The sequence below is a fragment of the Triticum aestivum genome, chromosome 4A (genome assembly GCF_018294505.1).
Source record: "Triticum aestivum cultivar Chinese Spring chromosome 4A, IWGSC CS RefSeq v2.1, whole genome shotgun sequence".
NCBI lineage: Eukaryota > Viridiplantae > Streptophyta > Magnoliopsida > Poales > Poaceae > Triticum > Triticum aestivum.
In genome coordinates this window covers 511,470,010-511,531,680 of record NC_057803.1, presented here as the reverse complement: position 1 = coordinate 511,531,680, position 61,671 = coordinate 511,470,010, and the positions used below count along the sequence as shown (strand labels likewise).

The 61,671-nt window shown below is 43.6% G+C and overlaps 2 protein-coding genes across 3 annotated transcripts; both read right to left on the bottom strand.

The window, feature by feature from the left end:
- Nucleotides 1-24,798: 24,798 nt before the first annotated feature.
- On the bottom strand, nucleotides 24,799-29,162 carry LOC100037546 (protein disulfide-isomerase-like). Its single transcript, NM_001405076.1, has 10 exons — nucleotides 28,912-29,162; nucleotides 28,531-28,561; nucleotides 28,156-28,440; nucleotides 27,874-28,062; nucleotides 27,575-27,700; nucleotides 26,753-26,890; nucleotides 26,541-26,660; nucleotides 26,318-26,435; nucleotides 26,061-26,173; nucleotides 24,799-25,975 (listed from the first exon to the last, which is right to left on the bottom strand). Exons 1-10 carry the CDS (start codon nucleotides 29,109-29,111, stop codon nucleotides 25,748-25,750), a joined length of 1,548 nt encoding a protein of 515 aa, NP_001392005.1. The 5' UTR covers nucleotides 29,112-29,162; the 3' UTR covers nucleotides 24,799-25,747.
- Nucleotides 29,163-33,455: 4,293 nt separating this feature from the next.
- On the bottom strand, nucleotides 33,456-40,317 carry LOC100682402 (TOM1-like protein 3). Of its 2 annotated transcripts, XM_044508413.1 has the most exons (10): nucleotides 40,057-40,317; nucleotides 39,761-39,922; nucleotides 38,772-38,850; nucleotides 38,365-38,463; nucleotides 38,170-38,283; nucleotides 37,766-37,935; nucleotides 36,844-36,925; nucleotides 34,995-35,080; nucleotides 34,679-34,912; nucleotides 33,456-34,539 (listed from the first exon to the last, which is right to left on the bottom strand). In XM_044508413.1, the coding sequence occupies exons 2-10, from the start codon at nucleotides 39,865-39,867 to the stop codon at nucleotides 33,780-33,782; spliced, it is 1,731 nt and encodes a 576-aa protein (XP_044364348.1). In that variant the 5' UTR covers nucleotides 39,868-39,922; nucleotides 40,057-40,317; the 3' UTR covers nucleotides 33,456-33,779. The 2 variants fall into 2 exon arrangements, with proteins under 2 accessions (XP_044364348.1, XP_044364347.1); XM_044508412.1 differs by having other exon boundaries at nucleotides 38,170-38,463.
- Between the last annotated feature and the right edge of the window lie 21,354 nt (nucleotides 40,318-61,671).

Sequence of the window (61,671 nt, the reverse complement as noted above, 5' to 3'; positions counted from 1 at the left end):
GGTGGTGGGGCGACGGGGCAGGGGGGCGCTGGGGCGGCGGCGGGGTGGTGCAGCGACGGGGCGGCGGCAAGGGGAGAGAAAGAGAGAGAGGGGCGGGGTGGGGCGGCCGTTAACGTTAGTGGGGCCCTCCCTCTTTGTCGTCCGCCTTTTTGCTCTTTGTCGTCCGCTAGCGGACGGCAAAGAGGGGGGCCGTTAGGATTTTTTTTAGCAGCTCATCAGTGGGGCCCCTCCCTCTTTGCCGTCCGCTAGCCGACGGCAAAGAATCTTTGTCGTCTGCTAGCTGGCGACAAAGAACTGGCTGATGGCAAATTAGGTCTTTGCCATCAGCCAGTTCTTTGCCGTCTGCTTTTTGGTAGCTGATGGCAAAGAGCTTCTTTGTCGTTTGCTAGCTGACGGCAAAGAGCTGGCAGATGGCAAAGTAGCTGATTCCAGTAGTGAGTGCCCAAGTCCTTCTCTCTCAAATCCCACTGAAGCAACTAATGCTAGGGAGGAAAATGAGAGGAAGAACAAGAAAGAGAACACAAAGAACTCCAGGATCTAGATCCAAGGGGTTCCCCTCACATAGAGGAGAAAGTGATTGGTGGAAATGTGGATCTAGATCTCCTCTCTCTTTTCCCTCAAAAACTAGCAAGAATACATGGAGGGATCAAGAGTTAGCAAGCTCGAAGAACGTCAACAATGGGGGAAGAACACGAGCTCAAAGGATAAGGTTCATTGGGGAAGAAGACCCCCTTTTATAGGAGGGGGAAAATCCAACCGTTATGTGCTCAGCCCGCACACAAGCGGTACTACCGCTCCATGAGCGGTACTACCGCTCAGGCGGAAGAAACAGGGAAAAGGAGCAACAAAACATGAACCTTGGGGCGGTAGTACCGCAGGAGACAGCGGTACTACCGCTGGGTTAAGCGGTACTATCGCTCCCTTCGGCGGTACTGCCGCGCAGAACGAAGGGGAAAGGGAAAGAGGGAACCGGGCGGTACTACCGCGGAGGAAGGGTGGTACTGCCGCTAAGGAGCGGTACTGCCGCACTACTGCCACAGCGAGGTACCGCAAAATCCGACACAGAAAAAGACCCCTCGAATCGACGCGGTAGGGACCTGGTAAGCCAGTGGTAGTACTGCTGCGGAGTCAACGCCGGTACTACCGCTGCGGAGCGGTACTGCCGCTTGAGACCCCTCATCGGTACTACCGCTGGGTACCACGGTACTACCGCTGGGACCCTGACACAAACCACACTCAAGAAAACAAGAACTGCCACAACTTCTGCATATGAGCTCCGAATTGAGCAAACTCAAGCTTGTTGGAAATAAGACGACGAGTAGCAACAAAACATCGACTGGTTATAGTAAGAAGAGGCAGGGGAGGTATGCCTAACAAAAATAGGAGTGAAACCTCCAACCGAGAAGAACCGGCAAAACCTCCAACATCGAAAACATCATAGAAGATGCAAGCAAACTCCGTTTTCGATGAACTCAAGCTTGTCAACAAGATGACCATAAGCTCTAAGACTCACAAAGAGAACCAAACAAGAACCAAGAAAGATGATGCAAGGATGCAATGGTTTGAGCTCTCAACGAACGATACGATCAAGCTACTCATCGAGATCCCCCCTTGATAGTATGGCAATCGATCCTATAACCCGGTCTCCCAACTATCATCATGAGACCAGTAAAATAGAAAACCTATCAAGGGCAAATCTTTGCCTTGCACATGGTCCACTTGAGCTAGATGATGACGATCTTGACTCCCTCAAGTTGGACCACCTTTCTTGATTGTGTTGGCTCGATGAAGACTAGTTGATTGCTCCCCCATACTCCACTATGGGTGAGCCTTTCTTCCGCACATCTTCACAAGTCCATTGTCACCACAAAGGATGGCAAGCTTCAAGCATTTGATCTCTTCGTGATGCTCCACTTGAACTTGCATACCACAACCTTTCTTGATTGTGTTGACTCGATGAAGACTAGTTGATTGCTCCCCCATACTCTACTATGGGTGAGCTACTCTTCCGCACATCTTCAGAGGTCCATTGTCACCACAAAGGACAGCAAGCTTCAAGCATTTGATCTCTTCGTGGTGCTCCACTTGAACTTGCACACCACAACATAACCCCACAAAGAAGCCTCACGAAGACCATGGGTTAGTACACAAAGCGTAATTGACAATGCTTACCATACCATGGGATCACTTGATCCCTCTCGGTACATATTCTACGCTTTGTGGGTTGGTCAACTTGATTCACTCTTTGACTTAGTCTTGATCAACCTCTCACAGGACCAATCTTTAGGTAATTCCTTGAATAGCACCTTGGTCGACACAAACTCTCCTTGAAACCAACACATGTACTCCAAGAAAAGCCTATGGACAAAAACCTTCAAATATAACTCAAGGCAACCATTAGTCCAGAGAGATTGTCATCAATTACCAAAACCAAACATGGGGGCATCGCATGTTCTTTCAATCTCCCCCATTTTGGTAATTGATGACAATCACTTTCAAGAGAGTTTAATACAAGGAATTATGCATCACCATGCAATGCAACAACCAATAATGCATGCATATGAGATGCAAATGCTTAGGAACAAAATCAAAGCAAGGAGAAAACTCTAAAGACTTCTCCACAAACTCTCTGAGACCTCCACAAAACTCTCTAAAACTTCTCCCCCATTGGCATCGATTGCCAAAATGGGCGAAAAGCTTAGAAGACCAATATAGATTGAGTTCTCCAGAAGTTGTGTATTTCTCAACAAGAGAGAGGAATGCAATACACATATCCAACGGTAAATACTTGGAGGAAGACAAACTATATTGAGGCCCAAAGATTGCTAAAGGAAGATATGCCATAAATACATAATCGACAGAGACACAAGCAATCAAGCGATCAAAAGATACCAATTGAAGCAAGCTATCAAAAGATACCAATTGAACCAACTAGGCCAATGATCCTACGAGCCACAAGAAAGAAAGATATTATGATATGAGCAGAGGAGTGTTCTAAAGAAACTAGAGAAGCTCCCCATGATTTGTGCACATCAAGAATTTTTGTATTTGGATACAAAGTGCACAAAATAGCATCATAGCTCCCCCAAAATCAATAGAAACTTACAACAAGTGCAAGTGAGCATATAGGAAACTAAGCCTAGTACTTGCAACTAACACATGGTTGAGCAACAAGTGAAAGAGGCAACTTAAGAATGGGCTCAACCAAAATGATGTGTGAGAGTCAAGGCAATGCACTTGAGAAGACTAATGTACGGATGAGCATTAAGCATCAATAAAGTATTGAAAGAATGAGGCAACATGTGAAGGAAATATGCCCTAGAGGCAATAATAAAGTTATTATTTATTTCCTTATATCATGATAAATGTTTATTATTCATGCTAGAATTGTATTAACCGGAAACATAATACATGTGTGAATACATAGACAAACAGTGTGTCACTAGTATGCCTCTACTTGACTAGCTCGTTAATCGAAGATGGTTATGTTTCCTAACCATGAACAAAAGAGTTGTTATTTGATTAACGGGATCACATCATTAGAAGAATGATGTGATTGACATGACCCATTCAATTAGCTTAGCACCCGATCGTTTAGTATGTTGCTATTACTTTCTTCATGACTTATACATGTTCCTATGACTATGAGATTATGCAACTCTCGTTTGCCAGAGGAACACTTTGTGTGCTACCAAACGTCACAACATAACTGGGTGATTATAAAGGAGCTCTACAGGTGTCTCCAAAGGTACATGTTGGGTTGGCGTATTTCGAGATTAGGATTTGTCACTCCGATTGTCGGAGGGGTATCTCTGGGCCCTCTCGGTAATGCACATCACATAAGCCTTGCAAGCGTTGCAACTAATGAGTTAGTTGCAAGATGATGTATTACGAAATGAGTAAAGAGACTTGCCGGTAACGAGATTGAACTAGGTATTGAGATACCGACGATCGAATCTCGGGCAAGTAACATACCGATGACAAAGGGAACAACGTATGTTGTTATGCGGTCTGACCGATAAAGATCTTCGTAGAATATGTGGGAGCCAATATGAGCATCCAGGTTCCGCTATTAGTTATTGACCGGAGACGTGTCTCGGTCATGCCTACATTATTCTCGAACCCGTAGGGTCCGCACGCTTAAGGTTTCGATGACAGTTATATTTTGAGTTTATGAGTTTTGATGTACCGAAGGAGTTCGGAGTCCCGGATGAGATCGGGGACATGACGAGGAGTCTCGAAATGGTCGAGACGTAAAGATCGATATATTGGACGACTATATTCGGACATCGGAAAGGTTCTGAGTGGTTCGGGTATTTTTCGGAGTACGGGGGAGTTACGGGAATACGGGGGAAGAAGTATATGGGCCTTATTGGGCTTTAGGGGAGAGGGAGAGGCAGGCCGCGCGCCCCCCAAGGCCTAGTCCGAATTGGACTAGGGGGAGGGGCTGCGCCCCCTCCTTCCTTCTCTTCCCTCTTCCCCTTCCTTGTCTCCTACTCCTACTACATGGAAGGACTCCTAGTTGGACTAGGAAAAGGGGAATCCTACTCCCGGTGGGAGTACGCGCCATAGAGAGGGCCGGCCCTCCCCTCCTCCACTCCTTTATATACGGGGGCAGGGGGCACCCCATAGACACACAAGTTGATCCACGTGATCGTTTTCTTAGCCGTGTGTGGTGCCCCCTTCCACCATAATCCTCGATAATATTGTAGCGGTGCTTAGGCGAAGCCCTGCGACGGTAGAACATAAAGATCGTCACCACATCGTCGTGCTGACGGAACTCTTCCCCGACGCTTTGCTGGATCGGAGTCCGGGGATCGTCATCGAGCTGAACGTGTGCTAAAACTCGGAGGTGCCGTAGTTTCGGTGCTTGATCGGTCGGGCCGTGAAGACGTATGACTACATCAACCGCGTTGTGCTAACGCTTCCGCTGTCGGTCTACAAGGGTACGTAGATCACACTCTCCCCTCGTTGCTATGCATCACCATGATCTTGCGTGTGCGTAGGAAATTTTTTTGAAATTACTACGTTCCCCAACAACACGGTGCAAGGCCTATCATTCCCACACACAACAAGTAAATGGGTTCACAAGCTTACTAATAAGCATATAAAGAACCTATGCTTGTGACAACCCGTGGTGAAGATAGAAGATGAAAGCCTCATCAAGACGAGGGATACCAATTAAGATGGCAAAAAGCCTCGTAAAGATAAGCATGACAAAAAATAATCTTCACCACACAAGAGTGCATCAAGATGCAACGAGATAAGACAAGTACTCAAGGCAAAAGCTTTCATGGAGCCACCAACGAAATAACATAAGAAAGACAAGGTGTTCATGAAAGAAAGGATATCAACTAGATATGCAACTTTTCTCAAGTGTATAAGATTCTAGGTAGACGAAATCATGATGATATATATCTACAAAGAAGGATGTACACCCGAAATAGTTGCAACACGAGGAACAAGATATCCATAAGGAAATCATAAATATACCAATAAGATATTTGCTTGAAAGCATAGCACATGGCTAGATATAGTCTTATTGTATACAAATGAATTCCTACTACACAACTATCAAAGACATCACAACTAGCAACATGAGATCATCGTTGAGATGCTTTGAGAAAGGAAACAAGTATCACAAGATGGAATGAAAATCATGCTAAGATGCAACCTACACAAGGTTGATGCAAGAAATGTGTGCATGAAATATATGAAGATACTTGTTACCGAGATAACATTGGAAGGATGTAGTAGATACCAATTGAAGGTACAAAGTAGTTCATTGATCATCCTAGCTTGACTCCAATAAGAACATGGTGACAACACCTTCCTTGTGAATGAGCCGAGCATCCAATGCATCTCCACTTGTTCCTAGAACAACAACACAAACAAAATGGTACCCAAACTCATTGGGACCAAAGAGTTAGAGAACCAACAATACATAGGACAAACTCCACATAAATATGTGCACATAGATACGAAAATAAATTTCATGCACATCTCATCCAATTTGAGACTTGGTGGAGTTTCCCCTATATATTGGGTCAAAGAAAGAAAGCATGCCAAAGATACTACACGAAGTTAATATGCATGCTCAAGACTTTCAAGAACCGATACCAAAAGACAAAGAAAAACCAAGTGAAGAAAAGATACCAAACGAATAAATCGTCACTTGGAGGGTATCCATAATGGATACAACAAGGAATGAGATATCCATTGATATACTCAAATAAGAGACATCAAACTCCCAAAAGAGAGGATGGTTCCAAACAAACCAAGCTCTCTACAAAGTTTCATGATGGCATAAAGTACCAAAACGAAAACAGCTTGCCTTCCACCAACACACACTTGATAAGGATCGCAAGATGAGAGTTTTATAGAAAATAGGATAGCTCCCCCAAGACTAGTGCATTATAGAGAATTTGCATTTGAATACAAAATGCACAAGGTGGGATCACCACTTTCACTATATCTAGAAAACAGTAGACAAGAACAAGAAATAAACAAGATCCACAAGTGGTATGGAAGACAAAGGGAGTTGAAACAATCCTTGGCAAGAGAAAGGGCAAACAAAAAGCAAAAGCCAATGTAAAGATGATCAAAAAAATTCTACCACAAAAGAGAGTACCAATTGTCAAAAGACAAGAAGTAAAAGGAAATAGTTCCCGGTGGTAGATAGCAAGGACATCCGACATCATCTTCACACCAAACAAAAAGCAAATTGCATCTTGTAGAGCTAACATGCCACCTAGGAACAAGATAAGTTACAATATCAATTCTAGGTGACAATATCTCAAATATACACATTTTCTAGGCTAGTAATATACACATAGCATATTACTCCCCCATAATGTGATACCAATTAAAGAAAGACAAGAGGCAATTAAAGGATCCAACAAGAGATAATTAATGGACTATTTAGAATTTGAATTTCTCATGAGAAGACATACCACATAGCGACTAGATAATCTTGTAATATCAATACTAGATGGTATTTCTCATGTACACACATTTATAGGATTGTGAGGTGCACAAAGCACATCACTCCCCCACAATGGGATATTGCATTAATCTCTCACAAGAGCCAACTAAGATATGACCAAGATGCACAAAGGCTCAACTAACGACACACATGTACATGATGTGCAAACCAACACACACATACTTGATTGCTCAAGATAATCAAGTTGGAAGCACAACATATACAAACACATGCAAGGAACAAAGCCAAACATGCAAAGGGGTAAATAACTTTCAATGTAAACAATTTAAGCACGAGTTATCGCAAGGAGGAACATTGGATATAAGATAGAAACTTGATAATCCAAATGACTTGGCTTGAGACAATAAGAATGATGAAGTCCCTTAATTCTTCATAATGTAGCCAAGTCTCAAATGACCTCCAACAACACCTATTGATCAATTATGAGCTATTTGGTCCCCAACCAAGTTGGGTCCTAAGAGGTTAGTCACAATAGGCTTGGCTACCCAAATGGTTCTTTGCTTCAAACCACTTTGAGTACCAACAAACTTGGCAACCACATTGTCAACCTTATCCTTCCCAAGAGAATAGACATCATCAATAATAATTGGGTTGGATAAGTTACCACTAGTGCATGAAGAAGCGAGGTGACCTTTCTCACGACATAGGTAGCAACGTCTACTCTTCACTTTCTTCTCACTTGATTTCTCAACTTGAGAAGCATTAGCTTGAGTCTTCTTGGGAAGATGCCTTTCTTCAACTTGAGGTTGAGCATGCGAATGCACTTGTGGCCGCTTCCCTTGTTGCTTGTCACTAATGGGCTTCTTCTTCAATGGGCAAGATCTAACATGATGCCCTTCTACTTTGCACTTGAAGCAAACAATCTTGGCCAAATTCTTGACTTGTTCTTGGCCCGTCTTTTTGTTCACCTTGAACTTCTTCTTCTTGTTGGAGTTGAATCCAAGTCCACCTTTGTCATTGGGGGATTTTTGCACACTCAAGATATTGTTGAGTGTGGATTTCCCTCCATGACTCTTTTCCAAGTCTTTCTTCAAAGAAGTGACTTGGGCCTTGAGATCTTTGATTTCCTCTACATGGTTAGTCTCAACACAAGTACTAGAGGAAGTATAAGCTTCATTGTTAGAGCAACAAGGCAAGGAAAGTAATTCATCACAAGATGTACCAACATTGTGAGTAGATGAATTACAAGGACTAGCACATGGCAATATAGCATTTTGACTAGAAGTAGTGCTAGTATCCACATGAGGCTCACTAGATGTTACCTTAGAAATCATGGCCTCATGAGCTATCTTTAGCTCATTATGGGATACTAGAAGATCATCATGAGAGCTTGAGATCTTTTCATGGTTTTCTTCCAATTTCCCATAACTGCTAGATAGCAACTCAAGTTGAGCCCGAAGCTCAACATTCTCCTTCAAAATGGATGCTTCACAAGAGATAGAGTTAGTAGCACAAGCATCATCATTAGCAACAAGAGGAGAAGACAACTTGGCAAGCTCTTTAGAATATGAAGCTTTAGTTGAGCATGAGACTCGGTGAGTTTGATGAGCTCACTCTTAATGACCCTTGAGCCATTTTCGAGGTGCTCAAAGTCCTCAAGGAGTTTAGCATGTGCAACTTCAGGCTCCTCATTTTTAGTTTCAAAATCATTGGCCACCTCAAGAGCTCTATCACGAGATTCCCTCACTCTAGATAATTCTAGAGCAAAAGTCTCCTCAAGAGATTCCTTGGTGGTTTGTTCAAGTTTAAGAGCTTGAGAGAGGTCCGCAATTTCATTAGCATAATCACGCTCATAACCTTCCATTTTATCAATGGTGACCTCATGCTCCTCAAGACGAGATTCCAACTCATCAATATACTTCTTGCCCTCAATGGAAATGGACATGATTTCCATGAAGTTGGAACGAGCAATTTTATTTTTGTGAAGAGCTTTAAAAACCATTTCCCCCTTAATTTTTAAGGAGGAAACATTATCATTCTCTTCATCATTATCCTCATCATCGTTAGTATCAACATCATCATAAAGAGACATATTGGGTTTCAAAGTAGGAGATACCTTTGAAGCCTTAGTCATAAGGCAAAAAGTAATAGATGATGATGTAGGATCCCTTGAAGCACCATTAAACACCACATCTTGTTCCATGTAGTGTTGGGTTTCCTCTACATTGTTAGCACAACAATTCGAGGAAATATATGTATTTTTATCATGGCAACAAGACATAGTACACATATCATCATGAGATTTAGTCAAGAAATTTATACATGATATGCAAGGACTATCAACACAAGCATGTGAAACATTTGGAGTGCTCGAAGTGTTAAAGCCCAAAGAAGAATCATTGCAATAAGATAGTGATGAAGGATCATCCACAATAAGCATACTATCATCATTGCAATGACCAACACTACTTACCATATCATTACCTTGTGGCAAACCACATGTAGGTGAAGTAGAAGAAGTTGAGAAGACTATACGACCGGAGGTGGAGGGAGAACAATCATCCCCACAAATCTTGGACACACCATATTTATCTTGAAGCTTCGTCCACAACTCATGAGCATCCCGGAACGGCATGAGTTGAAATATAACTACATTGCTCAAAGCATCGAAAAGCACATTAGAAGCTTGAGCATTGAGATAAGAGTTTTTCTCATCCTATAAAGATAATCTTTGGGGATCCTTTGGAGGAGAAAAACCCATATCTAGAATTCGCTCTAAATTTGGGTCCATGACCCTAAAGAGATTAAGCATGCGAATTACCCAAACATCAAAATTTGTGCCATCGAAACTAAGAGTGTCAGAGAATCCTAAACCCCTAGTCGACATCCTTACTCTTTAGGCGGTTAAGCCCTATAAAGAGAGATGAGGCTCTGATACCAATTGAAAGATCGTCGATGTCGCCTAGAGGGGTGGTGAATAGGCGTTTTAAAATAATTACGGTTTAGGCTTTAACAAATGCGGAATAAACCTAGCGGTTAATTTGTCAAGCACAAAACCTAAAACAACTAAGCTCACCTATGTGAACCAACAACTTATGCTAAGCAAGATAAGCAACTATGTGATAGCAAGATATATGACAAGAAACAATATGGCTATCACAAAGTAAAGTGCATAAGTAAAGGGGCTCGGGTAAGAGATAACCGAGGCACGCGGAGACGATGATGTATCCCGAAGTTCACACCCTTGCGGATGCTAATCTCCGTTTGGAGCGGTGTGGAGGCACAATGCTCCCCAAGAAGCCACTAGGGCCACCGTAATCTCCTCACGCCCTCGCACAATGCAAGATGTCGTGATTCCACTAAGGGACCCTTGAGGGCGGTCACCGAACCCGTACAAATGGCAACCCTTGGGGGCGGTCACCGAACCCGTACACTTTGGCAACCCTTGGGGGCGGTCACCGAAACCCGTCAAATTGCTCGGGGCGATCTCCACAACCTAATTGGAGACCCCGACGCTTGCCCGGAGCTTTACACCACAATGATTGAGCTCCGAACACCAACAACCGTCTAGGGCGCCCAAGCACCCAAGAGGAACAAGCTCAAGGGTACCAAGCACCCAAGAGTAATAAGCTTCTCAACTTGTAACTTCCACGTATCACCGTGGAGAACTCAAACCGATGCACCAAATGCAATGGCAAGGGCACACAGAGTGCCCAAGTCCTTCTCTCTCAAATCCCACCGAAGCAACTAATGCTAGGGAGGAAAATGAGAGGAAGAACAAGAAAGAGAACACAAAGAACTCCAAGATCTAGATCCAAGGGGTTCCTCTCACATAGAGGAGAAAGTGATTGGTGGAAATGTGGATCTAGATCTCCTCTCTCTTTTCCCTCAAAAACTAGCAAGAATCCATGGAGGGATCGAGAGTTAGCAAGCTCGAAGAACGTCAACAATGGGGGAAGAACACGAGCTCAAAGGATAAGGTTCATTGGGGAAGAAGACCCCCTTTTATAGGAGGGGGGAAATCCAACCGTTATGTGCTCAGCCCGCACACGAGCGGTACTACCACTCCATGAGCGGTACTACCGCTCAGGCGGAAGAAACAGGGAAAAGGAGCAACAAAACATGAACCTTGGGGCGGTAGTACCGCAGGAGACAGCGGTACTACCGCTGGGTTAAGCGGTACTACCGCTCCCTTCGGCGGTACTGCCGCGCAGAACGAAGGGGAAAGGGAAAGAGGGAACCGGGCGGTACTACCGCAGAGGAAGGGTGGTACTGCCGCTAAGGAGCGGTACTACCGCACTACTGCCGCAGCGAGGTACCGCACAATCCGACACAGAAAAAGACCCCTCGAATCGACGCGGTAGGGACCTGGTAAGCCAGCGGTAGTACTGCTGCGGAGTCAACGCCGGTACTACCGCTGCGGAGTGGTACTGCCACTTGAGACCCCTCAGCGGTACTACCGCTGGGTACCATGGTACTACCGCTGGGACCCTGACACAAACCACACTCAAGAAAACAAGAACTGACATAACTTCTGCATATGAGCTCCGAATTGAGCAAACTCAAGCTTGTTGGAAATAAGACGACGAGTAGCATCAAAACAGCGACTGGTTATAGTAAGAAGAGGCAGGGGAGGTATGCCTAACAAAAAGAGGAGTGAAACCTCCAACCGAGAAGAACCGGCAAAACCTCCAACATCGAAAACATCATAGAAGATGCAAGCAAACTCCGTTTTCGACGAACTCAAGCTTGTCAACAAGATGACCATAAGCTCTAAGACTCACAAAGAGAACCAAACAAGAACCAAGAAAGATGATGCAAGGATGCAATGGTTTGAGCTCTCAACGAACGATACGATCAAGCTACTCATCGAGAGCGCCCCTTGATAGTATGGCAATCGATCCTATAACCCGGTCTCCCAACTACCATCATGAGACCGTATAGAAAACCTATCAAGGGCAAACCTTTGCCTTGCACATGGTTCACTTGAGCTAGATGATGACGATCTTGACTCCCTCAAGTTGGACCACCTTTCTTGATTGTGTTGGCTCGATGAAGACTAGTTGATTGCTCCCCCATACTCCACTATGGGTGAGCCTTTCTTCCGCACATCTTCACAAGTCCATTGTCACCACAAAGGACGGCAAGCTTCAAGCATTTGATCTCTTCATGATGCTCCACTTGAACTTGCACACCACAACCTTTCTTGATTGTGTTGACTCGATGAAGACTAGTTGATTGCTCCCCCATACTCTACTATGGGTGAGCTACTCTTCCGCACATCTTCAGAGGTCCATTGTCACCATAAAGGATAGCAAGCTTCAAGCATTTGATCTCTTCGTGGTGCTCCACTTGAACTCGCACACCGCAACCTAACCCTACAAAGAACCCTCACGAAGACCATGGGTTAGTACACAAAGCGTAATTGACAATGCTTACCATACCATGGGATCACTTGATCCCTCTCAGTACATCTTCTACGCTTTATCGGTTGGTCAACTTGATTCACTCTTTGACTTAGTCTTGATCAACCTCTCACAAGACCAATCTTTAGGTAATTCCTTGAATAGCACCTTGGTCGACACAAACTCTCCTTGAAACCAACACATGTACTCCAAGAAAAGCCTATGGACAAAAACCTTCAAATATAACTCAAGGCAACCATTAGTCCAGAGAGATTATCATCAATTACCAAAACCAAACATGGGGGCATCGCATGTTCTTTCAGTATCCCAAGGTACTGGAGGGTTATAGTGACTCAAACTGGATATCTGATGCTGATGAGATTAAGGCCACAAGTGGTTATGTTTTTACACTAGGTGGTGGCATTGTTTCCTGGAAGTCTTGCAAGCAGGCCATCTTAACAAGGTCAACTATGGAAGCAGAACTGACAGCATTAGACACTGCCACTATTGAAGTAGAGTGGTTTCGTGAGCTCTTAATGGACTTACCTATGGTTGAAAAACCAATACCCCCTATCCTAATGAACTGTGATAATCAAACTGTGATCGTCAAGATAAACAGTTCTAAGGATTATATGAAGTCCTCAAGGCATGTGAAGAGGAGACAAAAATCTGTCAGAAATTTGAGGAACTCCGAAGTTATTACGTTGGATTATATCCAAACATCAAAAAACTTGGCATATCCTTCACAAAGGGTTTATCACGTAATGTGATAGATAATGCATCGATGGAGATGGGTTTGAGACCCACCGCATGAGTTGTACACAGTGGTAACCCACTCTATGTGATCGGAGATCCCATGAAGTAGAAGTGGGAGACAAGTTGTTGGTCAGCTGGGAGGAGAGTATCCCTATGTTAATTATCCCACTCCGTGAAGATGCAATACACTCCTGATCTGCATGGCAGGTTGATACTTATCTTAATGTGTTCCAAGTGGCTTATTTGGGTAAGCAGAGATGTTGCCCTGCAGAGCATCTCCTGAGGAACACACCTATATGAATTTGACTGTTAACATCGCAGTCTGTGAGAATTGGGTGCTCTCTAATAAATTCATGATAGGCCCTGGAGTATGACATATACGCTCCACCCGCGGGGAAGCCTTGCGGCAGCCCAGTATCGGTCAAGAATTTGTGTGAAACTAGTCTCGCAGAAAACTTGTAGTTCAAGGCATAGTCCACTATTCAAGTTGTGACCTAGTCTAGCATAGACCTCTAAGTGGAAGTTCAACTTTATAGTCTCCACTGAGCATCGGTATATAAACAGTGATTTGGAACTAAATGATGAGATGTGTCAATGAGACTTTGTGGGGGATTGTTGGAATTTGCTAGTGGGCTTTTGGCCCAAAGCCCAACTAAAATTCTGAAATTCTCTTGGCCCATTCATGCACACATGTGAGTGGTCTGAGTGAGACTAAAGTTTAGTCCCACCCCATAAGTTGAGAGAGAGTTGCACCTTTTTATAAGGTGAGCTCTTCTACCACTTCTATGAGCATGAGAAGAGGAGACCTACACACATGCTCCTCCTCCTCCTCGCCTCGCCATGTCAAGACGCGCTGCGGTTGCGGGAATGAGCCGAGCCGAGGACAGATCTATGCACATATTCTATATTTTTGCTGCTCAAGAATAACTAATAAGTCATTAATTAACAATTAATGGACGCGTTAATTACTCAGTTGTTTCTGATCCTTTTGGGTCGTGGGGCTGTTACTTGGACACGGGATTTTCTCCACGACCTACCCGGGCTGTATTATATAGTCAGGCAGACATCTACCCTAGCCGCCACCGCATCGTATGGTTTTACACCATCGTTCCAGATCGCTGCGCTGCCACACAAGTCTTCTCCATCCCTCCTTCCGGCGTGCACCGCGAGAAGGGACAGCAGGCCTCCGGAACCTCGCGTCTCGTGATCCTGTACGGGAGAGGGCGATCAGGTTTTTGGGGAGCGCACTCGCGCGACTGCTGGCAGCGACGGCTTCGCCAACAACGACTTCTTCCCTGACCTCGGCAACCTCATCCTCAATGACATGGGCAACAACATCAATGTCAGCGGTGCTGCTCCTGCTGCACCGTATATGATTCTATCCCTCTTGTTCGAGATCGTGGTAGAATTCACGTTTCTAGTATGTGCCCTAGATGTGATATGTTCATCTACTATGCTAGTTCACATGATTAGTTTAATCTCTGCTAGTGTTGTCATGATTTATCTTCTGTTTATTCGGATTAAATCTCGTAGTAATTTGCTCATATTTTCAACAGCACCAACAACCTTGATTGCCTAAAAGAGTTGGCAGGTGGGTGGCGGGACTCGGGAAGCCCCGAGAAAGTCATCGTCTTGGACTCACCCGCGACGGTGTACATAGCGCCTTGACGAACAATTCAATACAACAATGAGAACCACAGCAACACAAACTAGGACCCCCAAGTCGTGTCTCCAAAAAAGCAATGCTCCTAAAGAAGGAACAACATTGAGGACATCACCATCGTTGATCTGAATGACAGGCCACAACAATACCTCCAAGGAGGAAAAGCGAGACCCATAGGCGCCGTCACCGCTGGCACCCACCAAAGACGGGCATGACTTCATCTGAATCATCGCACGCATGCATCCATGCCAGTTGGAATGGGGCACAATGTCCATGTTGGTTCACTCGTATCACCGCAACACCTCACAGAAGAAGCTGCATCGCCGTCACAACACTCGCAGAGGAAGGGATGGCCTCGCTGTCGGGTGTTGTACGCTCCCTGTGAGTAGACGTCGGCCACCTACAAAACTAGGCGCCATGACCCAAGAACTGACATCGGAAGGGCAAAGCCCCACCGCCCTGCTACACGGCACTACGAGATCCCCCACAACATCACACCATCATTGCTGCAAAGCCACGCTAAAAGTACATTGACACTCAAATACTATTTTGGTGTTGATAACAATAGGATTAACGAGATCTAATGTTGGTTGTCAAGTTTATCTCGGGACAATGGTATCTCGTATGTGTCTACGGACTTCGGTAACCCCCTATTCAAAAAGGATAAAAGGTGGCGTTCTTTGGTGCCTCGAAAAAAAATTGGTTGATTTTGAGTCATAGAAAGAAACTTTACTATTAAGACGAGTTGCTGAGATTAGGGAGTTGGGAAACTCATTTCACTCATATACACTTTGCTCTCCTGAAAATGCCACCTATATGAAGGGATTTTTTCAAGGACACAATGGTCTTACCAAGGGTGCTCGGGGTCATGGACCTCGAGGTGCCCCAGAGTCATCAGGAAGAAACCACCCACCACTGTGTGGTCCGAGTGCTCGGGGAACGTGGACCCCTGGGTGCCCGGAGTAGGGTGTGAACCTCTGGGTGGTCTAGGTGCCTGGGGTCCTGGACCCCCCGAGTGCCTGGAGCTCCCCACTTCCCTATCCTAGTGTAGTCCGAGTGCCCGGGGTCCTTGAACCCTGATGCCCGGCCCTCTCAGATAGCTCCCAAACAACTTTGATCTGTAGGGGTATACTGATAACCCACAAGTATAGGGGATCAATTGTAGCCTCTTTCGATAAGTAAGAGTGTCGAACCCAGCGAGGAGCCAAAGGTAGAACAAATATTCCCTCAAGTTTTATCGACCACCGATACAACTCTATGCACGCGTGACATTCGCTTTACCTAGAACAAGTATAAAACTAGAAGTACTTTGTAGGTGTAACGAAATAGGTTTGCAAGAATGTAAAGGGTACGTAAATAAAAACTAGGGGCTGTTTTAGGTAAAGAAGAAATAAATTTAGTATAGAGAGTGTGGAAAAGTGGTGGTAAGAGTTGCGAAATTGTCCCTAAGCAATTGACTACTATACTAGACCGATAGCAAGTTTTATGTGGGAGAGGCCACTGCTAGCATGTCATCCCTGACTTGGAATTCTATGCACTTATGATTGGAACTATTAGCAAGCATCCGCAACTACTAACGTTCATTAAGGTAAACCCCAACCATAGCATTAAGATATATTGGTCCCCCTTCAATCCCGTATGCATCAATTTCTATGCTAGGTTGAAGCGACTGTCACTCTTGCCCTCCAATACATAGTCCTATCAACATACAACTAACCTTATGGTGTGATCCACGCGCGCGCTCATATGATGGGCACCAAAGGACAGCAACATAACCACAAGCAAATTAAACCAATCATAGCAATTCACCAATTACCGATAGGACAACGAAAATCTACTCAGACATCATAGGATGGCAACACATCATTGGATAATAATATGAAGCATAAAGCACCATGTTCAAGTAGAGGGTACAGCGGGTTGCGGGAGAGTGGACCGCTCTAGATAGATGGGGGAAGGTGGTGAAGATGTTGGTGAAGATGATAGAGGTGTTGGTGTAGATCGCCGTTACACGATGATAGCCCAGGTGGCGTTCCGGCGCCACCGGGAGAGAGGGGGAGAGAGCCCCCCTTCTTCTTCTTCTTCCTTGACATTCTCCCTAGATGGGAGAAGGGTTTACCCCCTGGTCCATGGCTCCATGGCGGCGGAGGGGCGAGAGCCCCTCCGAGATTGGATATGTCTCTCTGTTTCTGTGTTCCAGATTCTGGCCTTTCACCGTTTCTTATATTCCCGGAGATCCATAACTCTGATTGGGCTGAAATTTTAACACGATTTGTATCCAGATATTGGCTTTCTTGCGGAGAAAGAAGGGCACCAACTGCCTTACGGGGTGGCCACGAGGGTCAGGGGCGCGCCCCCTGCCTCGCGGCCCCCTCGGGCATCGTCTCGCGTTGATTCTTCTTCCCAAAAATCACATATATTCCAAAAAAATCTATGTAAGTTTTTATCCCGTTTGGACTCTGTTTGATATGGATTTCTGCAAAACAAAAAACATGCAACAAACAGGAACTGACACTGGGCACTGGATCAATATGTTAGTCCCAAAATAGTATAAAAAGTTGCCAAAATTATATGAAAGTTGTATAATATTGGCATGGAACAATCAAAAATTATAGATACGACAGAGACGTATCAGCATCCCCAAGCTTAATTCCTGCTCATCCTCGAGTAGGTAAATGATAAAAAAGATAATTTTTGATGTGGAATGCTACCTAGCATAATCTTGATCATGTAATCTAATCTAATCATGGCATGAATATTAAGACATGAGTGATTCAAAGCAATAGTCTATCATTTGACATTAAGATAATAATACTTCAAGCATACTAATAAAGCAATCATGTCTTTTCAAAATAACATGGCCAAAGAAAGTTATCCCTACAAAATCATATGGTCTGGCTATGCTCCATCTTCACCACACAAAGCATTCAAATCATGCACAACCCTGATGACAAGCCAAGCAATTGTTTTATACTTTTGATGTTCTCAAACCTTTTCAACTTCCACGCAATACATGAGCGTGAGCCATGAATATAGCACTATAGGTGGAATAGAATATGATGGTGGAGGTTGTGTGGAGAACACAAAAAGGGAGAAAGTCTCACATCAACGCGGCTAATCAACGGGCTATGGAGATGTCCATCAATTGATGTCAATGCAAGGAGTAGGGATTGCCATTCAACAGATGCACTAGAGCTATAAGTGTATGAAATCTCAAACTGAAATTAAGTGGGTGTGCATCCAACTTGCTTGCTCATGAAGACCTAGGGCACTTGAGGAAGCCCATCGTTGAAATATACAAGCCAAGTTCTATAATGAAAATTCCCAATAGTATATGAAAGTGATAACTCAAGAGACTCTCTATATGAAGAACATGGTGCTACTCTGAAGCACAAGTGTGGTAAAAGGATAGTAACATTGTCCTTTCTCTCTTTTCTCTCATTTTTTATTTTTTTATTTTTAATTTTTTTTCTCTTTTTTGTAGGCTTCTTTGGCCTCTCTTTTTTTTGGGGGGGGAGCTTCTCTGGCCACTTTTATTTTGATAACCTCACATGGTACAATATTTTAATAATGATGATCATCACACTTTTATTTACTTACAACTCAATATTACAACTTGATACTAGAACAAAGATATGACTCTATATGAATGCCTCCGGTGGTGTATCGGGATGTGAAATGATCTAGCGTAGCAATGACATCAAAAATGGACAAGCCATGAAAACATCATGCTAGCTATCTTACGATCATGCAAAGCAATATGACAATGATGCTCAAGTCATGTATATGAAGATGATGGAAGTTGCATGGCAATATATCTCGGAATGGTTATGGAAATGCCATGATAGGTAGGTATGGTGGCTGTTTTGAGGAAGATATAAGGAGGCTTGTGTGTGATAGAGCGTATCATATCACAGGGTTTGGATGCACCGGTGAAGTTTGCACCGACTCTCAAGGTGAGAAAGGTCAATGCACGGTACCAAAGAGGCTAGCAATGATGGAAGGGTGAGAGTGCGTATAATCCATGGACTCAACATTAGTCATAAAGAACTCACATACTTATTTCAAAAATCTATTAGTCATCGAAAAAAATTACTACGCGCATGCTCCTAGGGGGGTAGATTGGTAGGAAAAGACCATCGCTCATCCTCGACCGCCACTCATAAGGAAGACAATCAATAAATACCTCATGCTCCAACTTCGTTACATAACGGTTCACCATACGTGCATGCTACGGGAATCACAAACTTCAACACAAGTATTTCTACAATCCACAACTACCCACTAGCATGAATCTAATATCACCATCATTATATCGCAAAACTATTGCAAGGAATCAAACATATCATATTCAGTGATCTACAAGTTTTATGTAGGATTTTATGACTAGCCATGTGAATGACCAATTCCTGTCAACTCTCTAAATAGATATAAGTGAAGCAAGAGAGTTATAATTCATTCTAAAAAAAGATATGCCCACGCTCTACCAAATATAAGTAAATCAAAAGAGCATTCTACAAATGACGGTTTTCTATGTGTAGGGAAACAGGCAATACAAACTTCAAATGATATAAGTGAAGCATTCTATAAAGACATACTCAAAAGATATTAGTGAAGTGCAAAGAGCATTCTATAAATCAACCCTGGACTATCTCATACTAGCATGGTGCATCAAAGAAAAGTGAAAATTAAATGCAAAAGATGCTCCAAGATTTGCACATATGACATGAACGAAATGAATCCAAAAATATACCGATACTTGTTGAAGAAAGATGGCATGCCTTCCGGGGCATCCCCAAGCTTAGATGCTTGAGTCTCCTTAAATATTTACTTGGGGTGCCTTGGGAATCCCCAAGCTTGAGCTCTTTCCTCTCCTCCTTCTCCTCATATCGAGACCTCCTCGATCTTTGATCACTTCATCCACACAAAACTCAACAGAAAGCTTGGTAAGATCCGTTAGTATAATAAAGCAAATCACTACTCTAAGTACTGTTGAAAATCAATTCATATTTTGTTTTTGCACTTTATCTACTGTAATATAACTTTTCCATGGCTTAATCCACTGATAGAAATCGATAGTTTCATCAAAACAAGCAAACAATGCATCAAAAATAGAATCTGTCTTAAACAAGACAGTCTGTAGTAATCTGAACATTCACCATACTTCTAGTACTCCAAAAAATTTGAAAAAAATAGAAACAATAAAAAAATTGTATAGAAAGACAGTGCAAAAAGTTTCAGAACCGTTTGACGTTCCAGTAAAAAATGTAAAATCGCGCACTACAGCCAAAGTTTCTGTTTTGCATCGCACAAACCAACAAGCAAAGTAGACATCCTAAAGGCAAATCTTGACACATTATTTTTATGATACAATGGATTTGTACAAGGGCATAATTATTTTTATTGAAAAGTTTCTGTAATCAAGGGTCATAAAGTTTCCATGGGCATGAACAAACTTCAAGGCTAGCTTCCACTTTAACAATGCTCGTCTTTCTTATTTTTCACTTTTCTTTTTGAAAAAGTTTTAGGTTCCCCTCTTTATTTTTTTGTTTGTAAAATTTATAAAAGCACACAACAGAAATAAATGACTCTCTAAAACTTCCGGGTTGTCTTCCTGGCAGCGCTTTCTTTAAAGCCATTAAGCTAGGCATATAGTGCTCAAGTAATGGATCCACCCGGATCCCAAGGTATATCAAAGCCAATTTTAATTAACAATGATTTGTGATTTGGTAGTGAGAACAAAGTAACATATATCATGCAACAAAGAAGTCTAACTCTCTTCCTATGCATCGGCATGTCATAAAAGAACAATTCATGCACACATAGTAAAGGCCAATGCATAGTATAAACAGTTTCTTGCAATTTTATCATATTGGAAACATTGAGAAACGGAGATGTAGTTCCTCTCTCATAATAATTACAAGTATGAGCAGCAAGCACATGCATATTATATCTATCAAAATCATCATGTGTAGTAGTGAAACGCATCCCATCAATATAATCCTTAATAAGGGCAAACTTCTCCAATATAGTGTAGTCGGGAGAATTCAAAAAGATAATAGAACTATCATGCGTGGGTGCAATAGCAACAATTTCATGTTTAATATAAGGAACTATAGCAAGTTCATCTCCATAAGCATAATTCATATTGGCATCTTGGCCACAAGCATAACAAGCATCATCAAAAAAGGATATTTCAAAAGAATCAACAGGATCATAACAATCATCATAGCATTCATCCTTCGGTAAATTTGAAGAGAAATTAAACAATGTATGGGATAAAGGGTTACTCTCAGATGGTGGGAACGGGTGATCAATCGGCTCTTCCTCCTTTTATTCTTCGCTCTCCTCCTCATCTTTTTCATCCAATGAGCTCACAATGTCATTAATTTCTTTTTCCATAGACTCCTGCAAACTATTAGTCTCTTCTTGGACAGCGGGGGAGTCCTCAATATTTAATATAACGATTAGAATCATAATTATCATAGCAATATTTAAGTATGGCCAAATTTTCAGATTTGTAGAGAGTAGTATCACACTCTTCAATAAAAAAAGCAATTTCACAAGTACCCCTAAAAGTAACAAATTCTTTAATTTGTTGAACATCATAGTAATTATAAACACCCTTAGTAAACGAAGATACGATTCCATTATCACTAAACTCACATTGGTAAGGAAGGTGTTTCTTAGGGTCTTTAGAACAACAAGTACAATCATATATTTCACATAAATTCCAAGCATAGCACTACAAATGATGAATTTGATCCAGTAAAAGTTTCCCTTTTTGAGATAAGCGATGTCGCATATAACAAGCATGCTTATCTAAAGATTTGCCCTCAACTAAGCTAGTTGGGGTTTCAGCATGGGCACATAGGGATCGAAGATGATCCAAGTAAAATGCTTCAGGAGTGTGATAAATTTTGAGTGGTTCTTCAACCATTGGTGTAGTAGGTACAACTAATTTTTTTGGTATTTTGCGTTTCCTAACCATAAATAAAGATAGAAAACAAGAGCACAAAATAAAAACTATTTAGTGATAAAGCAAACAAGCACACATAAGAATATTCACCCCACGCCATAACTCCCCGGCAACGGCGCCATAAAAAAGGTCTTGATAACCCACAAGTATAGGGGATCAATTGTAGCCTCTTTCGATAAGTAAGAGTGTCGAACCCAACGAGGAACTAAAGGTAGAACAAATATTCCCTCAAGTTTTATCGACCCCCGATATAACTCTACGCACGCTTAACTTTCGCTCTACCTAGAACAAGTATAAAACTAGAAGTACTTTCTAGGTCTAACGAGATAGGTTTGCAAGAATATAAAGAGTACGTAAATAAAAACTAGGGGCTGTTTTAGGTAAAGAAGCAATAAAGTTAGTATAGCGAGTGTGAAAAGGTGGTGGTTAGAGTTGCGAAATTGTCCCTAAGCAATTGACTACTTTACTAGACCGATAGCAAGTTTTATGTGGGAGAGGCCACTGCTAGCATGTCATCCCTCACTTGGAATTCTATGCACTTATGATTGGAACTATTAGCAAGTATCCGCAACTACTACGTTCATTAAGGTAAAACCCAACCATAGCATTAAGATATATTGGTCCCCCTTCAATCACGTATGCATCAATTTCTATGTTAGGTTGAAGCGACTGTCACTCTTGCCCTCCAATACATAGTCCTATCAACATACAACTAGCCCTATGGTGTGATCCACGTGCACGCTCATATGATGGGCACCAAAGGACAGCAACATAACCACAAGCAAATTAAACCAATCATAGCAATTCACCAATTATAGATAGGACAACGAAAATCTACTCAGATATCATAGGATGGCAACACATCATTGGATAATAATATAAAGCATAAAGCACCATGTTCAAGTAGAGGGTACAGCGGGTTGTGGGAGAGTGGACCGCTACAGATAGATGGGGAAGGTGATGAAGATGTTGGTGAAGATGACAGAGGTGTTGGTGTAGACCACTGTCACACGATGATGGCCCTGGCGGCGTTCTGGCGCCACCGGAAGAGAGGGGAAGAGAGCCCCCTTCTTCTTCTTCTTCTTCTTCTTCTTCTTCTTCCTTGACCTTCTCCCTAGATGGGAGAAGGGTTTACCCCCTGATCCATGGCTTCCATGGCGGCGGAGGGGCGATAGCCCCTCCGAGAGATCTGTCTCTCTGTATCTCTCTGTTTCTGCGTTCCAGATTCTGGCCTTTCACCGTTTCTTATATTCCCGGAGATCCGTAACTCCGATTGGGCTGAAATTTTAACACGATTTGTATCCGGATATTGGCTTTCTTGCGGCGAAAGAAGGGCACCAACCGCCTTACGGGGTGGCCACGAGGGTCAGGGGCGCGCCCCCCTGCCTCGTGGCCCCCTCGGGCATCGTCTCGCGTTGATTCTTCTTCCAAAAATCACATATACTCCAAAAAAATCTTTGTAAGTTTTTATCCCGTTTGATATGGATTTTCTGCAAAACAAAAAACATGCAACAAACAGGAACTGGCACTGGGCACTGGATCAATATGTTAGTCCCAAAAATAGTATAAAAAGTTGCCAAAAGTATATGAAAGTTGTATAATATTGGTATGGAACAATCAAAAATTATATATGCGATGGAGACGTATCATATACCCCTTTTATTCCATCTTCAACTCTAATCTTCCAAGCTTGAGATCTCCATCCCCGTCCATCCAAACACTCTGATTCTTTGGGGATTGGAGAAGATTCACCCAATCTACATTCTTACCAAACCTTTCTGATTTCCCAACTCGTTCAACTTCATCAACTTGTTACCCTTGGGCTCCTAGACAGTTAGAGGTTCCTTGGGAAGCTTTCTTACTTGTGTGCTGCGAAGACGTATGCAAGTGTATGGTGGTCACCTTCAAGACCAACCCCGAGTGGTTCAAGGCTCATCTGTTAAGGGTGACTCGAGGAGAGTACGGTAAACCTTCGATGGCGGTCCCTTGGCTCCGGCACCGCTCCAAGTGTGGACTTGGGGATAAAATCTGCATCATCGACTCACTTATTAATCCTTTCTTGTCTTCACTGGTTGCATATCTAGGGTAATCCACTTATCCTTAAAATTGGTAATTAAGCTTAAAATTTGTAATCTTCTATTCACCCTGCTCTAGTCGACTGTATCGATCGTGCCATGTTCTTTTATAAGGTTTAACCACCTTGGATGATATGGAAGATTATGAGGATGTGGGTGGTGTACCACTCGCGGCGGGGCTCATGTAGCCCACATTGCTCCGACTGATGCCTTAACCATAGTGGATATCCTCTCGATGTTTGTCGACTTCAATTTCTCAATGTTGAGAGGTCCGCAAAGAACAACCCGTTTATATCCTCGCGAAAGATGTCCCTAACTCCACGGTGAGCCGGTACGGATGCTCCATCAAGCAATCCAAATTAGTCCAGTGTCTGGCAGCACTGAGCATAGGAGATTAACCTTTTAACCGCAATACTGAAGAATCGATGATCAAAAAATTGATCATATTTGCTAAGAACTACACTTTAATTGACCAACCACTTCTACATCTCATAACTTGTATGAGATTCATACCCAAGCTGGACATTTCAATCTTATTTTCTTTCTGCCTTTTACTTTTAATAATTTTACTTTAATATTTCACTTACTCGAAGAAACAAGAAATTCCTTCCCTTATGGTTAAATTTGTACCCAACTTCCCTACGCATGTAAAAGTATCTCCAACACGCGCCCAAAAAAAGCTCCGCGCACTAAAAAGGTTGTTTTTTGGCGCCGAACAGCTCCAGCAGATGTTGTAGCGCTAAAAGATTTAGGGCGGCGCTGAAAAACGCTATCACGCACAGCATATTTTGGGCTCCGGATTATACACGCTTCATAATTTGCACCGTCTGCCTTTTGGATAATGTTGGTCCCGGCACATTAAAAATCTACCGTGGCGCGCTAAAACTTTTATTGAGCGTAAAAATTTTGTGCGGCTGTTGAAGATGCTCTAAGGGCATCTATAATGCAAGGGCTGTTGAAGTTCGGGTGCTTAGACAATTAAAAATAATAATTACGGAAGTACTCTGTCTGGATTTATTAGGCCTCTTAGCATCACAAGTATGTCCCATTTTATAAGGTCACGCTTTAGAAAGATGCATGAATGCAACCATTTGATTAGTTGCATTGAAAGTCATTGTTGTTGTGCCATGGAAAATTAATACACTTCATGCGTGCTTTTTCATTGGCTATAGTGAGAAAGTGCATTGTGAGTGAAATGAAAAAATTAATGTCCACAAATTACTGTATCTTGGTCTAAGAGAAGTTATCTTTGGCTGCATGCAGTGAGAGAGTGCATTATGAATAAAATGAAAGAATTAATGTGCGTAAATTACTATGTGTCTTGATCTAAGAGAAGTTGTCTTTGGGTCTAAAAACTGTCTTGGTCCAAGAGAAGTTGTCTTTAGGTCTAAAAACCCAGACCCGGACAGAGGGAGTAGCGTCGATGTAGGAGTCCATCTTCCCAACGCATATGGGTAGCGCTTGTTAAAAAGGGCCCAACACTGTTTTCTTCCGGATCTTATTTGTTGTGACTGGTTTTCTTCCGGATCTTATGCTTGTTTCCTTGTGCATGTTTCAGGCGACCCGTCAGAGGAAGATTAGTCTCCACAACTGGTGATCTGAAACCTGTAAAACGTCTAAAAACACAGTAAGCGTAACACATGCTGACATGCATGATAATTCTACCAGGCACAGTAGCACCGCTTATTACCAGAGCTCTCCACAGACCATTTCTAATGCCACTTCTCGATAATTTAACTAGGTACACCACTGATGGATTTGTTACAGTATTTCTCGCAACGGGAAACAGTATCAGGCAAAACCGGGGCCAACACAACCAACAACCAACTCTCGTCCCCCCCTCGCAAAATCTGGCGTTGGAAGCTGCCTTGCCAAAACATGTTTCCCCCTCCTCTACCTGTCTGCTGCTAGCAAGACTGATGCTCAGAGCTCGTCCTTCAGAGGCTCGGTGGCAGCCGGTTCAGCTGCCTTCTCGGTCGCCGCCGCTGCCGCCTGCCCGGCAGTCTCCTTGTTCTTCTTGATGTAGTCGACAATCTCGTCGGCCGTCCTGCCGCCCTCATACGAGACCTTCTTCCCGCTAGGAGTGACGAAGTAGAGGGTGGGGTAACCCTGGACATCAAACTCGCCGGGAACGTCATTCGCGGTAGCGTCCTGTGGACAAGGTTGAGAAACAGTGGTTAGGTAAGTTGTATTTCGTTGCTGGAACTGGAACGACGGAGAGGGCAACAAATATTACTATCTTGGCAATCACAACGTCCTCTTCGCTTTGAAGGGTGGCAGCTGCCTCGTCGAGGATGGGTGCTAGCTTCTTGCAGTGTCCGCACCAGGGTGCATAGAACTCGATAAGAACTGCAATATAAGGTGGCAAATCAATGAGCGCATACTTACAGGAAGACTTCACCAAGGTCATACAAGACCATTGTTTCACTTAGAAGGAATCGCAGTCACTTGCTACAACTAGCTTAATCCAGCAAGGACAAAAAAGATGAATACCATTTTTGCCAGATTTGAAGACCACGTCGTGAATGTTGTCAGCCACAACTACCTTCACAGGCTCATTGTTGGCCTCAGGAATAGGCTCGGACTTCCTGAATGGTGTCAATTTGCCATCCTACAATACGAATGAACACTAATGAAATTGCTGAAGAGATTACATGGGATCAAACAAATAAGGTTGTAGTCCTACAACCAAGGGAAACAAGGAATGGCTACTTACAAAGTAATCCTTCAACCAAGCAACAATTTGGCCAGCCTCAACCTGTTCCTTCAAAAACTTCTTCGAGTCACTGTCTTGAATGAGGATAAGTGGTGCCTGATCCTCTTTCAGGCCAAAGTACTATGTTTCAAAGAAAAATCTGTTAGCACCAAGGAAAAAACAACAGTATGGATAACAATGTAAAGAAATAGAAAGGGAAACAATCAATCAACCTGGAAGGCGCCTTGGCTCGCTTCAATGTCACCAATAAGGAACTTCACATCCTTGCCACTGAACTCCTCTACAGCACCATAGTAGGCTGATTTGAAGGACTCAAACGGTCCAGTGGAGAAGTTCAAAAAGAGCATGGCCTGCATACCATTTGATGTCAGAGAACAGAAGTGACAAATAATGAGTAACCAATAACTAAAAAACAATGAAAAGGCTAATGCTCTAAGCAACTTTACCACTGGAAGCATATATTTGAACTGTTTTTACACACAAAGCACTGAAAACACCAAAGATGGCATTGTGCTTCTCAAACAATCATTACATCTATGGTTCTGAAGAGGACCTTTCAGGTACAACAGCCATGAAAGAAAACACAAAGATCCAAAAGGCTAACAAAGCTAAATACACTAGTAATCCTCCAAATGCGCTGAACAAATTCATTGCAAGATGATTTCTTCAATGTACAGGATGAATGAATGTCGAAGGAACTAACTGCCCAATTCAAAGACTTGAGCCAAAACGTGACTAGATTATACTAATCAACCATTTATGTCAACATGTTCAAGAAAATTCAACCATCATTGGATTGCATAAGTTTTTTGTACACACCAAGAGTTGGGCTGATAATCAACAAAAATATACAGCAGTAATCATCTGTCTATCAAAACAACATACAGTGATAAACATTATGGCCTCATTAGTTACAAACATGAGGCATAGACCTAACTGACTAAGCATATAGTAGAAATTAGTCAACTATACAGAACTCATACAATAAAGAAAAATGATAAAGCATTCTAGAAGCAAGTTGTGTCAGTCATTACCTTGGGAGCATTGCTCTGAAAGTATTTCAAGAGGTAAGGATGGTTGTCAGGGTTCTTGTCAAAAGTAACAACTTTCGGGGTGCTGCTAGCATCAATGAATTTCTCCAAAGCAGAAACATCAAAATCCTGCAAAATGTCACATCACTATGTTAATACTCAGTAATATGTATGAAGTAAGAAGAACAAAGAAAAACACCCCCTCTGTTCCATATTAGTTGTGACTAAATTGTACAAAAACAGCAATAACTAATATGAACAGAGGGAGTAACGATTAGTTCACAGAGCGAGCAGAGTGTAACCTTGCTGTCAACAACGAGCTCATCAAATGGCTTGAATAGCCTAACCAATGGCCTCTCCACTGCTGCATCACCACGTGGGAGATGGTTGGCATGCACGGTGTGGCCAAAGTCATAATCAGACCGCAGCTTCTCAGCAAGCTCAAGGAAGTTTGTAAATTCAGTGCCGCTGAATTCCGTGAAGACACCAACCTATACAATTGCCATGATTGCTTAGTCATCAGCCATAGAACATCAACCATGGCTATATGACGAAAGTAAGAACAGGCAAAATAAGAAGCTTACAATGTGGATCTTGCCGTCTTCAAGGTAAGTGGCATCTTCAGGCGCCTTTATCTCCTTGGAAGCAGGGCCAACCTGCTTCTTCAAGTACTCAACAATTCCCTCAGCCTCCCTGGGGCCCTTGTATTCCTGGATGTTCTTTCCGCCGTTCCTGAAGATCTTGAGGGTAGGGAAGCCCTGGACCTCGTACTTGCCCGCAAGCGGCTTGTTCTTCTCATCGTTGGCATCAACCTTAGCAAGGACGATCGCTGGGTCGTGCTTGCTCAACAGTTGGGCCGCCTTCTCATACTGCAACAGCACACATCAACGAATGAGATCAATCCATTCAGCATATAACACTAGTGCTAAGTAAGTGGTCCAAGGATGCAGACTAATTACCTCTGGTGCCAGGCTCTTGCAGTGTCCACACCTGAAACAAATCAATTTTTAAAGAATTAGCAACGACTTTGACGAAATTCAGACCAGACTAAGTGAGATTGTACTGAGACAAGCCGAACAGACGGAATCTGAATACATAGTTACAGTATAATAAAGTTGGACGCGGTGGAATCCCAACAGGAACCCCAACCCAACAACCTTTAAACCCTCAAGGAACTTCAAATCCAACCAAAACTACAGAGGAATCAGCGATCCAGACGCACCGATCACCAAAGCCAGATCCCCGGTCGCCCGTTACTGACGCATCTGAGACCCCTCCAAACCGACCACGATCTAAACCCCTCGGATCCACAAGAATAGATAGCAGAGGCGAGGGCTCACCATGGGGCGTAGAACTCGACGAGGATGAAGGGGTGCTTGGCGATGGCGTCGTCGAAGTTGTCGGCGTGCAGGGTGAGCACTGCCTCGGGGGCCGCGGCGGCCTCCTCGGCGGCGGCGGCCTCCTCCGCCCTGGCCGCCGGGGCGGACAGGACGACGGCGAGCGCGAGCAGCAGCGAGATCCAGACCTTGGAGATCGCCATGGCGGAAGGGACTGGGGAGCAGTGATGAGATTTCTCGGGGCGGACACGACCACGCCGCGGTGCTCCACGGGTTTTAATAGGAGCGGAGAGGCCGAGAGGTGGGGTTTAGAGTCTCCTACGTGGACGCGGTCCACGGCATATTCGACCATGTCCACGGGTCCCACGCCGGCCAGGGCTCTGTGGGCGCGGCCCACAGAGATCACGGGATGATCACTAGGACTTTTCACACTCAGGTCCCCGTAACTATCAGAATCCCAATTTAAGGTGCTAAGGCCGCTAAAGTTAGGCTAGTGAATTACTATGAGGTCCCTACCGAGGGTGTTGATCCAATTAACTGGAATATGCCGCGTGAGTCGAAACGGGAGGGGTTAGCGGATCCGGGACGCCACGTCACGCTCGTGCGGCCGCCAGTGTACGGTACACGTGGGCTGCAAACACGTACCCGTATGGCGTCAGACCAACCGGAACTCGCCACGTCGTGTCAGTGACATGTCCACTGCTACCTGATTAGCCGAGGCTGCTCAGCCGACGCGCACCGGGCACTGTTGCCGGTTCAGGACTAGGAGATATGGCGGAAATATTTATGTTTGGAAGATTATTAATTCCATCCTTATCTGAGGAGATCCTTCATTCATTCACTCCATATAAATGTATGAAGAAATTAACCCGTTCCAAATTTGGAGTATCTTTGGTGATTAATGATTCGCGTGCAACACAATAATTCTGCATAGGAGGAGTAATTTTGATTCGTTTCATACTGTAGGCCGATTCTACGTGCCACACATTAACCATCTACGTCGCGCAAAAAATGCATGGGGAAATACTTTCTTTTTTAGAAACGCAATATAAATGCAGACGTTCACAACACATGTATATATGCACTGCCCCCTACTGAGTAAATAATAATAATTACTGTTTGAGGTGTTTTGCATTTCAGACGAGTCCTTTTAGCAGACTGGACATATATGGCATTTCCTGTTTCGTTAAAAAATGCATTAGTGGAGGGTGCAAAATGATCGTCGCGACGCCTTTGCGAACAACCTTTGCCAAAATGCGGTGCGAATGAAAAAGATCATCTAACGGCAGTATGTAATAATTCCGAAATTGGTTGAAAAGTGCAGCACAAGGTCCAAATGCTACGTGCAAGGAAACACTAATCTTGGTGTTATGCGCAACTGACATCAAACTCGGTAGTGCAAAAGCGTTTGCACTGCCTGTAATCCACCCACCCAGCTCAAAGCTGAGACGTTTGTTTGTTGCATGTATCTTTTTTTCTTTCTTGTATGCATTGCAGGAGCTGAGCATGGGAGATAGGCCTCATCTCAAGCTGGAAAAATCTTGGAAGAAAACAACAAGATCTGGCCTGCGAATCTTGTTGCGTTGCACACGTGCCTTTTGTACTGTTATTACGGGCGTGACAAATGACACACTCTCTTGCGTGGAAGAGGCCAATCTTGAACTGAAACGAGACAGGAGGCATCGCCTCTGGATCGTCCATTTTTCTTTTGGTGAGGCTTAGAGCATCTCCAGCCGTTGGCTTTCCAGGGGCGTCTAAAAGCGCCGCCTGGGGGTGAGTCGGCGCAAAAAATGGCTCTGGAGGCGAGTCGGTCTCCAGCCGTCGACCCCCAGGACCGCCCCAGACGCGTATTAAAATAAAAAAAAGGACCGTTCGGCGAAGTTATGATAAAAACTAGTTAAATTTCGGTTAAACATGGCAAATTTCGAAGAAAATTGCGCATTTTCATTACATTAACCTAATCTAAAAAAAGAGGCTGAAGTCGTCGCCGCCATCATCGTCGTCGGCCTTCTCCTCCTTGACGCAGGCGCCCCCTGCTGGACCCCTGCCCGGCGTCGCCATGGCGGACTGGCGGCGGCGCGTCGTCGTCGTCGTCACTGTCGCATAAGACGACGACCCCGTCTTCATCGCGGCCGCGTCGGCGCTCCTCGAAGCGGCGCAGGGCGGCGCGCTGGCGCTCCTTCTCCTTCTCCCGACGCGCCTTCTCCATCACAATGGAGTCCTGGCGCGCCCATTCTAGGGTCGCGTCGTCGTCGTCGAACTCCGCCTTCACCGGCGCCAGCCCCGGCTCCGTCCTCACCGGCGCCAGCCCCGGCTCCATCTTTGGCTTGACGAAGCGCGGAGGAGCCAACGAGGAGGAGGCGCGCCGTCCGCCCTCGTTGATGACGATGCCGACGCTGCGAGTGCGCCGACCGATTGGCGTCTCTGCCGCGGGCTCGGCCTTGACGCCGAGAAGTGCCGGAGAACCGGAGGAGTGGGAAGATGAGCGAGAGGAGGAAGACGAGGAGGAGGCGAACCTCCTTGACGCCCATGCGCGTCGGTGTTGCGACGGGGCGGCCCCCATCGCAGGATAGGTCAACGGCGGGTTGTTGCCGCCGTCAAGGTACGCCAGCACGCCATCCAGCGTGCGACCGGGGACGCCCCACCACAGGTGGCGCCCCTCGCTGTTCTTCACGTCGCCGACCACCGGCGCGCCGTTGGTGGAGGACAGGCGCTGCTGCTGGCGGTGCTGGAAGTACGCCGCCCAAGCCGCGTGATTGTTGGCGGCGTACTGGGGGAGGGAGCGCTCGTCGTCGGTCAGGGAGGCGCGCGCGACCTCGACCTCCTCGGCGAAGTACCTGGGCTTCGCCACGGCGTCGGGTAACGGGGAACGGGCACTCCCCCGTCGTTGAGCCGCCACCCCGTCGGTCCGGCGCGCATGTTCGGCGGCGCCGGAATGTTCGCCTGGAACAGGAGCCAGGACTCCTGTTCGCGGAGCGAACGGCGGCCGAAGCCGTTCGCCGCCGCCTCGTCTCCGGGGAAGCGCTCTGCCATGGCGACGGGCTCGGCGGTGGTAGAGAGGGAGAGAGAGGGGCTGCCAGTGGCGCTCGGGAGAGGAAGACGGAGAAGGAGAGAGAGGGGCTGGGCGGCGGCGAGGGGCGAGTCTGTTGTGGGCACAGGCGACTGAGAGACCGTCGATTTTTATAGCCGCTCCGCACCCGTGTGTACGCGTGCGAGGGAGGGGAGGCGTCGACGCGCCGTCCCGTGACGCGCCGCCCGTGAGGAATCAATGGCAAGGCTGACCGGCTGCAGCCTTGCCATTGATTTCCCGCGGAAACCGGGGCAGTTGGGGGAAGACGAGCCGCCGTGTCCCTGACGCGGCTTTTTTGTGCTAAAACAGTTCGTCCCGGCGCCTCCGGGCGTCCCCAGCGTGCCGGGTTCGGCCTGGGTCCACCGGCGCTGTTTTCGGATCAGGCCGACGAAAATCGGGCTACTGAAGGCGTGACTGAGCCGTTTTTTCGGCGCCAACGCAAAAAAACGCCTGAAGAGGCCTTTCTGGGCTCGAGATGTCCCTATGCGCCGTCTGTGATGCAAGCGAGTGGACGAGTCTCCAACGCCTCCATCTACTGTATGACCCATGCAAAACGAGTTTGCATGCAGATGAACGAAAAGGCAGACCATGCGTCCCATGGCTGGCGCTTCCTGGAACGAACCGAGGCGGCGTGCGCCGACTCGACTCACACCGTCACGCTCTTTTGTCGCATGCCTCTTGCTTGTACTGAGTAGACGAGGGTAAAATAGATGCATATAGACATATTTTTAGTGTGTTTGTTCACTCATTTCTATATATATTGAAATATCCGAAATATTTTATATTTGTGGACACAGTGAACTATATTCATGGTATGACCAAGTACTAGAGAAAAGAAAACCCACGCAAATTCACCTCTAACGTGCAAGGAAAGATCCAGGACTCCCTGGTGTAACGTGATCCTCGGCACTTCTCTCAGTGGAAGAGAAAAAACATACAATTACAAGCTGATGCACACATTTTCTTTACGAGACAAAAAATAGCGTATGCATGGATCGTGGATGCATGTGCAGCTAGCACGGGACAAAACAAGGTAGCGGGCCAGCTGCCAACTTTTCCAAAAGGAACTTGACGATTCATAGGAAAAAAAACAGGCACCAATATTTCGAGGAAAGCTCTGGCAACTGTCCATGTTCTTCGAGCGAGTATGAACGGCTGGGACGCTCTTCTTGCATGCGTGCAAGCCGACGGTACAATTCAATGTTAACCATTAGCAATTGGTTTCCATGCATTCTACCAACGGTACAGGAATTTAGCTGCAAGGAGCTTGAATTCTTTTCCATTTTTTTCAAGATCTACTAGAATTCTGAAGCTAACTGCTCAGTAGAAGAACAAAGTGGGGCGTCCATAATTTCTCCACGTTGAAAAGGAACTATGAAATACTACGTCCAAAATTTAAAACGCTTCGCAGTTCAAAGTGAACTGCAAAAACCGTCTTAGATATTGGTACAGAGGGAGCAAGTCTTACAAGATCAAATTGCAAACTCAACTATGTAGAATACTGCTGTCAAATGGAGAAATATATACAGCTAAGTAAAATAAAGCCAGAATCGATAACCAATACCACACAAGAAAAAGGTGAGAAATGCAACTCGCTACACACCACACCCAGTATCATGACTACGTATCTGACACCTGTGATTCTAATTGTCCAATGCGCAAACCAAATAATTCCCGAGGCAATAAAGAACAGACCGACCCAACCCTCTTATTTGATGGTATATCTAATTCGCCAACCTGTAGCAAAACCAGCAGCTTGGCAACTCAATTATGTGTGTTACATGACTGAAACACTCATCACTCAGCGAGTCCTGCGGCTGTTGGCTGGTTTAGATGGAGAAGATGGATTCTTCTTGGCAAAATCAACAAGATCCTTGAAAAGGGCATCCTCAGGTTTGGGCTGGCGGGATGCGGTCGACACTGATGCGCTCTTCCCATTCTCAGTGTTCCTTTGATTAAGAGAAAGGCTTCCTGTCCGCGTCAGCATCTCATCGTAGCCCCCTTCATTGTTCTCACCAGGAAAGCCATGTTGTTGCTCAAAGAACTGCTGTCTTTGGCCATACCTTGCAGGAGGAGGCGGTAGGGAAACTGGAGCTTGCGCTTCCCATGGAGCTTTTGGAAGATCTTCACTAGTTGACGATGAAGAAAAACCAGGCAGCGCAGTGGGGTTTATAAAGTCATCGTCAGGAAGGCTCTCAAGCTTATTCACAGATGGCTCACTCATAGGGCGAGAAGGCATGGAAAAACTGGGTGCTGCAGTTGGGTTTATGAATTCATCAGGCACATTTTCTGACCTGCTATCATAATTTGGCACTTGATCTGTTTCTGTTTTTGAATGAGATGGTGCAGACATATTGGCTGGGGCCGTTGGGTTGACAAAATCATCTGGTACTTTTTCAGACTTATAGGAGTCCCCACTTAGATAGTCGACACTGCTTGCCTCTGTGTAAACAGGCCTTTTTGTCGATGGTGGTGGAGGAAGAAGTGGGCTTGGGTATGGCCTTTCATTTCTTGGAACAGAAGACATGTTGCCCTGTGCTGCTGCGCCATCCCTTGCAGACCTATAATTTAGTCATGAGGAACGCAATTTGAGAAAATGATAATACAAGTTTTGATGTTGCAGAAACTATCCAAAGCATGGAACACTAACATGGATGAAAAGATAATAATAAAAATATAATGGAAAGGAATACAGCTTACCTGCGGGAAAGCACGGAGAACTCATCTTCTGGTTCATCGTCCTCATGGTGTACATTAAGAAGGGGGGCAAATGAAGCACCAGCAGGCCGAGGAGGGGCTGTCCCTTGGTTTATGTTACCAGCAACAGGCACTGGTATATTTGGAGGGACTCCTTTTGCTATGTCATCATAACGCTGAAGAACACGCTGCAACTCATCATTTAGTCCTAGAGCCTGAAACAGAAGGCTCTCATCACTGCAGAGGGAATACCAGAAGTCCTGTCACATGACAATGTAAAATGTACAGAACCAAAAAGGCAGAGTGAAAAAATGCATACCCAGTATCGCTAACAAGATCCATCACACGAGCATGATAAGAACGACACTGCCCAACAAGGTCAACAATGACCTCCTCCCTCACACCCTATAACATGAAGCACAATCAAATCAATATTTACAGTAAACAGCACTGGCACATGAATGACATACATCAATAGCCAAAACGTCAAAACATCAGTTCTCCTGAATATCACTTCATGTATCTCATGAATACACTAAACAGAGAAGCAAAAGGGCATACATCAACAGAAGTTCTACTTTTCTAAGAATATCAGTTCATTGTCTTAAAAAACAAGGCCAAAACATCAAGTACAAGCGATTCAGGCCAGCATAATGTAAATAGAATAATTCAATTTCCAGAAGACTATTATGTCAGTATCGTTCTCCATTCCATCATCAAACTTTGTAACATTTTATAAGGTAGGCGCCATTACATTCACGTAATAATTCCGCTAAGGGCATCTACAACGCGGGCGATAGCAGCCGGGCGCCAGGATTTATTCCCCAGGCAATGAGCGGTTACGAGGATTAATCCTGGCATCGACCGCCTCCTCGACGCAAAACAAGGAACCGGGCGCTAGGCCCTTTTCCTTCACGAGCTGAGACAAGGCGCTGTTTCCAGTCCGGATGTTTAGCACCGCTTGTTAGCACCTTGCATTGGAATAGACAGCGCTTAGTGCTTTTTAATTTTTCTGGTATTTGTTTTTTTTTGTTTAAGTGTCTAGATAAGCTTTTAAATGTTTATTTGTAGATGCCCTAATGGGAGCCAAATCCTGGTAGGTGAATTAACACTCATGTGCCCTCTTTAACTGGTGACTGCTCGGTTCTCCTGAAATCTACATTCAAGTATTCATATGTACAAGTTAAAGAAAAGAGTACGGCTATTAATTTCTATTCCCTCCGTCAGGGTTTATTGGGCCCCCTTGTATTTTGGGTTCAACTTCGACCATCTATTTGAGTATCAAAATAGTATATGCTACAAAAAAGTGTATTGTTGGATTTGTATTTGAAAGTGGTTTTTCCACGATATAATATTTGTGACATACAGTTTACGTTTTATTGGTCAAATTTATGGTTAAACTTTGGCCCATAATAAAAGGAGCTCCAATAAACCCGGACGGAGGGAGTATTTACGCATTCATGTATCTTGGAGATGGTATGATGTTAAGAATGTTTCATTTGGGTCAAAATGGAATGCTTACAGTCATCTAAACTTGCAGGAAACAACTGAGTTAGCAACCAAGGTTTCAATCATACAATCAAGGGTATTTATGTTACAGGCCAATAAAGTTTTTAACAGCATGAATAAGCTTTTAAATGGGTGGAATGTACTCCAGACATGCCACATGAGTTGGAAGTTGAGTAAACAAGTACTCCCTGCGTCCCATATTAATTGTCGCTGAAATGGATGTATGTAAATGTATTTCAGTGCTAGATACATCCGTTTGAGTGACAACTAATATAGGACACAGGGAATATTTTATTATCCATTACAGACGAAGAGGCCTGATTAACAATGGCACAGTCACAAGACTGAAATACATGAGAATGCATACTGAAACAGCTCAACTCACTATATGTAGATTTACTTACGATCTCTTGAATGTAGTATTAAGATGTAAAACAACAAATAGTAAATCATATCTCTCAAATATAGCATTAAGACGTGAAACAATAAATAAATCATATGTTTATGCCTAATTTTTTTACTAAACCAAGAAAAATGTAAGTCTGGAAGAGATACCAATCATAATAAAAGAAACAAATGAATGCAAAACAGAAAGAAAAAGCAAGACCCTGCAATTATAATACACTAAAACACAAACACAATGCTTTTGAGAAGGTCACCTCTGGGTGTCTGTGGTCAAGTGCATTTAACATCTCATCCAGCACATCCACAATTCCTCGAGCACTCTGGATCTCGCTTAGACTGTAATTCACATTGGACAAGAAAAATGAGGATAGATCAAAACTAAAGAAGTTCTGCAGGGATGAAAAGATAAACACAATTACTAGAATACAATCACTGTTTGATATGATTATGAAAATGAGACCTTCAGAAGTACTCCTCCGTATCAAAATATAAGACAGTGTCAAAAAAACGTCTTATATTTTGATAGAGGGAGTAAATAATATCTTGTGTGTGCCGTAAACTATAAAGCCTTGTCTTTTGTCGCCAGAAATACCTATGCAATTACCAAAGCTTTTTAAACTTAAAATGACCCTAGTTGCATGGATATGAGCCTTTGTTGCACAGGGAGCCAGAAACAAATTAGTAGTCAGTGCAATGCTTCATTGCTACAAGCTAGTATGTTTTTGGGTTTACTGTAAGAACAAATGAGGATAGTGCCAACCACAAAGAGTGGAGGTCCAGGTACAAGAACAATATGCGCTAACTGCTAAGAAATATCCAAGTTATATAATGTGGCTATGAGAGGTGTAGTGTGTTTGATCGATCCTATTGGTTTGATGTTATGTGTGCATGTTTTGCAACCCTTTTTGGCTATGCTTGTTTCAATGAAAATAATCAAAATAAGGAATACTCTGTAATTGTTGTTTTATCGGCGCATACGAACTCACAGCTAATCACAAACAAGTTTGCAGTCACTAGAAAGGAGGGGGTGCAACCAACGGAAGCAAAACAAACAAAACAAGGCACACAAGACAAAAAGCAAACAAAAATGGGATAAGAGAAGATGAATGCAACACTAATAAGTGAACAAACAAAAGGAACCAAATCATAAATCAAATATGCATGCAAAAAAAATACCTCAGGGGAGGTGCAGCAGGGGTACTAGATTGGAGAGAAGCTTGTATAGCTACATCTTCATAGCTTTGACCTGGAGGATATAGATGTGGCTGCCTCAAAGGTTGAGTCTGAGGAGGTGTAAACAGTGGAACTGTATTCTCCTCGCGAGGCGGAAAATCGACACCAGCTGCCTGCAGAAAGAAAAGGAAAGGCATCCTGGTCATGGTTTGTACTGAAGGAATTGCTTAGTAACTCAGCATATTACTGTATATCTACTTCTACTAAGTAGTAAGTATGCAGTGAAAATATGAAATGGAGCAGACCAAAGTCCATGGGAAAAAATAGTTATTAAGCAAAAAGCTGAGAATTATATAATTGTACAACATAGTATAGATAACAATAAAGAAGTCATAAATGGAAGGTACCCTGAGTTCTTGGTACGCAGTGTGGTACTGGGGATATCTCCCGGAAGGACCTCCAAAAGCCACTTGCCATGTGTCAATCAGACTCAATATTTTCTCCCGAACGTTTAAGTCTGGCTGTAAAGATAAATATAGGATCAAAACGGAGGGACTTGAATCTAGGAAAACAATAGTTAACCATTCAATTAGTATCGCCACCTTTTTCTTTACTATCTTAACCATTTCACTTAGTATATCACGCTCAATGATTTGTTGGTAAACAATATCCCCGCAATTTTTGCTTAGAGTCTCTAGCACCTGAGAAAAAGGCAAGATAACTAAATCAGCGTACAATATAGATATGCACATAAGAAAAAATGTATACACTGCTTTTCAAAACAAATGGATGCACACGTGGAAACATAAAACTTAGACGAGACGACATATTTAAACTAAGTGACAAACAGAAGAAGCATTTTTTGAAAATGTATGCATTATTAGCAACTGAAAGTATGTAGAACTTGTGTATTACAACAAGACCAGGCACATTTAACAAAATTTAGAAGATGTTGTACCAAGTCACAACTCCCAATAGTTAAATATACAAGAAATTTCGTAGTACTCACATAAAGGGCCAGAATTTGCACTTTTGAATTCTTATTCCCAAGGCGCTTCTTTAGGAGCTTAAGCGCATCCTTTGCTTGTCTGCATTTCAGGTTCAGCGAGCATTTATCAATATGCTTTGTGTAAAACATGTGAAGATGTCAAGTTAAATTGGAGAGCACTGCCAAAAAATACTGCATTCATAACACTATATAAAACAACAATGACAGCAATCCAATCCAATATACTAAACTAAGCAATATGCAGCACTCACACCATGAACCGAATTATAAAGTACTAATCATTAATACAGAGCAGAGTGGCTCCCATTATTCGTAGTAAGTATACAGATCGCAATTATAATATTAGTGGTCACAAGTTTGAAATCACCCTTTATAGGCATATTGACCTTCTTGAGAGCCTTAGGTAATTCCAGCTATCCATAAAACTCCGGAAGTTACAACTCACCCCCAGGATAGGGAAGAGTAACAAACAAGTTTTATTCCATGTGACTTTGAGTACTCATTGTAAATACTTCATCGCCAAATATCATGGGACATAAAAAACACAGGTTAACAACAGATACCACTGATCCATCACAACTTATTCTCTGAGACTGGTGACTGGCACAGCTAATTATCAACAAACTATTCATCAATTAACAAGACACCTTACCGTCCATGCTAACAACCATACAAACCTAATATTCCAGATTCCTAATAAGTTACAAAAAAAGGCTAGAAACCTAGACAAGCTGCAGATACACCGCAGCAACAAATTGTCAATAACATATTGTAGAGAACACATGGTTTTCTCTAATAACATAAGTCGGACAGGATGGAATGCAACAAATAAGGCCATCAATTTTTTTTAAAAAGAAAAGAACAGCATCAGAACCATAATTAATCTCTCTGCTAGAAAGAATTAGCAGATTAGCAATATTTCAGAAGATTAATCCAAACAAATCATGTTCATGATGAAAGGCAAACACAGAGGGGCGGCCTGTTCATACCCGGGATCCATGTTGATGATGTCGCAGAGCTCGATGTTGACGGCCCAGTCGGGCCCGATCAGCATGTCGCTCGTCGCCCTCTCTGCGCACGCCACGGCCGCCGACATTTCCAAACCGGCCGAGCGAACCCACCACCGCGACCACGCCCAAAAACCCTAAATCCTGCACCGAACGAAATACCCCTGATCAATCAGCGACAAGATCCACCACGCCGCGAAACCCCAGCCCCGACTCGATCCCTCCCTGCCCCCGACCTAGCTCCTGACCCCCAAACCCAAAGAGCCCGAGAATTTTACCGAATCTGAGCGGAGATCAGCGCCGGAGCCGCCCCTGCTCCGATCCGGGGCGATGGTGCCGACGCGCTCGTGCCAAGACGAGGGGGGCGGGGAGTGGGTTCGTGGGAATGGAGGGGGCGGATCAGATTTGTGGCGGACTGGTGTGGGATTGGAGGTGTTCTTGGTAGGAAAGAAAGAAAGAAAGACTGGGTAGAGTGGGTTGGGGTTGGGGAGGTGGGGGAGAAGGGAAAACGCGGGGGGGCGGACGTGGACTTTTTCCGGCGTGAATGTGAGGGCCTGCAATTCTAGACTAGAGTAGCGTTTCGTGTTTTTATTTCTTTTTCGTGTTCTGGGGGGGAGAAAAATCTTGGCTTTATCCGGTGGTTTGGAGCTCTGGAATCTGGATGGTGAAGGGTTTCAGTTTGTTTTGGTTTTTGTTGCTTGGAGCGGAGCGGGGTCAAATTTGCTTTGGGCGGTTATTTTACTGTTGTCGTGTGAATTGAGGGTGAGATCCATGTGATGCTGTTGCAAAGAGCCATGTGATGCAAAGTTTGAGTTTTGTATGGATACTTAGGTAGTAAGCAACCCCCATATTTGGTTTGGGGTATGCATTTCAATGATATCCTTTTCTCTTTCTTTTTTTAAAGACTGTCAAAGTAGTATAAAGAACATCAAAAGTAAAAAATTGCATTCAAGTTCGTAGACCATCTAGCGACAACTACGAGCATTGAAGTGAGCCGAAGACGCACTGCCATCATCGTCCCTCCCTCATCAGAGTCTCTATTTATAGGATTTTTTTGGCGTCGGCTTCACGCGAAGATGGGCCTCGAGGTGAGCACAACCCACCAGGACGCGCATGGGCCCCTGGCGCGCCCCGGTGTCTTGTGCCCTACTCTTTCACCTTCTGGTCCTTCCATAAAGCTTCGGGGGTCTCTTTTGTTCCAAAAAAATCGTCAAAAAATTTCAGCTCATTTAGAAAACTTTCATTTCTGCACAAAAAAACAACAACACGGTAGTTCTGCTGAAAACAGCGTCAGCTCCGGTTAGTTCCATGCAAATCATACCAAAATCATATAAAATTATTGTAAACATGGCATGAATACTTTATAAATTATAGATACATTGTAGATGTATCAGTTCTAGCTAGATCTGTCCATGTGATAGGGTTAGATCTTCCGATCTGTTTGGCTGTGATGGTGTAGTAGCTACTTGTGATGGATTTGGAGCATGCTAGGGGTTGTTCCCATGTGGGCAAGTATTGGTAGCTAGTGGTCATGGATGGATTGGTAGTATGCTTAGATGTGTGGTATGCTAGTGTGCAAGTGTTGAACAAGATCATCCATGTGTCCATGATTAGCACTTTGTTATGATGTGTTGAGTTGTGGTATGCTTTGATGGATTTGTTAGTTTTGTCTTCAACTAGATCATCCATGTGTGCATGTGTTACTGCTAGTTCGATCTGTCCATGTACTGCTAGTTCCTACTGTCCATGTGTAGTGTCTTCTGGTGTTGATGACGCTTACGTTTGTAGGACATGACCACGCAAGAGTATAGTCAGGTCCTCATTCTGCCTGAGAGTCAGTTCCCGCCGTCGTATGTTGAGGACTCGCAACCTCCTATGGACTAGATGCCTATTGATTCAGAGGCTTTCGAGGTGCTGCCTACAGCTCCTGCATTTGTGTTGGCTCAGCCCAATGTTGTTTCTCATGCTGCTGCACAAAAGGCAGCCGCAAAGGATAAGAAGGATGGCAGGGGGGACAACATGAAATGGCAGTTGTTCCTCTCCACTTTTGTTCTTAACAAGATGTGTGAGATCATAGCTAGTGTGGTGAGGAGGTGGGCTTCAAGGAGGTGCACTTAAACCTTGTTGCAAAGTGGGTGTTCAACTTCTGTGGACAGGAGGTCACCTTGACCAAGATGTACAACCACCTGAGGAAGTGGAGAGCGAGGTGGATCACCGCGTCCAAGCTGAGAGACCTCAACGGTGCTTCATGGGATAGGGGACATGCTCGATCCTTCTGGAGGCAGGGCACTACCAAGGCCACATCGTGGTTAGCTCACAAACCATGCCATTCTAACAAACCAGCAATTTAAGCATATGAACCATTGCCATACTAACTAACCTTTCTACCCTATTTCTTCTTAGGCTCACCCCAAGGATGCAGAGTTCCTCAACACTCCTATCCAGAACTACCACCAGATGCAGCAGATCTTCTCCTTCGGGCTAGCAACCAGCAAGCATGCCATGGGCTATGGTCAGTGAGGGAGTCCTGGATTATGGGGTCCTCGGGGATCCGGCCTATGTGACATGGTCCGGACTGATGGGTCGTGAAGATACAAGATAGAAGGCCTTCCCCCGTGTCCGGATGGGACTCTCATTTGCGTGGATGGCAAGCTTGGCGTCCGGATGTATATTTTCCTTTCTTTGTAAACCGACTCTATACAACCCTAGGCCCCTCCGGTGTCTATATAAACCGGAGGGTTTAGTCCATAGAGGCTAAGACAAATCATACAGGCTAGACATCTAGGGTTTAGCCATTACGATCTCGAGGTAGATCAACTCTTGTAACCCCTATACTCATCAAAGTCAATCAAGCAGGAAGTAGGTTATTACCTCCATCAAGAGGGCCCGAACCTGGGTAAAACATCGCGTCCCCTGCCCCTTGTTACCTTCAATCCTCAGACGCACAGTTCGGGACCCCCTACCCGAGATCGGCCGGTTTTAACACCGACAATGGTGCTTTCATTGAGAGTTCCATTGTGTCGTCAACAGAAGGCTCGATGGCTCGTTCGATCATCTACAACGATGTCGTTTTGGGGGAAGCTTTCTTCCCCGGTCAGATTTTTGTATTTGGTGGCTTTGTTCTGCGTGCCAACTCGATTGGCCACCTCGAACAGATCGACAGCTACGCCCCTGGTCATCAGATCAGTTTCGGGAACCTAAACTATGTCGCTGATATCCGAGGAGATTTGATATTCGAAGGGTTCGCGGCTCTGAGCTCCGCTCTGGCCTTAGATCCGGAGCAAACCGCCAGGTCCGAAGATGGGAGTTTGGAGCCCACCGAACTCTCCGCTGCAAGCCGCACTATCAAAGATCCAGAGGTGATTGAGTCCATGCTGAACTCAGATTCAGACCGGGTTCCTCCTATCGCCGAAGGGCCGGACTCGCCCCCGGACTCTAGATCCGAACTCTCGAAGTCCGCGCCAAGCAAGCATGGCCAGGAGGACTTTGCCCTAGCCGACCTTGCGGACTCTCGCTTCCCCGTCCAAACCTCGCTCTTAAACGAGGCTCTGGACTTAATGCGATTGAGGGAGTCCTGGATCTAAGGGGTCCTCGGGCGTCCGGCCTATTATCCATGGGCCGGACTGATGGGTTGTGAAGACATGAAGGCCGAAGACTGTACCCATGTCCGGATTGGACTCTGAAAGTGCAACTATCCCTAAGTGGTTTTGGTAATTCATAACAACATATAGCTCATTGAGCTAATGCTATTCCAAGATGACTATTTTAGGAAAGCTCAATGATTGGCATGGCATGGATGTGAAAGTGGAACCCTCAAAATGCTAAGGACAAAGGATTGGCTCAAGCTCAAAAGCTCAAGACTCTTCATTTTATATTTTAGTGATCCAAGATCACATTGAGTCTTTAGGAAAAGCCAATACTATCAAGGAGGGATGAGGTGTTGCTTAATGAGCCTCTTGCTTCATCTGCTTAGTGATATGCTCCAAAACCCTCAACTACTTTCCCATATCCACATATGACCTAAACCCTAAGCCAAACTCGGTCCTACCGATTCTTTCTATCCGGCGCCACCGAGTTTCACTTGTCATAAGCCACTGCCAAACCCTAGCAATTCGGTTCTACCGATAGGGATCTCGGTCTCACCGAGATGGGATTGCAAACTCTCTATTTCCCTTTCGTAACTTTTCGGTCTCACCGAAAGAGCGAATCGGTCCCACCGAGATTGCAATGTAAACTCTCTGTTTCCCTTTTGTAACTTTTCGGTCTCACCGAAAGAGCAAATCGGTCCCACCGAGTTTACCTGACCAACTCTCTGGTTAGCTTATTACCAAACTCGGTCTCACCGAGCTTGTGTAATCAGTCTCACCGAGATTACGTTATGCCCAAACCCTAACCATATCGGTCCTACCGAGTTGCATGTCAGTCCCATCGAAAATCTCTAATGGTCACTAGGTTTAACTTTTCGGTCCGACCGAGTTTGTTGATTCGGTCCCACCGAGATTGGAAAACTGTGTGTAACGGTTGGATTTTGTGTGGAGGCTATATATACCCCTCCCCCTCCTCTTCATTCGTGGAGAGAGCCATCAGAACACATACACAATTCCAACTCATATGTTCTGAGAGAGAACCACCTACTCATGTGTTGAGACCAAGATATTCCATTCCTACCATATGAATCTTGATCTCTAGCCTTCCCCAAGTTGCTTTCCACTCAAATCTTCTTTCCACAAAATCCAAATCCTATGAGAGAGAGTTGAGTGTTGGGGAGACTATCATTTGAAGCACAAGAGCAAGGAGTTCATCATCAACACACCATTTGTTACTTCTTGGAGAGTGGTGTCTCCTAGATTGGCTAGGTGTCACTTGGGAGCCTCCGACAAGATTGTGGAGTTGAACCAAGGAGTTTGTAAGGGCAAGGAGATTGCCTACTTCGTGAAGATCTACCGCTAGTGAGGCAAGTTCTTCGTGGGCGATGGCCATGATGGGATAGACAAGGTTGCTACTTCGTGGACCCTTCGTGGGTGGAGCCCTCCGTGGACTCGCGCGACCGTTACCCTTCGTGGGTTGAAGTCTCCATCAACGTGGATGTAGGATAGCACCACCTATCCGAACCACGGGAAAAACATTCGTGTTTCCAATTGCGTTTGAATTCTCCAAACCCTTCCCTTTACATTCTTGCAAGTTGCATGCTTTACTTTCCACTGCCAATATACTCTTTACATGCTTGCTTGAATTGTGTGATGATTGCTTGACTTGTCCTACAATAGCTAAAATCTGCCAGGAACTAAAATTGGGAAAAGGTTAAGTTTTTATTTGGTCAAGTAGTCTAATCACCCCCCCCCTCTAGACATACTTTCGATCCTACAAGTGGTATCAGAGCTTTGGTCTCCATTTGCTTTGATCTCCATAGCTTTTGGTGGTCATAGCCTTGGTTTCACAACCTAGGAGAGTATGGCGTCTAGCGAGGGAAATTATCACCGTAGAGGTCCTTACTTTGATGGTACTAATTTTGCTAGTTGGAAGCATAAAATGAAAATGCATATTCTTGGACATAACCCCGCCGTTTGGGCTATTGTGTGTGTTGGTTTGCAAGGTGACTTCTTTGATGGGAAAGAACCAAACCGTAAAGCTACCGCGGATGAGTTGAAGATGTTGCAATACAATGCTCAAGCTTGTGATATTCTCTTCAATGGATTGTGCCCCGAAGAATTCAACAAAATCAGCCGTCTTGAGAATGCAAAGGAAATTTGGGACACTTTGATTGATATGCACGAAGGTACCGACTCCGTCAAGGAATCCAAGTTGGATGTGCTTCAAAGTCAACTTGACAAGTTCAAAATGAAGGATGGTGAAGGTATCGCTGAAATGTACTCTAGGCTTGCTCTCATCACAAATGAGATTGCCGGCTTAGGAAGTGAAGAGATGACCGATAGATTCATCATCAAGAAGATTCTAAGAGCCTTGGATGGAAAATATGATACCGTGTGCACATTGATCCAAATGATGCCCAATTACAAAGATCTCAAGCCAACGGAGGTGATTGGAAGAATTGTTGCTCATGAGATGTCACTTAAGGATAAAGAGGAACTTCACAACAAATCAAGTGGTGCCTACAAAGCCTCATGTGAAGCCCCTACATCATCAAGTGAGAAACAAAACTTCAATGAAGAATTGAGCTTAATGGTGAAGAACTTCAACAAGTTCTACAAGAGTAGAAGCAAAGATAGAAGCTTCAAGTCAAGGTCCTACAATGACAAAAGATCTTCTAGTCGAGAGCGAAACTGCTACAGTTGTGGAAGACCCGGACACTATTCCAATGAGTGTACGGCTCCCTACAAGAGAAGAGAAGATTCTCCAAAAAGAAGAAGCAAAGAATCACCACCAAGAGAGAGAAGGAGTAGAGATGATCGTTATGAACGAAGATACTCACGGAGAAGCAAGGATTCGGAAAGGAAGGAAAAATCATCAAGGAGCTACACAAAACGAAGACATCAAGCTCATGTTGGTGAATGGGTATCCGGCTCCGACTCCGACAGCCACTCCGAGAGAAGTTATCACTCCGACTCTGAAGATACTCAAGATGAAGGTGTTGCCGGTCTAGCACTTGTGTCAACCAACTCCTACGACATATTTGACTCACCAAATGAAGGAATTGGAATATGCTTCATGGCCAAAGGTCCTAAGGTAACACACCCCGAGTATGTTGATTTCAATAGTGATGAAGATGACTTGTTAGGTGATGATTTGCTTGTTGACAACTCTAGTGATGAATACTATGATGAAACATCAATTAATCATGCTAATCAAGATAAAATGAATGACAATGATAAGGAGAAGATTGAGGCTCTAACTAAAGAACTAAACACTCTTAAGTTAGCTCATGAAACTATCTTCGAAGATCATCAAGAACTTTTAAGAGCTCATGAGAAATTACGCTTTGAAAAGCTCAATCTTGAGCAAGAGCATGAGTTCTTAAAAGCAATCAATGATGATCTCTGCAAGAAAAGTTCTTTTTACACTGCCAAGCGTTTACTCTTATCCACTTACATGCCTCAAGTCAAGTCTAGTAACAAGAACAAGAAAGATTCTTCCTCTAGCAGTAACAATGATCATGCTAAATCCAATATTGTTGCTTCTAGTAGTTCTCTTGATTCCACTAATGATTCTCTTAGCCAAGTTACACTTGAGCAAGAAAATAGCTTATTGAAGGGAATTATAGAGAAAGGAGTGTACAAAAGCCTTGCCGGGAGTAAGCAATTCGAGGAAATTGTGCGCAAGCAAGGAATGCACCAGAAGAATCAAGGTGTTGGTTTTGAATGAAAGTTCAATGCCAATGGAGTTGAGTGGGAAGAAGATCAATACCCCAAGACAAAGTTTGTTCCTCAACAAGAGAAGTATGATACTTCTTTCAAGGGGACACAAGCTCAAGATGATCTTCCACCACAAGACTACAAGCAAAAAGGCAAGGACAAGCTTCAAGAGGAAATTGATGCATTTGAAGAAGCTCCTAAGACCTTAGTCAAGTGGATTCCCAAGACTACTTCAAGTTCCACTTCATCAAGTACGACTACAACTCCAAGGATTCCCATCAAGATGGTGTGGATCCAAAAGAAGAAGAACTAGAGAGTTCTTGAGGGTGACTCCGCCAACATACTTCACTCTTATCATTTTGGCAAGAACAAGTGCAATCAACTTCCACATCTTGCACTAGTTCAAGGAGTCACAAACCCTCTTGTTGGTAAGACAAGGGACAAGGTAACCTAAAAGTTTTCATGGACATCATCTTGTGTGTGCATCACTCTATGTCTATGGATATCCTTGTTTGTCCTTGTGGGACTAACCCATGTAGGTATTGAAAGTGCAATTCACTCAAATGGATAGCTCCAAGTGATCTACATCAACATTGAGCATCCACATCTTCAACATCTACATGAAGTCATCATCGACAAAACCCGAGGTTAGTTCATCCCTCTAAGGGGGGATATCACATTTAGGGGGAGCTTTACTCTAAGACTTGAGCTAAAGCAACTCTAAAGATGTGAACACAACAATGCTTTATGTAAAAGTGGTAACCCCACTTGAGCTTAAACGATGAGTATGACCTATGATCAAGTGTTCTCACTTGACTCCTAAGTCAATATACTCATATATAGATGACCTTGTCATCGCAAATTGCTTGATAGATGCTAGAATTGGTTGTGCATGCCTTGTCACATATTTCATTTGCCATCTTATTGTGTGAGCATGCTGGTTGCATATTTTACCCATTCGAGGACATCCACTTGTTGTTTTGATTGTTTGGTTTTATTTCCTTTTGCCAAGTGGATGGACAAGAATGCTTAAGAACCTCCTCTAGCTATCTATGCTTTTCTCGTCTCAAACTCTATTCATGCTACATCACAAAATTTGATCAAGTCAGATTCAAACCACTCTGTGTGAGGAGCGCTCGGAGTCCTCGATTCGTCATAGACTTAAACTTCCAAAACCTCTTTATGATTCTCGGTCTGACCGATACCCTACTTTCGGTCCTACCGAGATCATTAAGTTGATCTAGGTTTTTGATCTCGGTGCAACCAATTTGAACCATTCGGTCACACCGAGTTGCAACAACTGTATACAGTTTTGCATCTCAGTGCCACCGAGTTGTTCCACTCGGTCACACCGACAGGGTCGGGCTATATATAGTCACGGGCAAAAATTTGGAAATTTCTCCGAACCCCTTCGCCCGCGTGATAGCCTGCTCTGCCAACTTGGTCTCCGAATCGTCTCCTCGCCGCCAGCCGCCTCCAGTCGCTGGTCTCCATCCCCATCAACGGAAATTCAACCCCGCCGTTGCCGCCGTAGCGAGTCTCCGCCGAACTAGGGTATGGACTCGATCTTTGTGCTATTCCCCAATCCGATTCTTAGCACATTGTGATCATCATGATTCTTGCCACGTTTGTTAAACTTCTATCCAGTCAATGAACTCGTAGATTAGGTTTAATTCGAAAATTTTAGGGTTAGGTTTCCGCCGAAACCATCTCGGACCCACCGAGTTGAAAAACTCGGTCCCACCGATTTGGCTTATGCCATTGCACAAGTGAGACTCGGTCTGACCGAGAATTACTTATCGGTGTGACCGATTTTGGAACTCTGTGAAACCCTAGCAGTCTCGGTGCCACCGAACTGTGACTCGGTCTGACCGAGTTCACTAGTTTAGGTGCTAAAACTGCTTCGGTATCACCGAGTTTAGAAATCGGTAGATCCAAGATGCTTTCAGTGGGAAACTAAAACTAAGTTTTTGAATTATTCTTTTGCAAAAATCTCTGCATTTTGTGATGCTTATCCACTCTATCTCATCTATAACCTATTCATAGGGTCAGCAGTCAGAGTTTGCATCATGTCAGACCAAAGTGATAGCCAGAACTTGTCAGAGCAGCAAGTGCAGATGAGTGAGGGCACTAGTCCCTCAAGTTCCTCAGATGATGGCAGCAGGAGCATCCCTAGCAATCTGCCTAAAGCTGCCACAAGACAGAGAAAGAAGAGAACCTCAGACTCAGAAGATGAGGATTATGTGGCAGAAGAGGAAGCAACTTCCAAGAGAGTTGAGCCAGCACAGGGCATAAAACTAGGGATGAAGATCAAAAGGCCAACAGGCAGGCAGCCTATGTCAACGGCCAGAGCTTCAACTGAGAAGCCCACTCCCATTGAGCCAGTTGCTGCTGAAGGCAAGAAGAGGAAAGAAAGGGTGAAGAAAACTATAGCCAGAGTGCTTGGCAAGGCTTCCATCATGGAAGATGAGGAGGAAGAAGAAGAGGTAGCTGCACCAGCACCTAAGGCACCCAAGCTGATGGGTGATGCCATAAGAACAGGGGCAGCTGCTTCCAAGGCCAAGCCAGCTCCAAAGCCAAAGCCAAAGAGGAACACAAGAAGCATCCCAGCTATTGAGAAGAACAAGGCCCCAGTGCCTGAAGCTGCAGAAGAAGAAGAAGAGAATGTTCTTAGAAAGCTCAAGCCCAAGATCCCAGACCACAACGATGCTCATCTTGTGGCTGAGGATATGAAACTCAGGAGAGATTCAGGGCTCCGGAAGTGGAGAGAAGCAGACCCGTATGCTTCAAGGAGAAGGACTGCAGTTGACTACATGTTTCACACCAAGGAGCAGCAAGACTTTTATGAGACAGTGTTGCTAGACAAGAAGCCAATTGTCTGTGATATGAGATGGGTTGATTGGCAATACATCAAGGACAACGAAGAGTACTACCCTGGAGTGCAGGACAGCTTCAAGGCATGTGGAGTAGAGGACTTTGTTGGGCGGAAGCTCACAAAGTGGAACGAGGAACTCATCATGCAGTTCTACTCCACAGCCCATTTCTATCCAGATGGCAGGATTGTATGGATGTCAGAGGGTACGAGGTACCAGTCTACAGTTGCTGAATGGGCTCAGCTGATTAATGCCCCAGAAGAGCATGATGATGACTTGGACATTTATGCCAAGAATAAGATGGACCACAACTCAATGTCAAACATGTACAAGGAGATTCCAAATGAAGCACTTGATACGTTCAAGTTTGGCTCAGTACACTATCTTCTGTCAGGGCTGCCAACCATCAACCGGATTCTTAGGCACACCCTATTGCTCAAGTCTGGAGATCACAAGATGATCAGAGGCCACATGATCAACTTGCTTCATATCTTTGACGTGCCACAGAAATTCAAAGTCATGAGCCTTATGATTGAAACAATCAAGAGGACAGCAGCAGACCAGAAGAGGAGCTGTGGATATGCCCCACAGATTCAGGAGCTCATCAACTCTAAGATGGGCACGGGCATATACTTATTGGACAAGGAACACCTGCCCATCCGTCCAGACTTTGAAGATAATCAAGTGGTCATGACTGAGAATGAGCCATCATCTGCCCAAGCACAAGCCAAGAAGGAGAAGGCGAGGAAGGAGAAAGCTGCCAAGATGCCTACTCAAGAGGAGGCATCTGAATATTTCCTGAAAACCAAACAAGAGCAGCTTGGTTACTTGATTGCATCCACCCTGCGGATTGAGCAAGGACTAGCCACCCTAACTCAGAACCAGGCAAGCTTAGAGAGGATCATGGAACAAAAGTTCTATGACTTGGATGTCAAAGTGACAGAGATTCAGACTGCAGTGGAGCAGCTCCAGGATGACATGCAGGAGAGGAGAGGCAAGACTACAACTGATGCCTTTGCCAGAGTGCCACGAGGTCCGAGGTCGTCTGCAGTGCCAGTTGCTGACCCCAGAGCCACCACGTCTGCACCAGCTATAGCCTCAGTTCCACCAGCTCCAGCGTCCACTTCAGCCTCTACTCCGACCACGTCTACAGAAGGCTTCGTCCTTGGAGTGCTCCAGACTCCACCACCACCTGAAGATCAAGCCTGAGTGTCGACTTAGCACTATGCATTTTCTAGGAACTTTTTGGTAACTTGTTGCCAAAGGGGGAGAAAATGTATAGATCATAGGCTTCGAGAGAGAGTGTTGCTTTTATTCTCTCTTGTTTTATTTGGTGGTTTTTCGAACTTTATGTGTTTGATCATAAGCTACACTTAATGTTTGCTTAATATTATCATCTTATCTATCTTATGTGATCATTCACTATTCTTGGTGATGAGTGCATGTATTTCATTCTTATCATTTTAAGCGCTCCACCAAGATGTATGTGACATGGAAGAGTAACCCATGACTCTAACTCTTTGTGCATTTGCAGTCCAAAGCAAGTTTTAAATATGCACAAATTTAGGGGGAGCTCTTACTTGTCACATACTTCTCAAAGCGATGATATATTTCATGTTTATTATCATTTGTCGAAGCTTTGATCTATATGTTGTCATCAATTACCAAAAAGGGGGAGATTGAAAGTGCAACTATCCCTAAGTGGTTTTGGTAATTCATAACAACATATAGCTCATTGAGCTAATGCTATTCCAAGATGACTATTTCAGGAAAGCTCAATGATTGGCATGGCATGGATGTGAAAGTGGAACCCTCAAAATGCTAAGGACAAAGGATTGGCTCAAGCTCAAAAGCTCAAGACTCTTCATTTTATATTTTAGTGATCCAAGATCACATTGAGTCTTTAGGAAAAGCCAATACTATCAAGGAGGGATGAGGTGTTGCTTAATGAGCCTCTTGCTTCATGTGCTTAGTGATATGCTCCAAAACCCTCAACTACTTTCCCATATCCACATATGACCTAAACCCTAAGCCAAACTCGGTCCTACCGATTCTTTCTATCCGGCGCCACCGAGTTTCACTTGTCATAAGCCACTGCCAAACCCTAGCAATTCGGTTTTACCGATAGGGATCTCGGTCTCACCGAGATGGGATTGCAAACTCTCTGTTTCCCTTTCATAACTTTTCGGTCTCACCGAAAGAGCGAATCGGTCCCACCGAGATTGCAATGTAAACTCTCTGTTTCCCTTTTGTAACTTTTCGGTCTCACCGAAAGAGCAAATCGGTCCCACCGAGTTTACCTGACCAACTCTCTGGTTAGCTTATTACCAAACTCGGTCTCACCGAGCTTGTGTAATCGGTCTCACCGAGATTACGTTATGCCCAAACCCTAACCATATCGGTCCTACCGAGTTGCATGTCAGTCCCACCGAAAATCTCTAACGGTCACTAGGTTTACCTTTTTGGTCCGACCGAGTTTGTTGATTCGGTCCCACCGAGATTGGAAAACTGTCTGTAACGGTTGGATTTTGTGTGGAGGCTATATATACCCCTCCACCTCCTCTTCATTCGTGGAGAGAGCCATCAGAACACATACACAATTCCAACTCATATGTTCTGAGAGAGAACCACCTACTCATGTGTTGAGACCAAGATATTCCATTCCTACCATATGAATCTTGATCTCTAGCCTTCCCCAAGTTGCTTTCCACTCAAATCTTCTTTCCACAAAATCCAAATCCTATGAGAGAGAGTTGAGTGTTGGGGAGACTATCATTTGAAGCACAAGAGCAAGGAGTTCATCATCACCATTTGTTACTTCTTGGAGAGTGGTGTCTCCTAGATTGGCTAGGTGTCACTTGGGAGCCTCCGACAAGATTGTGGAGTTGAACCAAGGAGTTTGTAAGGGCAAGGAGATCGCCTACTTCATGAAGATCTACCGCTAGTGAGGCAAGTCCTTCATGGGCGATGGCCATGGTGGGATAGACAAGGTTGCTACTTCGTGGACCCTTCGTGGGTGGAGCCCTCCGTGGACTCGCGCGACCGTTACCCTTCGTGGGTTAAAGTCTCCATCAACGTGGATGTAGGATAGCACCACCTATCTGAACCACGGGAAAAACATCCGTGTCTCCAATTGCGTTTGAATTCTCCAAACCCTTCCCTTTACATTCTTGCAAGTTGCATGCTTTACTTTCCGCTACCAATATACTCTTTGCATGCTTGCTTGAATTGTGTGATGATTGCTTGACTTGTCCTACAATAGCTAAAATCTGCCAAGAACTAAAATTGGGAAAAGGTTAAGTTTTTATTTGGTCAAGTAGTCTAATCACCCCCCTCTAGACATACTTTCGATCCTACAGAATCTACTTGGCGTGGGAGGCAAGCTTGGCGATCGACTATGAAGATTCCTTCTTATGTAACCGACTCTATTGCTATCTCTTTTAGCACTGCGTTGGTTTTCCCCAAAGAGGAAGGGATGATGCAGCAAAGTAGCGTAAGTATTTCCCTCAATTTTTGAGAACCAAGGTATCAATCCAGTATGAGGCTACGCGCGAGTCCCTCGCACCTGCACAAAACAAATAAATCCTCGCAACCAATGCAAATAGGGGTTGTCAATCCCTATAGGGCCACTTACAAGAGTGAGATCTGATAGATATGATAAGATAATATTTTTGGTATTTTTATGATAAAGATGCAAAGTAAAATAAAGGCAAAGTAAATGGCAAAGTAAATAACTAAGTAGTAGGAGATTGATATGATAAAGATAGACCCGGGGGCCATAGGTTTGACTAGTGGCTTCTCTCGAGAGCATAAGTATTCTACGGTGGGTGAACAAATTACTGTTGAGCAATTGACAGAATTGAGCATAGTTATGAGAATATCTAGGTATGACCATGTATATAGGCATCACGTTCGAGACAAGTAGACCGACTCCTGCCTGCATCTACTACTATTACTCCACTCATCGACCGCTATCCAGCATGCATCTAGAGTAATAAGTTAAAAATAGAGTAACGCCTTAAGCAAGATGACATGATGTAGAGGGATAGACTCATGCAATATGAAGAAAACCCCATCTTGTTATCCTCGATGGCAACAATACAATACGTGCCTTGCTGCCCTTACTATCACCGGGAAAGAACACCGCAAGATTGAACCCAAAGCTAAGCACTTCTCCCATTGCAAGAAAGATCAATCTAGTAGGCCAAACCAAACTGATAATTCGAAGAGACTTGCAAAGATAACCAATCATACATAAAAGAATTCAGAGAATATTAAAATATTATTCATAGATAGACTTGATCATAAACCCACAATTCATCGGTCTCAACAAACACACCGCAAAAAGGAGATTACATCGAATAGATCTCCACAAGAGAGGGGGAGAACATTGTATTGAGATCCAAAAGGAGAGAAGAAGCCATCTAGCTACTAACTATGGACCCATAGGTCTGAAGTAAACTACTCACACTTCATCGGAGAGGCTATGCTGTTGATGTAGAAGCTCTTCGTGATCGATGCCCCCTCTAGCGGAACTCCGGAACAGGCCCCAAGATGGGATCTCGTGGATACAGAAAGTTGTGGCGGTGGAATTAGGTTTTTGGCTCAGTATCTGATCGTTTGGGGGTATGTGGGTATATATAGGAGGAAGAAGTACGTCGGTGGAGCAACAGGGGGGCCCACGAGGGTGGAGGGCGCGCCTGGGGGGTAGGTGCGCCCCCCTACCTCGTGGCCTCCTGTTACGTGTCTTGACGTAGGGTCCAAGTCTCCTGAGTTGTATTCGATGAGAAAATCACGTTCCCGAAGGTTTCATTTCGTTTGGACTCCATTTGATATTCATTTTCTTCGAAACCCTAAAATAGGCAAAAACAACAATTCTGGGCTGGGCCTCCGGTTAATAGGTTAGTCCCAAAAATAATATAAAAGTGGATAATAAAGCCCAATAATGTCCAAAACAGTAGATAATATAGCATGGAGCAATAAAAAATTATAGATACGTTGGAGGCGTATCAAGCATCCCTAAGCTTAATTCCTGCTCATCCTCGAGTAGGTAAATGATAAAAACAGAATTTTTGATGCGGAGTGCTACTTGGCATAATTTTAATGTAATTCTTCTTAATTGTGGTATGAATATTCAGATCCAAAAGATTGAAGACAAAAGTTCATATTGACATAAAAATGATAATACTTCAAGCATACTAACTAAGCAATTATGTCTTCTCAAAATAACATGGCCAAAAAAAGTTCATCCCTACAAAATCATATGGTTTAGTCATGTTTCATTTTCATCACACAAGAATGCTATCATCATGCATAACCCCGATGACAAGCCAAGCAATTGTTTCATACTTTAGTAATCTCAAATCTATAAACTTTCATGCAATATATGAGCGTGAGCCATGGACATAGCACTATAGGTGGGAATAGAATATAATGAGGGGGGTTATGTGGAGAAGACAAAAAAGGAGGAAGTCTCACATCAACAAGGCTAATCAATGGGCTATGGAGATGACCACCGATTGATGTTAATGCAAGGAGTAGGGATTGCCATGCAACTGATGCACTAGAGCTATAAATGTATGAAAGCTCAACAAAAGAAACTAGTGGGTGTGCATCCAACTTGCTTGCTCACGAAGACCTAGGGCACTTGAGGAGGCCCATTGTTGGAATATACAAGTCAAGTTCTATAATGAAAAATTCCCACTAGTATATGAAAGTGATAACATGAGAGACTCTCTACTATGGAGATCATGGTGCTACTTTGAAGCACAAGTGTGGCAAAGGATAGTAACATTGTCCCTTCTCTCTTTTTCTCTCATCTTCTTTTCTTTTTTTCTTTTGGGCATTTTCTCCTTTTTTATGGCCTTTCTCTTTTTTGGGCCTTCTCTTTTTTATGGCCTTTCCTCTTTTTTATGGCCTTTCTCTCTTTTTTTATATTCCTCACATGGGACAATGCTCTAGAAAATGGTGATCATCACACTTCTATTTATTTACAACTCAATGATTACAACTCGATACTAGAACAAAGATGCCTTTATATGAATGCCTCCGGCGGTGTACCGGGATATGCAATGGACCAAGAGTGACATGTATGAAAGAATTATTAATGGTGGCTTTGCCAAAAATACTATGTCAACTACATGACCATGCTAAGCAATATGACAATGATGAATGTGTCATGATGAACGGAATGATGGAAAGTTGCATGGCAATATATCTCGAAATGGCTATGGAAATGCCATAATAGGTAGGTATGGTGGCTGTTTTGAGGTAGATATAAGGAGGTTTATGTGTGAAAGAGCGTATCATATCACGGGGTTTGGATGCACCGGCGAAGTTTGCGCCAACTCTCAATGTGAGAAAGGGCAATGCACGATACCGAAGAGGCTAGCAAGGATGGAAGGATGAGAGTGCGTATAATCCATGGACTCAACATTAGTCATAAAGAACTCACATACTTATTGCAAAAATCTACAAGTCATCAAAAACCTTGGTACTATGCGCATGCTCCTAGGGGGATAGATTGGTAGGAAAAGACCATCGCTCGTCCCCGACCGCCACTCATAAGGAAGACAGTAAAATAACACCTAATGTTTCAAATTTGTTGCATAACATTTATCATACGTGCATGCTATGGGACTTGCAAACCTCAACACAAGTATTTCTCAATTTCACAACTACTCAACTAGCACGACTTTGACATTATTACCTCCATGTCTTAAAACAATCATCAAGCATCAAATTTCTCTTAGTATTCAACACACTCATAAGAAAGTTTTATAATTATTAATCTTGCATACCAAGCATATTAGGATTTTAAGCAAATGACCATGCTATTAAGACTCTCAAAATAATCTAAGTGAAGCATGAGAGATCAATAGTTTCTATAAAACAAATCCACCATCGTGCTCTAAAAGATATAAGTGAAGCACTAGAGCAAAATTATATAACTCAAAAGATATAAGCGAAGCACATAGAGTATTTTAACAAATTCCAAATCATGTATGGCTCTCTCAAAAGGTGTGTACACCAAGGATGATTGTGGTAAACTGACAAGCAAAGACTCAAATAATACAAGACACTCCAAGCAAAACACATATCATGTGGCGAATAAAAATATAGCTCCAAGTAAAGTTACCGATAGAAGTAGACGAAAGAGGGGATGCCTTCCGGGGCATCCCCAAGCTTTGGCTTTTAGGTGTCCTTAGATTATCTTGGAGGTGCCATGGGCATCCCCAAGCTTAGGCTCTTGCCACTCCTTGTTCCATAATCCATCAAATCTTTACCCAAAACTTGAAAACTTCACAACACAAAACTTAAAGTAGAAAAACTCGTGAGCTCCGTTAGCGAAAGAAAACAAAAGACTACTTCAAGGTACTGTAATGAACTCATTATTTATTTATATGGGTGTTATACCTACTGCATTAAAACTTCTCTATGGTTTATAAACTATTTTACTAGCCATAGATTCATCAAAATAAGCAAACAACACACAAAAAACATAATCTGTCAAAAACAGAACAGTCTGTAGTAATCTGTAGCTAGCGCAAGATCTGGAACCCCAAAAATTCTAAAATAAATTGCTGGACGTGAGGAATTTATCTATTAATCATATGCAAAAAGAATTAACTAAATAGCACTTTCCAAATAAAAATAACATCAGTTCTCGTGAGCGCTAAAGTTTCCGTTTCTTACAGCAAGTTCAATAAGACTTTCCCCAAGTCTTCCCAACGGTTCTACTTGGCACAAACACTAATTAAACACAAAAAACACAACCAAAACAGAGGCTAGATAATTTATTTATTACTAAACAGGAGCAAAAAGCAAGGAATAAAAATAAAATTGGGTTGCCTCCCAACAAGCGCTATCGTTTAACGCCCCTAGCTAGGCATAACAAGCAAGAATAGATTTAGGTATTGCCATCTTTGGTAGGCAATCCATAAGTGGATCTCATAATAGATTCATAAGGTAATTTAATTTTCTTTCTAGGAAAGTGTTCCATGCCTTTCCTTAATGGAGATTGGAGTCTAATATTTCCTTCCTTCATATCAATAATTGCACCAATCATTCTAAGAAAGGTCTACCAAGAATAATAGGACATGAAGGATTGCAATCTATGTCAAGAACAATAAAACCTATGGGCACATAATTCCTATTTGCAACAATAAGAACATCATTAATTCTTCCCATAGGTTTCTTAATAGTGGAATCCGCAAGGTGCAAGTTTAGAGAGCAATCATCAAAATCACGGAAACCTAACAAATCACACAAAGTCTTTGGAATCGTGGAAACACTAGCACCCAAATCACATAAAGCATAGCATTCATGATCTTTAATTTTAATTTTAATAGTTGGTTCCCACTCATCATAAAGTTTTCTAGGGATAGAAACTTCCAATTCAAGTTTTTCTTCATAAGATTGCATCAAGGCATCAACGATATGTTTAGTAAACGCTTTATTTTGACTATAAGCATGAGGAGAATTTAGCACGGATTGCAACAAGGAAATACAATCAATCAAAGAGCAATTTTCATAGTTAAATTCCTTGAAATCCATAATAGTGGGTTTAGCAACATCTAGGGTTTTAATTTCTTCAATCCCACTTTTATCAAATTTAGCATCAAGATCAAAAGATTCAGAATTCTTGGAACGCCTTCTAGGTAAAGGTGGATCATATTCAGTCCCATCATTATCAAGATTCATATTGCAAAACAAAGATTTAATAGGGGACACATCAATAACTTTTAGATCTTCATCATTATTTTCATAGGAACTAGAAGAACACGCTTTTATAAAGGCATCTTTCTTAGCACGCATCCTAGCGGTTCTTTCTTTGCACTCATCAATGGAAATTCTCATGGCTTTGAGAGACTCATTGATATCATGCTTAGGTGGAATAGATCTAAGTTTCAAAGAATCAACATCAAGAGCAATTCTATCAACGTTCCTAGCCAAATCATCAATCTTAAGCAATTTTTCTTCAATCATAGCATTAAAATTCTTTTGCGAAGTAATAAATTCTTTAATATTAGATTCAAAATCAGAGGGCATCTTATTATAATTTCCATAAGAATTGTTGTAGGAATTACCATAATTATTAGAGGGATTACTAGGATAAGGCCTAGGGTTGAAATTTCCTCTATATGCGTTATTACCAAAATTGTTCCTACCAACAAAATTCACATCCATAGATTCATTATTATTCTCAATCAAAGTAGACAAGGGCATATCATTAGGATCAGAAGAAACACTCTTATTAGCAAATAATTTCATAAGTTCATCCATCTTTCCACTCAAAACATTAATTTCTTCTATCGCATGCACCTTTTTATTAGTAGATCTTTCAGTATGCCATTGAGAATAATTAACCATAATATTATCTAGGAGTTTAGTAGCTTCTCCTAAAGTGATTTCCATAAAAGTACCTCCCGCGGCCGAATCTAAAAGATTTCTAGAAGCAAAATTCAATCCGACATAAAAATTCTGAACAATCATCCACAAATTTAAACCATGAGTAGGGCAATTACGTATCATTAATTTCATTCTCTCCCAAGCTTGTGCAACATTTTCATGATCAAGTTTCTTAAAGTTCATAATATCGTTTCTAAGAGAGATGATCTTAGCAGGAGGAAAATACTTAGAGATAAAAGCATCTTTGCACTTGTTCCATGAATCAATACTATTTTTAGGCAAAGACGAAAACCAAGCTTTAGCACGATCTCTAAGCGAAAAAGGAAATAGCTTCAATTTAACAATATCATTATCCACATCTTTCTTCTTTTGTATGTCACACAAATCAACGAAGCTATTTAGATGGGTAGCGACATCTTCACTAGGAAGGCCGGAGAACCGATCTTTCATAACAAGATTCAGCAAAGCAGCATTAATTTCACAAGATTCAGCATCGGTAAGAGGAGCAATCGGAGTGCTAATAAAATCATTGTTGTTGGTATTGGTGAAGTCACACAATTTAGTATTATCTTGAGCCATCGTGATAAGCAAGCAAACTAACACACAAGCAAACAAAAAGCAAGCGGGCAAAAAGAGGCAAACAGAGGGAGGATAGAGAGAGAGGGCAAATAAAATGGCAAGGGTGAAGTGGGGGAGAGGAAAACGAGAGGCAAATGGCAAATAATGTAATGCGGGAGATAAGGGTATGTGATGGGTACTTGGTATGTTGACTTTTGCGTAGACCTCCCCAGCAACGGCGCCATAAATCTTTCTTGCTACCTCTTTTAGCACTGCGTTGGTTTTCCCCGAAGAAGGGATGATGCAGTAAAGTAGCGTAAGTATTTCCCTCGGTTTTTGAGAACCAAGGTATCAATCCAGTAGGAGGCTACGCGCGAGTCCCTTACACCTGCACAAAACAAATAAATCCTCGCAACCAACGCAAATAGGGGTTGTCAATCCCTATAGGGCCACTTACGAGAGTGAGATATGATAGATATGATAAGATAATATTTTTGGTATTTTTATGATAAAGATGCAAAGTAAAATAAAGGCAAAGTAAATGGCAAAGTAAATAACTAAGTAGTAGGAGATTGATATGATAAAGATAGACCCGGGGGCCATAGGTTTGACTAGTGGCTTCTCTCGAGAGCATAAGTATTCTACGATGGGTGAACAAATTACTGTTGAGCAATTGACAGAATTGAGCATAGTTATGAGAATATCTAGGTATGATCATGTATATAGGCATCACGTCCGAGACAAGTAGACCGACTCCTGCCTGCATCTACTACTATTACTCCACTCATCGACCGCTATCCAGCATGCATCTAGAGTATTAAGTTAAAAACAGAGTAACGCCTTAAGCAAGATGACATGATGTAGAGGGATAGACTCATGCAATATGAAGAAAACCCCATCTTGTTATCCTCGATGGCAACAATACAATACGTGCCTTGCTGCCCTTACTGTCACCGGGAAAGGACACCGCAAGATTGAACCCAAAACTAAGCACTTCTCCCATTGCAAGAAAGATCAATCTAGTAGGACAAACGAAACTAATAATTCGAAGAGACTTGCAAAGATAACCAATCATACATAAAAGAATTCAGAGAATATTCAAATACTATTCATAGATAGACTTGATCATAAACCCACAATTCATCGGTCTCAACAAACACACCGCAAAAAGAAGATTACATCGAATAGATCTCCACAAGAGAGGGGGAGAACATTGTATTGAGATCCAAAAAGAGAGAAGACGCCATCTAGCTACTAACTATGGACCCGTAGGTCTGAAGTAAACTACTCACACTTCATCGGAGATGCTATGGTGTTGATGTAGAAGCCCTCCATGATCGATGCCCCCTTCGGCGGAGCTCCGGAACAGGCCCCAAGATAGGATCTCATGGATACAAAAATTTGCAGCGGTGGAATTAGGTTTTTGGCTCCGTATTTGATCGTTTGGGGGTACATGGGTATATATAGGAGGAAGAAGTACGTCGGTGGAGCAATAGGGGGCCCACGAGGGTGGAGGGCGCGCTTGGGGGGTAGGCGCACCCCCCTACCTCGTGGCCTCCTGTTACGTGTCTTGACGTAGGGTCCAAGTCTCTTGAGTTGTATTCGATGAGAAAATCACGTTCCCGAAGGTTTCATTCCGTTTGGACTCCGTTTGATATTCCTTTTCTTCGAAACCCTAAAACAGGCAAAAACAACAATTCTGGGCTGGGCCTCCGGTTAATAGGTTAGTCCCAAAAATAAT

What these genes read in the sequence shown, in the direction of transcription:
- LOC100037546 (NM_001405076.1), bottom strand. Translation starts at nt 29,111, where the DNA reads ATGGCGATCTCCAAGGTCTGGATCTCGCTGCTGCTCGCGCTCGCCGTC. An exon ending in GCAAGAGCCTGGCACCAGAG is followed by an intron (nt 28,441 to 28,530) that starts GTAATTAGTCTG and finishes GTGCTGTTGCAG; the next exon opens with TATGAGAAGGCGGCCCAACT. An exon ending in TTCAGAGCAATGCTCCCAAG is followed by an intron (nt 26,891 to 27,574) that starts GTAATGACTGAC and finishes AATGGTATGCAG; the next exon opens with GCCATGCTCTTTTTGAACTT.
- LOC100682402 (XM_044508412.1), bottom strand. Translation starts at nt 39,867, where the DNA reads ATGTCGGCGGCCGTGGCGTGCGCAGAGAGGGCGACGAGCGACATGCTG. An exon ending in TGCAAATTCTGGCCCTTTAT is followed by an intron (nt 38,464 to 38,771) that starts GTGAGTACTACG and finishes CCTTTTTCTCAG; the next exon opens with GTGCTAGAGACTCTAAGCAA. An exon ending in TTCTCCGTGCTTTCCCGCAG is followed by an intron (nt 34,540 to 34,678) that starts GTAAGCTGTATT and finishes ACTAAATTATAG; the next exon opens with GTCTGCAAGGGATGGCGCAG.